The sequence below is a fragment of the Papaver somniferum genome, chromosome 11 (genome assembly GCF_003573695.1).
Source record: "Papaver somniferum cultivar HN1 chromosome 11, ASM357369v1, whole genome shotgun sequence".
Taxonomy (NCBI): Eukaryota; Viridiplantae; Streptophyta; class Magnoliopsida; order Ranunculales; family Papaveraceae; genus Papaver; species Papaver somniferum.
The window spans coordinates 49619445-49691533 of record NC_039368.1 but is presented as its reverse complement, the minus strand read 5'-3'; the positions used below and the strand labels follow the sequence as shown (position 1 = coordinate 49691533).

At 38.1% G+C, this 72089-nt stretch overlaps 1 protein-coding gene across 1 annotated transcript; it reads left to right on the top strand.

Annotated features, from left to right (window-relative positions):
- Window positions 1–45449: 45449 nt before the first annotated feature.
- LOC113324403 (probable serine/threonine-protein kinase abkC) lies at window positions 45450–48353 on the top strand. The gene is made up of 4 exons (XM_026572722.1): window positions 45450–46175; window positions 46425–46694; window positions 47530–47685; window positions 48234–48353. The coding sequence occupies exons 1-4, from the start codon at window positions 45450–45452 to the stop codon at window positions 48351–48353; spliced, it is 1272 nt and encodes a 423-aa protein (XP_026428507.1).
- Window positions 48354–72089: the final 23736 nt, after the last annotated feature.

Below are 72089 nucleotides of genomic sequence, written 5' to 3'. Positions count from 1 at the left end.
TTTGTTCCTTACTCGTTAATTGTTGAGAATTAATCCTTGTTTCTGTCTCAACAAGTTTCTTATTCAACAAGTAGTGTTTCCTGTTGAGATTCTCGAACTCAATAATTTTTGAGTTTAGACTTTCTTTGTAGTCCTAAAGTAGATATCTAGAATTATGATATCCATAGAAGAAATCGGAGAATTTTTTTTTCTTAGTTTCTTATTTTATATGCAGAGAGAAGAAATGAGCTCAATCATATCTGAGGTAGATAGTTTTCTTGTAGAAATAACACTTAGTATAGAAGATAATTCTGACATATCTTCTTCAAAATCTTGATCGATTTCTGAGTCACCATCTTCAGAAATTTCATCAAGTTGTTTTTCAAGGCAGGTTTGCCAATCATCAGAATCTACACTACAGGGGTCAGCCTGTTCAGTAGATTCACAGAAGATGTTATTCTCAATTGCTGATTTTTCATCTTGACTTACGTTAACTGAATCAGACATTAGATTTAATTCTATAGGTTGGATCACACCAAACACAAATTGTTAGATCTTTTCGTGTTTGCCTGCTCTGATACCAATTGAAAAGACGAGGGTACCCAAATATACCTCAATCTAAAACTTTTCCAGCTATAAGTCTTTTCTAAGAAAGTGATTGTCTATGGACTGAGTCGAGATAATACAACAAATCGGTTCACACTTCGTGTGATCATCCATGGATACAAGATCGAGACAATACGACAACAGGATAACTTGTGTGATTGACTATGGATTCAAGATCGAGACAATACAACAACGAAGTATGATTACTTGATAATAGGTTTGGAGTTAACCAAACACTATAGGATTGCTATCAAGTAATTACGGAATTAACGTTTGCGTATTTTACTTCTAATTATAATAAAAATAATTATAATTGTGGAAATAGAAAAGTAAAAGACGCATCAAAATTTTGTTAATGAGGAAAGCGCAAATGCAGAAAAACCCGGGGACCTTGTCCAGAATTGAATACTCCCAGAATTAAGCCGTTATACAAAGTCTAAACCAACTTCGTATAGTTGAGACCAAGCAACTAAACCTATAGTTCACCTAGTTCCATTATTATCCCTGTGCCTCCAACTTGCAATAATTCACGCATTTGGAACAATTCCTTTGGTTCGTATTCCAAACAGTAAAGGAACAACAAATATGTTCGGTAACAACTCTCTTCAAACAACGTGATATGAGTTTGACAAAAGGCTCTTCCGTTTAACCAATAAACTCATTTGTTAGGTTCTTAGATCAATATATTTAACAACTACCGAAGTAATTGTTTAGACTATGCAATCAATACTATGAATCACAAAGAAATGTATTGATGCCGATCTACGCAACTAATCAATCCAATCTATCAAAAGATAAACCGATTATAGTTGGATCCCTAGCTGATCAAGTTTTGTGCACACCAAAGATTATGAACTCAAATAAGAAATCTTCTCTGTCTTCGAATCTTCTTAGATCTTCAATAACACCTGCACACAAAAAAACTAGAATCTCTTGTGATCAATCACACATAGAACGAAATCTGTTAATGATGGATTATCACAAGACGTCTTTAGATCTACAAACAGTCTAAAAATCCCCGTTGATACTTCGATCTAGTTTGAGTGAATCTTATATCAGAAGAGAATATTCTCAAGCATAAACAAACTAGGTGCAATCAAATTTCAATAACCGTTAGTCAATCAAATCAATCGAAAACTAATAATAAACTGCAATTATCTAGTTTTCCTCCAACGGTACTCGTCGAGCTTCTCAATCCCAAAGAAGTCTTTATATCGAGCGGTCGTAAGAGATTTTTCCTAATTAGTATACTTTCCTCTCTGAATAGACGACTCCAACAGTAACAACACAACTAGGTAGATTTTCTGGCTCTGAGGATTAGTTTGCTTGAAATGCAAAATTCATATTTATAGACCAAGGAAGTTTGGACACCAAGAAATTTCCAAAACCGAATATTCTCAAAGATATGCAATAAAGCCAAAATCAGTTTTCATAAATCCTGGAAATGCTCTGTCCAAATATTGACCGAAATCTCAGAAGAAAATATCCAATTAGTAAATGCACATTACCAATTTTTATTTTCTAAATATATGCATTTAATTTCTGGAAATTAAAAGCATATAAAACTAAAAACCTTAATTAAAAGACTCTCAATTTATTTCGATCCGGGATTCTCCTTTAGTTATTAAGGAATATCTTTGAATAATAATTGGTAAGAATTACAACACGTGTTCAAAGTATGTCGACATCTTTATTTTGTAAATCCTTTTTCATATTTATAATCTTGGAACCGATTTGCCACACTTCCAAACGAGTTTAGAATTGGTTCAACTGATTTCCAAGGACTATGTGATTGATCAAAAACATTCAATCACCATTGATGGGTTTAACGGTTCTACCAAACACAAAGTTCGGTTCTACCTCCAAGTGGCTACTAGGATCGGTTACACTAGTTTCCAAAAAATGGCTAACCAAGTACCAGGATCGGTTACCACTTATTTATGGTACTTACTTGTGATCGATTGCACAAGTTATAGGATAAGTTACACCAATTACTAAAACTTGTTAACCTAGTATAAGGATCGATTACACATCTTGTGATTAGTCCCACCAAGTTCTAGGACCGGTTACCCAATGACTAGGAATGGTCACACCAATTACAAATATCGATCATACCATCTCAGGTGATTACTTAAGATTGGTTTCACTAATAAAAGTCATACTGATACATAAGTCAGACATTGTGAATAGTTTTACCAAGATACATAAACAAGTTATGAGCGGTTATACTAAACACACATATTGGTAATCCAAATATTTGCAATAAATAACAATACCAATAAGCCCAGCGATTTCCCTTTCGATTCACAAAACAAGTTTATGAATTTTACTTCCTTTAAACGAATGTAAAACATTGTTTCCTAGGACAAAATCTTCACCCATACCCATACATAATCATAATAGCATTCATACGATTTTGTCGATGTCTTATATACGAAGTTCAAAGGATAGGTGTTATACTTCGTATTATAAATCCTTAATACTACGTCTAACTACAGTATAATCATTCACATCTTCGCAGTTATGTTTTCAATATAGCACGACTTGAAAGATACGTTAGGAATGAAACAGTTGAGTCAAAATATTACTAACCTCAAGAGGAAGGATGATGCCGTCGATGTAGCTCTTTACTTCTTCACATTTTTCAAGTCTTCGAGTAATACTTGTAAGTCTCATATCCTAATAAATTTCTAGCTAACCTATACGAAGTTGACTCTAGTAAATAATCAAGCGACTCTTTAAATGAGTTTTTGTTCACTAAAATATGACAACCAAACTTGACGTACCAATGCTTGGTGGGTTCAACCGAGCAATGTTCTAACAGTCTCCCCCTTTGTTAATTTTAGTGACAAACCTCTTACATCATATGGATAAACAAATTACAAGAATTCATTATACATACGCTTGATTCCAAGTTTCAACATCACAATAACTTGTATACATTCAATCCACAAATGTCGTTGTTAACATTATAATAACGAATCTAACACTTCCCCTAAAGCTGAGATAGGTATATTTTCAATCCGCACATCTTTGTTATTTCCTCTTGTATTCCATATAACTACAAATCATCATATGATATGTCACTCCCCCTTAGTATGTGCTTTACCCTTTCGTTAAATATAACGTTTAAGGACCATTTTCCTTTCCTTAGTGATACCAAATCACTTGTTTACTCCATATATTTCTCCCCCTTTTTGTCACAAAATGACAAATGTACGAGCAAATAAAGGACAAACCAAAAATATCTTTCAAATATTAAAATACTTGCAACCTATAAGAGTTAAGCACGAGGATTCCACATACCATTTTAGATAACCAATATCAAAACCGAAACTACAAAGTAATTTTATTTTGATATGTTATCAAGGAAACAATTTCCCAAAGCAATTTTCTCTAATAGTTTAGCAAATCATAAATCGACTAAGCACCTTAGTTCTTTTGCTAAACCGATTGCACAAATACAATCGCTTGTTTGATAAGACCAAAATAAAGATCAGAATTAACTCTATTTTTCTCATCAGGTTCTAATTATTCGAACAATAACTTCGACATTTCACTTTAAACAAGACAAGTACTAGGTTAGTTAACTAGTATTTCTTATTAAGGCATTAGATTATACTTGAATAAACGAATCCTCCATTTTGATAAGTCTAACTAAGATCAGAATTAACTTAGTTTCTCTTATCCGGAATCGAATTGGACTTAAAAATTGATCCCGAAAACCTTTTTGTTAAGCCATAAGCAATTCATACAAACCAAATAAATTAACTTGCATAATTATTTATCTTAACCGGAAGCAATTGAAACAAACATGGACATTAAAGCACCGCAATTGCACCGAAATTTCGTTAAGCCTAAGCAATTGATACCAAACAATAAAGCAAGATAACAATAGTTTTTCTCAATAGGAAATAATTGAATAACACACACATCCATACACAAATAATGGAATAAATATCAATTGTACCGAAATTTTGTTAAGCAAAAGCAAAATATATGCAATAAAATCAGGCTTTTCTTAAACAGGAAAACGATTAACTAACAAATTTGTTAGCTCGATCTCCGCATCCTCTTCATCCCAGAAAGATATATCATTAAGCGCAAGTTCACATAGAACTCTCCCCCGTTGTGTTGTCATCCTCTCGCAAGACAAAAGAACAACAACAAAAGGCAACCTTTACTAGAGAAAGGTTGAAAATCGGTTTTAACTAATGCGATGCAAAAGTTGAAAACCAGAAACACATATGCTTTTATGCTAAACCAAAAACGATTCAACATATTGTGACTTTTTCACACATGAGTTTCAATCGGAACCCTTTATGATCCTTTGATAAAGCCTACCATCATGGGCTAGAACTCAATCCTGCTAAATCAAAAAGTCACTCAAACCATAAGGGTTCACAAAATATGAGATCGAATATTAAGGTTATGAAAACCGAAATCAAACATCCCATAAACACATAGCAATAATATAAAGCATTCATGCACAGGCTATGTAATTGAAAAAACTATCACAAGAAAAAATATAAAATAATAATTTTATTCATAAATAATAGATAGTTTTATTCAAAATAGGCTTTACATAAAGTAGCCTAATTTCAAATAAGAATTCAATCTTATTTTTGCTCTGCATGCCTTACTGGAGAATTCCTTTTGTAGTATCTCAGTTTTGGTTAGATCTCTTTTAGAGTATTCTAAACCTCTTTTAAATTCTCCAAGGTCTTCAGGCCATCTATAATTAGCAATATATTGTTCATAACCAGTGATACCCATCTTAGCTGAAGTTGTATCATCGCCAAGAAGATCTCTTCTTCCAATGAGTTCCATTGTCCCCTCAAACATATTTTTGGCAAGAATGGTTGAGAGAGATGTCTTGATAGGAAAGGAACAATATTCAGAACAAATTCCATATTTTCTTTTCTCGTAATATGTGGAACTAGACTCAAGAGTTCTTTCAATCTTCTCCACACAAAAATTACAGACAACATCATTGCATTCTTTTTCTCCCATGACGAAGGGAATCATATGTAGGTTTTTTGATCGAGGCAAGGAACTGCATGAACTAATTATATTAGAAATTTCTTCTGTTAAGTATTCCTTACTATCTTCATATGGAGAAAGCATTGTATCACAGGAGTGTGATATAACAAAAGAAATAGTACAATTAGACCTATTTATAGTCCCTTCTTTTTCTTTTTCAAGTCTGCAACTTAATTAGGAAAGCTTCCTTAAGAAACAAAAACTTACCCTAAACATGCAAAGAAGATATCGCAAGTTTTGAGAAGTCATAGAGTCCTGGTTAACTCTCTTTTTGTTTTTCTACAGAGTAGCAGATCATCGAAAGATGTTTGCACATTGACATCAATGGATATCTCTAGATCCCTTTTGAGTCTAAGAACTAAACATTCATAGTCATCTTTGTCTCAGATTACAACATGATTGTTTTTCTTAGCATTTGTTTTACATGACTTCGTTTTGGGTAACTTTTCAGATTTTGGTATCCACTTATAGGTGGACTTTGAATGAAGGTTCCTCATTTCTAGCGACATTGCATTCCCACTTTGAAACATCAGATCTCATATCCCCATTGTTGATGGTGGTTTTTAATTCAGGGTTAAAATTGTAAACCTTGCGTTTAATGTGATGTCACTCTGCAAAGAAACAGAGCCATGTAAAAGTGATGAGTGTTCAACCTCTCCACTGGCACATTTATTGAGCAACTCAATATTTCCTCATGAAATTTATCCAAAATGGTGCATGTACGTAGCAACAATCCCAAATATTCTGTACATTTCGGCACCATGCCCATGTTATTCAATTAATATAATTTTCTTTGGATACTTTCTATGCCATGTTCCCCAGACGATCCCTTAATATTGATATGGCATGACAATTTGTATTCACTCGCAGCAGAGTAGCACGAATTTCCAAGTATCGTGGTTAAGGTCCTTGCATAAAAGTACTCAATCAGAAAGCATACTGCCCTCTGGAAATAAACTTAAAGAACTCTGTGTCAACACATAAAATTCAATCAATTTTGTGATAATTCACAAGTTTCAAATATTACCCTGAATAATTTGCAAAAATTAGGGTTTTGCGCCTTGCGCAATATATTAGACCCCGTTGGTCAAAATTAAGCTCAGGCGAACTAAGCAATTAATCCATGGATTAGTAGGTACAAAATTCTACCCAAAATCAGAAAACAAGGAACAAAAGGATCCGCAGAATAGGAGCAGCAACAAAGGGAGGTGTGGCCATGCCTTAGGCCAACCGGCGCCATTTGCAATTGGCCATTCCCCATGTTGCCTGACCGGCCCTATTTCCCGTCGACCAATCAAGTCGCCTTAAAACCGCTACACGCTGGCTGGGCCCATACTTGCCGTCCCTATTTCCCATCGACCAATCGGGTCGCTTTAAATCCGCCACACGCACACTAGAAGTGTGGCCACGCCCATGCTTGGCCGACCTCTTTTGTATTAACCAATCAGGTTGCTTTAAACTTGCCACAGTGTTAAAAGAGGAAAACTGCGCCATATGGTCACAAAGCCAATTGGATTTTCAAAACCGCGCCAACATGCCAAACGTGCCATGTTGCGCCAATGAGCTGAACGGCATGCCAGCATGGTACTCCGCCACGCCAAACATGCGAACGTGCCGTAAATAGGCACTTACGTGCTAACCTACATCATGTTCGCGGCCAACACCATAACGTGCTTAAATTATGGTTTTCTAGTCAGAAGCACGATTTTGCTTTAGGAGCATTAACCAAAACCCTAATTTCCAGTTGTGGCTCAAATTACGCCACTTTGGGCCCCACAACATGCCACGATCCTGCAGGACACAGGAAACCCTAGGAATGGCGCCATATAATAGCCACCCGTAGCAACCCTTGTTCATGTGGCCGTTTCCACATTATTGCCTTAATATTGTTCCTTTGGCGTGATTATGGCGCCGTTTGCACAAAAAACGTCACCATGCCGCGGCCGCATGCCACACACATTAATTAGGGTTTCGGCATACCAAACTCTAATTTAGGCGAAGTTGCTACGTCAACCAAGTCTAATCATGCTACCCAGAGCATTGGGATTGATGTGGAAACTAGAACTAATGTTGCCAAGCCATATTTGGGTCTAACACTAATGTGCCAAAATCTAGCGGCCGTGGCCACGCCGGACGCTACTTGCACCACCATGCCACTGCATGTTCTAATTATATATTCCAACCATGCCATTGTGCCACTGGCATGCGCTAAATATGTCACTACGCCATTGGCATGTACCAATGACGCCACCGTGCTATTATTGGGAGCCAACAAAATGTGGCCATAATCAATGGCCACCCTTTCTCATGAGTTACAATCTCAACCGTCCAAATTCGCCACATAATTGTCAGGCCTGTGGCAAGTCTTAGGTGACCAGCCGAGACAAGCCAAATAGTGCCACATGTTATTCTCCCGCAGCAAGTCTCTTGACTTTGACTTGCCACACATAGCAATCTGCTACACGTTTTCCACGAAAACACTCGAGACATCAAACATGTCACAAACTGGGGGATAATCATCAAGGTATTGGTTTAGCGGTTTACAGCGTGCAGCGTGCAACACGCCCGTTATAAGAAAGTGTCAGAAAGTAGGGAAGTAAGTGGAGGCAAGAAGTAGTGGGTGTAAACTAACCTGTCTCCTTCATCGTGGGAACGTGGTTTTCTGGCATCTACACACGACCCCACTTCTCCATCACTCAATCATTCCCACTTCTACGAGATCAGGGTGCGTTCAATATGACTTGTATAAATATGTTCTACCTATTTCAACCAAACAACAAGTTTTAGTGAGAACAACAACACAGTATCCAGAAAAACACCAAAGAACTGATAGCTTTCATTCCGCAAGCCAGTTCCAAATTCTGATACAAGTCATAAAATAGCCACACCTTCAGAATTAACCATTCTTGTCTCAACACCTTCTTCGCTTCCCTCCCTAAGACCAACCCTTCTCCTTCACTTTGTGACCGAAGCAAGACTGGAGCGACCATTTCTTGGTTTAGTCCAGGATTGTAAAGATTGATCTCTCGAATCTAAAGTACTCCCGTGCAGTGCATTTGTTTTAGGTTGAGATTTGTTTCTCATCCACACGCCCAAATTTACCAAAACCAGCAGAAACAATTTTTACCCATAAACTATTGGCGACCACAGTGGGAGATTAATCTCTCGGTTGCAATATCAAATTCCCAATTTTAATTTCATTTTTCCAATCCCAATTTCAAGATGGTAGAGCTCAGGTCCGGATCAGCAACAAACCCTGAGGCTACCGGCGCTGAAAACGTCCTTGGTATCAACGTTCCTTCCAGTGACATCAATGTACCACCTATCAACATGATCAACACAGGCGCAGCAGGAAATGTTCCCTCAGGCGTTACACCTCCGATCACTAGAGCCAGAGCCGCCGCCGCCACTCCCAATATTTCTTCCAGCGTGACGCCCCCAGTTGTCACCAGAGCCGCCGCCACTCCACCATCGGGACGAGAGACTGGAGGAACCAGAGGAGGCCAACCCCTTATCATCATTGCTGATTTGATGGAAAGAAAAGAAGTTCTTGCTAAGGCTCAGACAAACATGGCTTCAACTCAGAAGAAGGTGCTTACCATCCTCAACAAACTAATGGAGTGGTTACCGCAGGAACCACGCCGACCAGAGCCAATGAGGAGCACTTTTAATACCCCTGGCGCCAGTACCTCAGCAGGGCGCATCCTGGTAGATGAAGAAGCCCGCCCATTGGAGAGGAATCATCCATCCAATTTCATCACACGTGAAGATTTGGAACGACTTCTCCGAAATCGAGACAGAGAAAACCCGGTGGACATGCACCAACATCAACCTCCATATCCCCCTGATGTGCAAAGAGTTCCTCTTCCGAGGGGATATTCTTCTCCCCAATTATCCCTTTATGACGACACTGGTAATGCGCGTGAACATATCTCTCGATTTTTAGAATCCTTGGGTGAGCACAAATACAATCATATCTTCCGCTTGAAAGAATTTTCAAACTCACTTACTGGAAGAGCGTACACCCGATACAACAACATTGCACCCAACAACATATCCAACTGGTGTGAGATGGTTGCAGCTTTCTACAAGAAGTATTTCTTTTTGTCTGAGAAAATCACATTTTCAGACTTAGGAAGGATGTTCCAACGAAACAACGAACATCCAAATGATTACGTCAAAAGATTCAGAATTCAGGCACTGGATTGTCACAACCCAAACGTGACTGAGCAACCATTGGTGAAATCCTGCATCAATGGCATGGTACCCATTTACTGCGCCTTATTGGAGAATCTACACTTCCAGACATTCTCTGAACTTCATGAAGCCGCTAAGCGGTCGACCACAACAACACCAACATTGTTAGAAAGAACCAGGCCGGCCAAGAGTGAAGACGCACGTGAAACTCGAGGAAATAGACGCCTCATCAACAAGCAATATAGCACTGGCCCCTATGTAAGCGTGTTGGGTGAAGGAGGAAAAGGAAAGCTCCAGCAGCAAAACATCCACCCAAGCGTGCAGAACCAGCACATTAGGCGGCTCCACCTCGAAAGGCCGCGACTAAAACTCCCGCGCAACACGAAGAAGTCGGAGAAGCTTCCCTGTATTTCCCATTACCAATCGAGGAGGTAATTGAACTCTTGGAAGCATGGATTCAAGATGATGCCATCAAGCTGCCTCCTATCAGACGCCCGCCAACTGAAGAGGAAATGGCAAATCCCAAGTATTTTCGTTACCACAGGTTCGTCCATCACCCGACCAACGAATGCAATAGATTGAAACGCATCTTCAGGAAAAAGTAGAAGCGGGAGAACTTCAACTGGGCAATGAGGGAGTTCACAAAGATCTTATTCCAGTCAGGATTTGTATGCTTTCTGGGGACTCCGTTCACAAAATTGTGCAGTCCATGATGCAGCGTGTATGCGAAATCCTCTATTTCTCCAAGATGCAACTTCAAGACATATTTGCATCCCTCAATCATATTGTGTCGGGCAAACGACTTTTCTCTGTCGAAGAAGCCATTCCTAAATCCCGATCTCTCTCGGGAAACACTATCGGAAAGTGCAACTGGGGATTGTTGACCACTTCTCACCTGAAGGATGTCGAGTTCGATAGCACACTAATCGACGCGGCTTCCGACTTCAACATTGTCACTGTCAAGACTTTGAGATCTGCATGGGTTTCAAAGCAAGAGGCCACTCACTCCCTAATTATGGTCAAAAACCCAGAAGGAGAAGCAATGAACGCGCTCGTGGGTGCATAACAATAAAGCAAAATTAGGAGTATGTCCTCTGCCAGTGTCCGTACCTGAAAGAATTTCCAACAAGCCGTCCGACCCTGAGGACTATATGCTGCCAACCCAGTTGCCTGGAGAAATCCCATGGACGTACATACGCAGATTTCAGACACAATTAAGTCTCATTGAACAACCGTTTCTGCAATCAGTCACTTCTCCTCTCGCCCAGGCCTGGGGAATAGATCCAATTATCAACCCGTACATCGTTGGAAGGTGTGAATGGGATGCCGGCCCCTTCAAGTGTTTCATCAAAAGTTTGGAAGCTGTCTTAGTCAACAATAATGGATCCAAGAATCAAATAGCGGCGCAACATCAAAACCCATTCCAAGTTGTAGACATGGTAGTAAAAGTCACCGCTCATCCTCCTTCATCCGATTCCACAGATGAGCCATACCTAGTAGCAGAAGTTATTTTGGGAGGCTACTTGTTGGTATTTTTCAATGATGTTGTAGTAATAGGTTCGGTCAGACTTGTGAAAGCAGATTTTTAGACTTAATTTTTAAAGCAAAAATAACAAAATCAATTAAAAAGGGTTTTAAAAACTATGGAGAGACTGGGGCTAGGATTCCACCATTGGTCGATATTAGTGATTTAATAAAACAATAATTATGCAACTCAACATTCAAATTGATTCTAATAGTATTATGTATTGCCTAGACATGTAGATTTTCAAAAGAATAGATGTTAATCCAAGCATAGAATATCAAAACCCTAAAGCAAGCATATTCTATCAAGAGAAAATACACCTAAATAATCAAAATCATATAAACAATTTTTAGTTCAATGCAAAAATCATAATAGAGTTGTTATAATTAATTAAAAGTAGAAATATATCACTTGTACCGAAACAACGGCTTCCTCCATAGCTCCAAGGATTGGGTTTAGCTCATCATGATGTTGGAAACACGCTCAAAATTCATTTTTATTGCTCAATGGGTGTTTACAAAGATGAAAATGGAGAGAAAAATGATTAAACCGGGTTCGTAACACTTATTTTTGTTACAACCCGATCTGTGACAAAGAACAGTACAAATAATCTGTCGATAACACTGTATCTTAACGATTGTCTTCAGCAGCACTTGTTCTTCGTGTTCTTCCTCTTATGCAGCAGCAGAAATACTTTCTGCAGCTCTGAAATATTCTCTGTTGTGCTCTAAACTCTACCCAAACTCTCCCCCCCTCCGGATGCCTGTTTGGTCCTATTAGCACCCTATTTATACACAACAACCCATTACTCAAACATCTTTTCAAAATATTCTTCCATAACTCCACCAGATCTTCTCTTTAATAAAAGATATCTCAGGAATAATTTCTTTCTCCATTTATCACACATCTTCCTCTATTTGTTAGAATAAAGTCCTGAGGATATTATCTTTTTTATTTATAAACAAAACCACAGATTCTCTTTCTCCTTTTCAATAAAAACAAACTCATCAATATATTATCTCTTTTAACTTCAAGATATGAAAACTTCCTGTATAATAGGCAAGAAGATATCTTTTCCTTAAATCTTTGAGATCTCCCATAAATTATATGAATCTGTTTCAAATGAAGAAGAAGGGGGTGCCTCTATCCATTTGTTGGGTGCCGTATCTGAAATGATTGGTGCCTTTATCAGTTCCTCTGGTTGCCTTTAACACCTTTTCGAGCTATTTTTCCAAAAGAGCTTATTTCCTTGAAAAGACTTAAAACAAGATTATTAGTGATTAAATTAGTCATAATGAATGTAGTTATGTGTGAAAATGCGTCACACTTGCGTGCTCATCAAATTCCCCCACACTTACATTTTGCTAGTCCTCGAGCAAAACAGAAAATTGACCCGCTACACAGCTGGTCATATATAATTTTTTATTTTTTATATATTTTTTTAGACCCGCTACACAGCTGGTCATATAACGCAAGGAAAAATAAAAGACCCGCTACACAGCTGGTCATAACCCTAATAATCAATTTTTTTTTATTTTTTTAGACCCGCTACATAGCTGATCATAACATGCAAGAAAAAGGAACAGACCCGCTACACAGCTGGTCATGATTTGCAAGGAATTTCCTGGAAAAAAAAAAGTAAAAAGTTAACCTCTCCCCCACACTTAAACATTACATTGTCCTCAATGTAATTGAGTCATCCAACGCAAATATTAAAATGGGAAATGTAAAGTAAACCAAAATAAAAATAAAATAAAATAAATATACCTACTGGAATGTACAGAAATGGATCCCCAAAAATTAACAGCCTGAAAATTTGGGGATCAACCCAAAATATAGTACTTACAAACGACAACTTCACAATTATGATATGAAAAAATGGTGACATTGAAACTGTATGAAATAGAGGATTACCCCCAAACCTAGTTTTACTTCACATGGAAGTGAGTATAGAACAAAATACGGGGATACTATTGGGACTGGGGAATATCAATTGGTTCATGCACGGTATCAGGAATAGGAAAGTCCTCTGGGTACTTAGATGCAAAGTAATCCAACAACACTTTAGAAGCACGCAATTCTAACCCTAAATTAGGCAACTTTTGGAAGTCTAGGGGTCTAGAAACAACCTCTAAGTTGGGTGAATTATCTTGTGGGATGCATTAATCTATGGAATTAGGCAAATTATCCACACAATCATCCACAGGGTCATCTATATGTTCTGTTTGGAACAAAGAGTCACTACAAGATTCATCCTCATCAGCATATAATCTTTGACATTCAAGAACTCCCAATCTTTTTTCCAAACTAGGCGGTGTGTGTTTGTAATACTTCTCATATATTGTTAAAGGTGATTCTTCACTTACCTCATGTGGAGCAGAAACTCCATACCGTTGCCTACGCTTATATTCAGCATGCGTCATCTCAGATGAGGTTTCCTGATAATTTGACTTTCTAAACTTATATTCCGCCAGCGTCATCTTAGGTGAAGTCTCCTCAGAAGAAGTCATCATCCTCAAAAAGTCCCTGAAAACAAATACAAAAAGAAACGCATAAAAAGGAAAAAAAATAATCTAAAATGAAATAAAAATACTTTACAAAATAAATAAAAATAAACCTAAAAATTAATCTAAAAACAAATCCCCGGCAGCGGCGCCAAAAATTGTTGGTATTTTTCAATGATGTTGTAGTAATAGGTTCGTTCATACTTGTGAAAGCAGATTTTTAGACTTAATTTTTAAAGCAAAAATAACAAACTCAATTAAAAAGTGTTGTAAAAATTATGGAGAGACTGGGGCTAGGATTCCACCATTGGTCGATATTAGTGATTTAATAAAACAATAATTATGTAACTCAACATTCAAATTGATTCTAATAATATTATGTATTGCCTAGACATGTATATTTTCAAAAGAATAGATGTTAATCCAAGCATAGAATATCAAAACCCTATAGCAAGCATATTCTATCAAGAGAAAATACACCTAACTAATCAAAATCATATAAACAATTTTTAGTTCAATGCAAAAATCATAATAGAGTTGTTATAATTAATTAAAAATAGAAATATATCACTTTTACCAAAACAACGGCTTCCTCCATAGCTCCAAGAATTGGGTTTAGCTCATCATGATGTTGGAAACACGCTCAAAATTCATTTTTATTGATCAATGGGTGTTTACAAAGATGAAAATGGAGAGAAAAATGATTAAACCAGGTTTGTAAAACTTATTTTTGTTACAACCCGATCTGTTACAAACAACGGTACAAATAATCTGTCGATAACACTGTAGCTTAACGATTGTCTTCAGCAGCACTTGTTCTTCCTCTTATGCAGCAGCAGAAAAATAGCTTCTGCAGCTCTGAAATATTCTCTGTTGTGCTCTAAACTCTACCCAAACTCTCCCCCCCTCCGGATGCCTGTTTGGTCCTATTAGCACCCTATTTATACACAACAACCCATTACTCAAACACTTTTCAAAATATTCTTCCATAACTCCACCAGATCTTCTCTTTAATGAAAGATATCTTAGGAATAATTTCTTTCTCCATTCATCACACATCTTCCTCTATTTTCTTGAATAAAATCCAGAGGATATTATCTTTTTTATTTATAAACAAAACCACAGATTCTCTTTCTCCTTTTCAATAAAAACAAACTCATCAATATATTATCTCTTTTAACTTCAAGATATGAAAACTTCTTGTATAATAGGCAAGAAGATATCTTTTCCTTAAATATTTGAAATCTCCCATAAATTATGTGAATCTGTTTCAAATGAAGAAGAAGAGGGTGCCTCTGTCCATTTGTTGGGTGACCGTATCTGAAGTGATGGGTACCTTTATCAGTTCCTCTGGTTGCCTTTAACACCTTTTCGAGCTATTTTTCCAAAAGAGCTTATTTCCTTGAAAAGACTTAAAACAAGATTATTAGTAATTAAATTAGTCATAGTGAATGTAGTTATGGGTGAAAATGTGTCACACTTGCGTGCTCATCACTACTGCAAGATCATCAATGCTGACAAGTTAGAAGGTGTAGTAATACATGCCCGGTGTCTCAAACCCTGCCTCTCGCTTCAAAATTCTCCCTAGTATTTCCTTCAGCAATTTCCCTTTTCATGCAATATATGTAATTCCTACAAAATGATTGCACTACTTGCATTCATAATTAGGGTTTTGATTTTAATTAATGCATCGTTTCTTTAAAAAATAAGTTTTCCTGAATCATCCCAAAGGAAAAGTACTGAGTAAATCCAAACCCTCACAAAGCCATTATCAATCACTTCAAAATCAAACCCTACAAAAATATCTCATTCGAAATACTGAAGCGGAGAATACGCAAGGAAGAAGATCATCGGGTGGCGGCAGACACCTTCTCTCGGCTGGCTTCAATCATCACCAGACAATATTTCCAGAGATCTCACCAGTATGTGGCACCTCACACTTCTACATACTCGGGCGGCATTCCACAAACACCCTGAATGATTTGCGAATAAAGGTTGGTCAAATCCTTAACTATTGCTACGGTTTCCCCTATTTTGGAGTTACTATTGCCAACGACATGCGGGGAAGTTATTGTGGAAGTATCCAAATAGAGGAAATGTGACCCGTCAACCAGCATTATTGCTGCGCTATTTATGTGTTCTGGCTTTCCGTTTGCTGAATCACTCTAGAAGAATGGAAAAGCTTATTTTTAGCAAAAGTGTGAATGAAAGAATATTACTCGGTGAAGCATGGCTCCAGTCACATGAACAAAAAAAAACCCTGAAGTATCAAACATCTACAAGCTATGAAAAATATTGTTCTTCTATGAAAGGAAATAATGAATTGGGAAAACTAGTTGTCGATGCCAATGTTAAGTTCAGCGGCGGCTCCACTAGAGTTCTCTCAAACACTTGCTCCAGCACCCTCTCCAACAACAGGAATCCACTCCATAAGCAGTTTCAGCAGCAGCTTCAGCATACTCTCCAAGAGCTGTTTCAGCAGCAGCTTTGGCAGAAGCTGTTCCAGTTTCCTTCTCGTGGGCCGCAACTGACATCTTTCTCAGAAACTGCTGCAACAACCTCTTGAGGATACACTAGTTCGTCCACATCAGAGTCAAGGATTACGATGCTCTTATGAATAGGATAATCAAACTTATTCTCTCCCGGAGGATACTTATGCTCAACCCTTCGTCGTTTCAGTCGCGCGAACCTTTCAGCTCTGGAACTTGGTTGCTTAGACGCCTCGTCGCGCTGGGATGCCTTATCACACTGGGACGCTTCATCATGTCTCAATTTCTCCTCCATGTCAACCGAAGCCATGAAATCTTGAGCACGCCCTCGAACAATGCGCAGATGAGTGAGAGGCATACCCTATATGACCCGGCCAGCCTCACAGAACAAAGGATCGGTTTTATTTAATACCTCCTCAGACACAGAAAACCTGGGTTTGTCAACTTCGAAGCTTTTCTCCGAGGAATTGGAAGAGTGATCATCACCAGAAGTTCCCATCATATACTGCAGAAAAACATTATGTCTGCATCAACAACCTACATGATGAAGTAAGACAAAAGAAAAGCTGCAAGAAGATATGAAGCAATACCTGAAAAGAAGATGAACACAATTCTGTGATGATCGATATGAAAAGAAAGGTTCAGAGTGGTCTTTTATATTACACAGATATAAAAGAGAAACCTGAAAAAGAGAAACTCTTTCACCTGCCATATATGAAGGCTCGAGATACGGGATATCAACTGGATTAGATACATATCTATCTGGGATAATTGTCTCACCTGGGTTGCTGACGGAAGGAAGCTCGCTTCTACATAAGAAAAGCCAACGGAACAAGAGTATAAGAGAGGGTAATCCCTTTTGCATGCACGACACCTTGAGAGTTTGGGTAGGAAAAGGAATCCGTTTTGGATTCAGCCACGCCCAAATCAGCGCCAACATGACACAAAGCTCTGTGACCGAACCAGCGGCAATATTCCATGTCCAAAGTTGCAATTCCAAACACTAGCACCCTATAGCCGAGCCGGAAGTATGCCAAACGCTCCAAGCCGCCAACGCAAATATCATGGGCTACTCGTGCCTCTTACCAAGGTCAGTCGAATTTTTCTGGCAAACTCTTCATGTCTTGCCTTTTTTGATTTATTATCCTTGCCTGTCACCATCTCATGCTTACCCCGCAACAATGCCACTGTTACGAGCTACGCAGGGGACTTAATGTTGATGGTGGTTTTTAGTTCAGGGTTAAAATTATAACCCTTGCGTTTAATGTGTTGTCACTCTACAAAGAAACGAAGCCATGTAAAAGTGATGAGTGTTCAACCTCTCCACTTGCATATTATTGAGCAACTCAATATTTCCTCATGAAATTTATCCAGAATGGTGTATGTAGCAACAATCCTAAATATTCTGTAAATTTCGGCACCATGCCTATGTTATTCAATTAATATAAGTTTCTTTGGATACTTTCTGTGCTATGTTCCTCGGCCGAACCCTTAATATTGATATGGCATAACAATTTGTGTTCACTCGTAGTAGAGTAGCACGAATTTCCAAGTATCGGGGTTAAGGTCCTTGCATAAAAGTACTCAATCAGAAAGCATACTGCTCTCTGGAAATAAACTTAAAGAACTCTGTGTCAACACATATAATTCAATCAATTTTGTGATAATTCACAAGATTCAAATATTACCCTGACTAATTTGCAAAAATTAGGTTTTTGCGCCTTGCGCAATATATTAGACCCCGTTGGTCAAAATTAAGCTTAGGCGAACTAAGCAATTAATCCGCCATGTATTAGTAGGTACAAAATCCTACCCAAAATTAGAAAACAAGGAATAAAAGGATCCGCGGAATAGGAGCACAAGAAAAGGGAGGTGTGGCCATGCCTTAGGCCAGCCGAAGCCATTTGCAATTGGCCACGCCCCATGTTTCCAGACCATCCCTATTTACCGTCGACCAATCAAGTCGCCTTAAAACCGCCACACGCTGGCTGGGCCTATACTTTCCGTCCCTATTTCTCATCGACCAATCAGGTCGCTTTAAATCCGCCACACGCACACTAGAAGTGTGGACACGCCCATGCTTGGCCGGACTCTTTTATATTAACCAATCAGGTTGCTCTAAACTTGCCACAAGAGGCAAACTGCGCCAGATGGTCACAAAGCCAATTGGATTTTCAAAACATCACCAACATGCCAAACGTTCCATGTTGCGCCAATGAGCTGAACAACATGCCACTCCGCCACGCCAAACATGCCAACGTGTCGTAAATAGCGCGCTTACGTGCTAAGCTACATCATGTTCGTGGCCAACGCCATAATGTGCTTAAATTAGGGTTTTCTATTCAGAAGCACGATTTTGCTTTAGGCGCATTAACCAAAACCCTAATTTCCTATTGTGGCTGAAGTTACGCCACTTTGGGCCCCACAACATGCCACGAGCCATGCGGGACCCACAAAACCCTAGGAATGGCGGCATATCATAGCCACTCATAGCAAACCTTGTTCCTGTGGCTGTTTCCACATTATGGCCTTACAATTGTTCCTTTGGTGTGACTATGGAGCCGTTTGCAAAAAAAGCGTTACTATGCCGCGACCGCATGCCACACGCATTAATTAGGGTTTCGGTATAACAAACTCTAATTTAGGCGAAGTTGCTACGTCAACCAAGCCTAATCATGCTACCCAGAGCATTGGGATTAATGTGGCAATTAGAACTAATGTTGCCAAGCCATATTTGGGTCTAACACCAATGTTCCAAAATCTAGCGGCCATGGCTACGCCAGGCGCTACTTTCACCACCGTGCCACTGGCATGCGTTAAATATGTCACTACGTCATTGGCATGTACTAATGACGCCACCGTGTTATTATTTGGCGCCAACAGAATGTGGCCATAATCAATGGCGACCCTTTCTCATGAGTTACAATCTCAACCGTCCAAATTCTCCACATAATTGACAGGCCTGTGGCAAGTCTTAGGTGACCAGCCGAGACAAGCCTGTTTGAGGGTAAAAACTGATTCTGCTGTTTTTGGTAAATTTTGGGTGTGTTGATGAGACACGAATTCAAACCCAAAACAAATGCACTGCACGGGAGTAATTTTAGATTCGAGAAATCAATCTGTAAGACTCTGTCCTAATAATAAATGGTCGTTCCAGATTCAATCCGGTCATAAGGTGAAGGAGAAGGGTTGATCTTAGGGAGGGAAGCGAAGAAGGTGTTTGAGATCAGAATGTTGAATTATGAAAGTGTGTCTGTTTATGACTTGTGTATCAGAAAATGGTTTCTGGCTACTTGTGTTCTGTCATTCGAAATAGATTGAACACCTATTTATACAAGTCATTGACCGCACCCTGATCTCTTAGGAAGTGGAGAAAGTAAAGTAGTGGAGAAGTGGGTTTGTGCCGAAGGTAGTGATCACCGTGTTTCCGTTATGAGGGAAGACCGACCACACGATTCGCCCACTACTCTCATCACCGTTCACTGTCCGCCTTTCCTGATACTTTCTTGTAATGGGCACATTGCACGCCGCACGCCGTAAACCGCCAGACCAATACCCCAATATGTATCCCTTAGTTTGTGACATGTTTGATGTCTCGAGTGAATGAGTCAAGTTATGTGACTTGCCGCTAAAATCAACACGTAATGCTTTTAGGCCAAATAATGAATTATTTGCAAAACCGATATTTATTAGGCGTTGCTTATAATCGATGTACGTAAAGCATCGCTTTTGAATAAGCAGATGAAAGTAATCAATGTGTTAGAAGCATCACTGCTTTTGAGCACGATCGAATCAGCCACGGATTGAGCGTCTTAAAAGTGGCAAGACCGGCCATCTTTGGTTGATTGTTTGAGGACCCTGTGGATGTGCTATGACCTGGTCGATCACCTCCTGTGGAGGATGAATGACCGGTGATCTCAATGATTCTTTGTTAGCGTTTGAAAAATAAATTTATGTCATCCAACTAGGCTGGCGAAGTTGGATGGTCGTGATCAATCTGCGGCAGTTGTCCACTGTCATTGACGCGATTTTTAGGGTCTTAGGGGCTGCGTGGCTAACCTCCTTTGAGCGAGCGAATCGAGGCGCTACGTGTAAGTTCGAGCAGGTCGATCGACCTTGTGCAAAGGTGGGTTGCCGGTGAGCGTGTTGGTATCTCCTGATCCACTTAAAATTAGATCTAAGCCATTCGATTTGGCTGGCGAAGATGGATGGTCGTGATCGATTTGCGGTGATAACATATTGCCGAAAACACCAATTAGGTTTTAAAACGGCCGCGTCTTCCCTAGTTCGATCGAACGACTTGATGCGTTAAGGGCTTGTCGCGAGTAGGTCGATCGACCAAGGAAGGAGTTGGGCCGCTAATGAATAATTTGGTGCTTCTTCGATCGTTCAACATGCGATCTACGTCGTCCAATTAGGCTAACCAAGTTGGACGAACACGATCGATTTACAACAGTTGTATACTGTCGCGACCCAATTTAGGGATTTTGAATACGGCGTGTTTGCTCGAGTTTGGGAAAACGGTGGAGCGCCCTATAGGCTTGCCGCAGGCAATTCGATTGTCAAAGGGAAAAATTGGGCTGCCAATGAACATGTCGGCACTTCCTTAATCGTTTGTAGGAATATCTAAGCCGTCCAACTAGGCTAGCAAATTTGGACGGTCGTGATGCGTTTTGAGACTCTTTTAAACGGTCTCGGCTCGTTCGAGCTATTTTTATACAGCGCGATCACCCATGTTTGGGGTCGACGTTCGAAGCACTTGTGGCTGATGGAATGAGACTCGATCGACTAGGGCACTAGTGGGCCCGCCAGTGGTCACTGCAGTGATGTCCTAGTTCTGCTAGGAGTCGGTTATGCTTGTTGAATCGTGCGGCCAAATTGTGTGTCCGTGCTCATTTCTGAGACTGATATTAACAGTCTAGATTTTCCATAAGAAATTTAAGCGTGTTCGATCGAGCTAACTCAAAAGTGTGTCGATACGAAATCCTCTTTGTTAGAGAGTGATGCGGCCTATGTGGGCACTTCCATGCGGATCTCAATGTTGACATTTCGGGAGATTCATGCTACTCTACTGAGAGTGAACATTTGATCGTCATGTCATGTCAGTAATGAGAGTTCGGCTGGGAACATAGCACGAGAAAATACTAGGCGAGTCATGCGTTAATGGGCAATGCTTGTAGAATAAAGAATTCACAGAATATTTTGGGATTGCTGCTACGCGTACCATTCTGAGTGAATTTCATGCATATTGAATTGCTCAATGAACGGGGAGGTTTTTTGCACTCGTCATTTTTCAAATAATTTTATACCTTGCAGAGTGATAGCACATTAGGTACAGGATTATACAGTTTTGACCCTGGACTAAAAACCACCATCAACATTAAGTCCCCTGCTTAGCACGTAATAGTGACACTATTGCGGGGTATGCACTATATGGTGACAGTAAAAAAAAAAAGAATTCACAAGAAGAGTTTTAGCGTACATTACCAGGATAAATAGAGCATGGCTCGTCATTCGAGCGAGATACGTTTCCCTTCGGTGCACGTCAGTTGTCTTCAGATAGATGGGTATCTAATTGATTGTTATCCCGTATCTGGAGCCTTTATACGTTGCGAGTAGAGACTCCTTTTCTTCTTGGGATCTTGTTGATTTGTGAAATATAAAGGAGATGCCAGGCCTTTCTCCCATCGCAGAATCGCTTTTCTTCTTTTGTTCCAGGTATAGTTTCACGTTCATCATGTAATTTGATTGACGATGATTTTTTTTTTATATCTGCTGGTGATGATTACTCCTTTACTTCCACAGAAAAATCTTTGAAGTCAACAAACCCAAGGCTAATGCGTTCGAGGAGGTGATGGCCAAAATAGATCCTCCGTTTCGTGAAGCTGGCCGTGCCATACAGGGTATGTCTCTTTTGCACCTACGTCTCGTTCGGGAGCGTGTTCAGGATTTATTAGCATCGGTCGGTATGGAGGAAGAATGGAGGCACGACGAAGCGTCTCAGCCGCCGAGCGTGAGAGCTGAAAGGTTTGCAGCTCGACTAAAGCGGCGAAGAATCGAGCATGAGCGGCCTTCCAGTTTAATATAAAGCATGATTACCCTGTCCGTAACGGAATCATCATCCTCGATTCTGACATGGACGAACCAGAGCATCCTCAGAAGGCTTTTGGGCAGTTCCTGAGGGAGAGGTTCAAGTAGCTTCCGTGAAGGGTATTGGAGAAACCGTCGGAGGGAATATTGAAGTGGTTGCTGAGGAGATCATGGTAGCGACATCTGGAGAAGATGTTGAAACAACTTCCAAGGATGATGTTTGCGCGTCTCTCGGAGGGAATATTGAAGCAACTATTGAGGGAGGCATTGAAACGGCATCAGAAAGGGAAGTCGAGGCAAACTCTAGAGAGGATGCAGCGGCTTGTGATGAAGGTATTGAAGCAGTTTCCAATGATGGATCCGGTGAAGACACTGCTAATCTCACTGATGATTATGTTTTCCTTCTGTTATCCTCTATTTTTTTTTGTAGATGAACGCCCCTTCAGAGTTTGTAGGCATTTCTTTGTATACTCAGCGGTGACTGAGTTTAGGTTTATTTAAACAATGGTTATTTTATTCACGTTATCTTGAGACCCCAACTGTGACGCTCTCCAGTAGGATTATAATAAAATCTCTCCCTTCCAGCCAAAGAGAACGCGACATTCATAAATGATGATGCGTTATGTGACTGTGCACTGTCTGCCCTGTGCTGCGATTACCCTAATCACGTAATGATGGAGGAGCGCTTTTTTGTTGGACTGAACCGCTCTTCATAGTACACTTGCCCTAATAATTATACAAACTCTTTGCCTCTTTTCTTTCTGCGTGTACTCCTTTAATGTTTCTCGAAAGATATGAGATGTTTCTTTCTGGTTTGAACTGATAGGTACTGGTGAGGGTTTTAGGCTTGTACAAGACTTTGTGTCATTATTCAGGAGTAAAGAGATTAAGAAGAAATAATACTTTGATTAACTGACAAATTGAAACCCTAATTATGAATGCAAGCAGTGCAATCATTTTGGAGGCATTACAAATATTGCATGAAAGAGGAAATTGCTGGAGGAAATACTAAAGAGAACGCTGGAGGAAAAGGTAGCACAACGTCTTAGGTATTGAAAGGTTTGAGCCATCGTGAGTGGATTGTCACGCCCTCCTGTTTTTCGTCATTGATGATCTTGCAGTACCCGCCTAGGATAACGTCTGCCACCAGGTATGGCTTATCTTCCCTTTCTGTAGGAAAATTAGACTGAGCGGTCACCTTCACTGTCACATCTCCAACTTGAAACGCGGTCGCCTTTATTACCAAATCTCCAATTTGAAACGGGTTTTGGTGTTGTACGACCACTTGATCCTTGGACCCGTCGTCTTTGACTGAGACAGCTTCTAAACTTTTAACAAAGCGTTTGAAAGGACCAACATCCCATTCACATATCCTAGTGACGACTGGGTTGTTGATTGGAGCGAGTCCTCGAGACTCAGCGGAATGAGGAGTGACTGGTTGCAAAAAAGGTTGTTCAATAAGACTTACTTGGGTTCGGAATCTTCTAATATATGTTGATGGGCTCTCTCCGGGTAATTGCATCACACTGGTAAGTTGTCGATACGGCAACAGATAATCTTTGGGGTTTGACGGCTTGTTGGTAATCTTTTGAGGTATAGACATTGGCAAAGAACACAACCCTAGATTTTCTTTGTTGTTATGCACCCACAAGCGCCCCAGAATCATATCATAGTTCGGGTAATCTTTCACAATATGAAACTTACCGCGTATTAGAGCGTCTCCTATCTTGATTTCGAGGTCGATGTACCCATAAGCGTCTCTAGACTCTCCTTCAGAATTTTTAATTATGGTCGGGCAATGAATAGCTTCCTGCTTCGAAATCTTTGCAGCTTTTAGGGCATTGATAGTGACAATATTGAAATCAGATGCTACATCAATCAGCGCGTTGTCAAACTCGACATCCTTCAAATGAGCGATGATTAGGAGTCCCCAGTTACAGCTCGCGTTGACTGGGGTTCGGGGGTGGCCTCTTTAATTGGAAATAGACGCTGGAAATAGCTTGTGTAATCACAATTTTTCTATACCAAACCCTAGTCACCCTTCTCAAAAGTAAGAATAAATTCTCACAGGAAGTTTCCTAGAAAAAAAAAAGGAAAACAAATTAAACTAGATTTTTCCAGACTCTTCATCGGTATTTAGACCCTTGAATTTGTCATCAATTGTATCCATGAGCTCTTCAGAGAACATATCCTCATTGAGAAGATCACGAACATGAGATTTCATGTGAACAAGGTCAGCAGAAACCTTTTTCAACTCAGTCATTAACATGTCGGGACCTTTAAGTGTTTCAACAAGTTCTAGTTTTGCTTCCTCAAATTGTTTAAGAAAATCATAAACTACATTAGCAGAAATCATCTCTTCATACTCAACATCTTGATGATCATAGGCGAAATAACAATTCGCCCCAGGAAGATCTTCAGATGATTCAACAACTTCGTCATCAACCAGAATTCTCTTCTTTCCTATTGTTTCAATACCATCGCAATTGAGAGCTTTCTCCATGCTTTCAAAGATTCGTGACATAGAAGAGATGCTTGGTTGCGTAACTCCTTGGATGAGAATTCTCAATCACAAGTTAAGGTTTATAAAGGAGTTTGTAAGAAAAACTTCATTTGGATGGTGGTCGGTTCGTGACCTACCTATACATTAGGTTTTTCGTACAGCCACAAAGGAAGAGTACGTGTACCTTCACATGGTACGGGACCCTCGTTCATAAAGAGTTTTAGTCTCAAGATTTAGAGGATATAAAACAATCTTTTCGAGAGCACATAATAATTTTCAATACTGCAATTTTCTACCTTTTCTATGACAAATATTCTTCTTTGAATATTAAAGCATTCTTAGCTCAATAAACACGTGAGTTTAGAGCACAAGATAATTATTATTCATGTAAAGATTTTAATCAGAGAATGCTTTTACCTTTGGAGCTTGGCTCAACAAGAACTTTTAACATTCGAATCTGATTGAAATTGTCAAAGAGAATACGCAAAGGTTGCAATATGAAAAAGATTATAGCTCATCACATCTCAGTACTACCTGAAATAAATAGTACACCTGTCACGCAGTAATCCTTATCCAGCAGGACTTTTATGGATAAGGTCCCAAGACTTGTGCCTAGTTTGCACACGGGTGAGCCATATGCTCACCAAAGGACTCATGTTTCCGTTTACTTTTGTTTTTATCTCTTTCTTTTGCTATGAAAATATTTTTGGAACGTAAAAAATGATCATAGAAATTACTGTCATCACAATTAGAACGTCTACCTGATATTTCTCGCCTCTAAGAGAATGCCAGTTAATCAATAAGATCCTTATATCCTGTAATGATCAAATTCATGTTGGCTTATTGAAATGTTTCATTGTTGAAACCATCAACTTTCTTATGAGGCATATGGGTATCCTTTCAAACCCATATTTGTGACAGTTTTGTTGAGTTCTTCTGAAACCAATTTTTCATACTACCTTTTTGACTTGTTCGAATATTCATGGACCATGAAATACTGACACTCCTATAAGTAGATTTGCTTGAATGTGATTTCACCTCAAGAGGTTTAGACATCTGAATATCAGTTACACCCTTCAGAATTAAATCCAAGGTGTTTTGAAGACGGTCAAATTGATAGTTTTCCAACCTCATCTTACACTTTATTTGACACATGTCCTTTAGTGATGCAGTAAAGGAACACTATTTAAGTTCCAATGAAATCAGAATAGGTAGTTTTATCATACTCGTCTTGTAAAGAAATTTTCCTCCTTGGAGACACGACTTTTTCTTGGTCAGAAACTTTTAACTGATCATCTCCCTATCGAAGTAATAATACTTTGTTTATCAGTTTTTGACTACGATTTTGTTGGATTATCATGAACATCACATGTTCTTAATTTTACCAACTCATTGCCTTGTACGGAAGATGTTTTGGATTCACCATCGCAACGTGGAGTAGAGTTCTTACTCGACAATCGTTCGATCTTCAAGGCATTATCTTTATGTTTAGCCTCAAGTGAAATAACTTTCAATTTCACTTCGGCATGTTCCTCAAGAAGCATCCTTATTTTAGAATCACATTCAGAAATTATACCAATGAGATTGTTAACTTGGTGTCTCTGATGAACGTTACACCAGTTTGGATAACCTTTATCGACATTCAACTGTTTTATGGGAACGAAATGTTCATTTATATGAGAGTTTCAGAACTCATACTCTTTTACAGAATCCATAAAAATAATTTCTTTTAAACTGGTGTGACGTTCATCAGAGATTTTACTCATGTCCATATAGTCAGATTGCTTCAAACACAAACTTTTTAGGTCTTAAATATGTTTTCCTGCTCTGATACCAATTGAAAACGCGAGGGGTACCAAAATACACTACCAACTTTTCTTAGGCAACCTGTATGGAAAAATTCAAATTCAATTCGGAGAGTTAAACTTAATGAATCTCAGTCAAGAAAGAATATCCAGATTTATCTCTCTTGCAGATTACTTGGTGAACCTGATTTACAGAAAGAATATCCAGATTTACAGAGGCAAGTTCGTGAACCTGATTTGCGAGTGAGAGTACTTGGTGATTCCAAAAGTCAATTTCCAAGTATCAATCAAGTCGTATCCAACAAACAATGACGGATGTATTTGATTGATTAACGCACAATCTGTGATATTTCAATCATAAAGATAAACAATATAATGCGGAAAATAAATAATACATACACCAGAAGTTTTGTTAACGAGGAAACCGCAAATGTAGAAAAATCCCGGGACCTAGTCCAGATTGAACACCAAACTGTATTAAGCTTCTACAGACACTAGCCTACTACCAATCGTACTGAAATATAGTTGAGACCGAATTAAACCGTTGCAGCAATTCAGTTACAGTCGCGTTCCTTATGCCTCTTGAATCCCAGCAGGACTCCGCGCAATTGATTCCCTTAGCTTACGTCACACCAACTAAGAGTTGCTTCAACTCAATTGATGACTTTAAACCAATATGCATCCCTCAGGTAAGCCTATATGAGAGTTCCTTTGCAATCAAAAAGTTATATCAAGGTGATGGAAATCGATAGAAATAGACAAAGTCTATCTAACCTCGAAATCTGGACTTATGCAACCCGAAGTGCAGCCTAAATTATTATTCACCTCACAAGTATAAAACTTGTGGAATCAACAAAGTATGAGACGAAGAGAAATTTGATGATTTCTATATATCTTGTTCAAGTGAGCATCTCAACAATCGAACAAGATCAGGATACCCGAGCTATCATATAAACAATGGCTGGACCTGGCTTCACGAATCCCTATGAAGTCTTTGTAGTCGCTAAACCCTAAATGGTTTTAGGACTCGGAGAAATAATTTATGTGCATATGAATTTAACCGACATGGTAAGTAGGCGTACAAGGTACTGTTACTTGACCCGTTCGTGAACAATTATATCACGGTACGTGTACCGGTATATAAACCTTAAGACATAACCGAGTTCCGGAATTCACAGAACTATTTTGGTATGCATACTGGTATGGGTACCATTTAAATATAACGAGTTCTGGAGTCCACGAAAATTTTGTGGTATGCGTGCTGGTAAGAATACCTGTTTGAGCACTGCTCGGTCGAACTCGCAGACGTTGCTATCTCAAGCTTGTTTGTCAAGTTTATTTGCCAAAACTATAAGTATTGATTTCTAGTATACTTATAGCTAAGTCTCGGATTATGATAGAAAGTGTAGTTGAGCATTAGACTTCACGACGTTCATCAATTGAAGACGAAGAACTACTAAGGGGATCTTGTGGGACTTCATCAACAAAAGGTATGTGGAGACTTGAACTCATCCATCACTCAATAGTCTATCTACTCTATCTCCTATTTGAGACAAAAGTCGTATAGCTATATAGACTTCAATTATGCACATTTGATATTTCGAGCTGAGTTTAACTCGCTTACATATTTCTCGAAATATGTGTTGGTAAGCTTTCGCTTTAACCAAGTTCATATTATATTCTTGACGAAATTCAAAATATGATCATGTGAAAATCGCCTTGTAACATCTTACATGATTTGTGTGAGACAGTCATTTGATGTAGACTCGGAATGTGTAGTATTGATCATTCAATCACTTGAAAATTGCTTCGAAGCTAATAGTTTGTGTGAGATAGTTATTGTCGTCTTCTAAGAATGTTTCAATGGTTGAAATAAGATTTTAGAACAATTGGATATAAGCATAGTATGCGTACTTGCATATATGTGGTCAAATTCCGGGAACCATGGTATGCATACTGGTTGGTTTAGTGAAAGTCCGGGAACCTTGTACGCGTACTGGCGTGAGGTTCAGGTCCGGGAATTTCTGTTGAGTTTGGTGGTATGCGTACCCGTTCACATACTGGCGAACCCAAACTTAGTCTGGGTACTTAGGTATGCGTACCCGTATGCATACCTAAGTAAGTTAAGTTCTAAAATTGGTTTGTTCATGAACTAATACATTTATATAATAAGGAATGCAATCTTTTGCAAACCGTGGCTATAATGTCCATGACTTGATTTGAGTAAATCAAAATTGATTTTGCTTCAATTGTGTCTTCTCTACTTCTATGAGAATATAAACAATTGAACACCTCTAGAACTAGTTTCATTTGAGTCATTTGAACTAGTTATGGTTAAGATGAATGAGGTTGATATGAAAGTGTTCATATGGATAACTTCGGTTAACTATTGTTGAGACAAAAAAGTTGTACACGTTTAGGTACGGTTACTCGTATCTAAATGAAGTCACTTTTCATTTGTGTGTAACAAGCTAAGTTCGATTTAACGGTTGAAAGATATTAGCTTGAGTCTAATCAGATTTTCATCTAACGGTGAATATTGAACGCTTTGTTACCAAGGTAACATTGATTGCAAACCCTGATTTGAAGACTATATAAAGGAGAACTCTAGCAACTGGGAAACCTAATCCCCACACCTCCTGTGTGATACTAGTTGCGACTAGAGTTGATTCTACTTTAACCTTAGGTTTTTCACGAAACCCTGTAGGTTAACGACTTGAAGAATTCATTGGGATTGTGAAGCCAAACCCAACTATTTCCTCTGTAGTTGCGTGTTCTGATCTTGCTGTTTTCTATCGTGATTGAGTATTATATTCTCTATGATTTGCTCGAGATTTTATCTCTGAAAGGCAAGATAAAACATCTTCGTCTCATCGTTTGTGATTCCAAAATATATTGTTTCGCTACCATACGATTAAGATTATTGTGAGGTGATTGAAATTTCTAGGCTTTTCTTCAAGAATATAAGTCTGGTATATCAATTGGTTCCTGTTCACCTTGATTTATCAAAATACGTAACAAAACTCATAGGTTTATATGTGGGAGACAGGTTTATCTATTCAATAAACTTTTCTGTGTGAGACAGATTGGTTTATCAAGTCTTCGAATTTGGGTCGTAACAACTCTTAGTTGTGGGTGAGATCAGCTAAGGGAATCAAGTGCACAGAATCCGGCGTGGTTCTAGAGGCGTAAGGAACGCGACTGTGCCTTGGTCGGTGCGAGATTGGTTAGGGCTCAACTACATTCCAGTCCGAAGTTAACTTGGAGTAGGCTAGTGTCTGTAGTTGCTTAATACAATGTGGTGTTCAAATCTGGACTAGGTCCCGGGGGTTTTCTGCATTTTCGGCTTCCACGTTAACAAAACTTCTGGTGTTTGTGTTATTTGTTTTCCGCATTATATTTGTTTATATAATTGAAATATCACAGGTTATGCGTAAGTTCAATCAATTGTGAATCCAACCTTTGGTTTATGATTAAATTGATTGACACTTGGATATTGGTTTTTGATACCGTACAAGTTATTTCTTATATTCAATCGGGATCGCAAATTCCTGTTTTGATTGCGGATTGAATTGAGAAATTGAGATATAACTCTTTGATATACTTTTCTTAAGATTGATTCTGACTGTCTAGTTGATTCTCTTGAAAGTATATTGGAGTTAGTACATACAAATTACTAAGCGAAATATTGGGTGTGTTGTTAGACCCTCTCTTTTTTAATACCATTTAAACATAGCCACGTTCCGGAGTCCAAAAAACTTTTCTTGTACGTGTACCGATATGGATACCAAACTGGTTCCGTAAGCCACAGTTCTTTTCTAGTACGCGTACTGGTTTGCGTATTAATCCGGATTCACGAGTTCCCATAATTTTAAAGGTGTGCATATGAATATGCGTACCAAAAATCTGTTTGTCGACATATAGCTACTCCGTTTCGTGTACTGAGTACATGCATTACGACTTTAGACTTATAACAGTTTTCCCAGTTTGAATTACTGATATGTACGTTGTCTTATATCCGAATCTACAATAGTTCTATATTTCTCTAAATTGATTCGAAACATTCCCGAATAACATCAATGACATATATTATTGTTCCAGACTATTTTCGAATGATAAAACTTGAATCGTGATTTTGATTGCGAACAATAAATTGTTTATAACCAAAATTCATCAAGTAAGCTTAATGTTCATTAAGCTTAGTCATATTTCGATAAGTTCCTTAACTTGGTAATTAGTTCTCGACTACAAATTCTTGATATGCTTATGATAGTCTAATTAGTTATGCGACATCGTCCTATAGATAAAAATATGAATATAACTTGAGAAATAGGTGGTTCGGTCTTTATTTACCTTTTATTGAAGAAGTTATTTGGTTGATCTTCACCTTCAAACGGTAGAATGCAATGATGATTGCCGTGATGTCCGCCTCTCAATTACACTTCTATCCTAATCCGAGACTTAACTAATTGTAGACTAGAAATCAAGATATAGTGTAGATAACTAAATTTGAAAACAAGCTAGAGATAGCAACACTGGTAAGTTCGACCGAGCAATGCTCTAACAACATCCAGGTATTTGGTGTTGATAAAAATAAAGAGCTTCCCCAAAGGGACCTCCTGCAGGAGAGATGGCTTACGTGCTCAACATCTTCAGTGGCTCTGCACCTGCTGTCTCGGAGGAGCTGACCTCATCTATCACATACATCGTGAATATTTGGTTGGAAGGGAAATGCTCATCTGCCTTGGGATAGTTCATAGCATCAACTCCTCTCACTCCATTCATGAAACCTGGTGGAGGCATACGCCCAATAGATGTTGGTACCATCTGGAGATGATTGGTCTCTAAGGTTGCATCTTCTCACCTGGGGAGGAGATGAAGCATACTTGAGTGATTATCAGTTTGGCGTGGGTGTAAAATGTGGAGGTGAAGCCATACTTCACTCTATCAATAGGATGTTGGAGGTGCATGGTAATCCAACTCTATGTCAATGATTTTGGTTGATGTTTCAAACGCCTTTAATCTGATGGATCGCACGACAGTGTTGGGTGAAGTTAGAAAGCAGTGCCCCTTGATTTCCAGGTAGGTAAAATTTTTTATGCAAAGCCATCTAGATTATATTATCTAGATAAAACTCTTACATCTTCTAAAGGGGTGCAACAAGGCGATCCTCTTGTCCCTTGTTAATTGCTCCGGTCTTATACCCTTTAATCCACAAGATTGCAATGCAAGGTGTTGTGGATCTCCAAGCATGTTACCTAGATAACGACATTCTAATTGTAGATACGTTAATGGTCGCGAAAGCTTTATATATTATTCAGCAGGATGGTGCAGCTTTGGGGTTCCATTTAAATGTCTCCAAAACTGAGATTTTTTGGTCGATTGTTGATAATAAAGGCTTAACAGGGGGTATGTTCCCTTCGAATATTTGCAAACCAGTCGAGAGTGTGAAACTATTAGGTGGTCCCGTTAACTTGAACCTTCGTTTTTCTAATGACATGGTCGTTAACAGGGTGCGTAAGACAACAACTTTGATGGATGCTATTACTAAGCTTAAAAAACTGCAAACGGTAGTGGGGTACCTCGTTTGCTTCTCAATAAGAACTACCAATCCTGAACACTTAAAGTGATGCACAATTATTATTTGACAGCCACTTAAATCATTTCTTGTGGCATCTCATTGCAGGTGATGGTCCAGGTTACGGCTTGCTCCACCATAGATTATCCACTCTCCCTATCAAGCATGGTGGTTTGGGTGTGTATACCATGGAAGATACGATGAAATATTGTTATTTGGCCTATACTGAGCAAACCCAAGCCCAACAGAATATGATCTTGCGTGAATCTGGTTGGGTTGATTTGAGCCCGAGTTTCGAACATGCATTGAACACCTATAACTAGGTATGTGTTAGTAATATTTATCCACCTTGCATTGGCGATGAAAAGACGAGGGTACCCAAATACACCACAATCTTTTATTTATCAACCTATAAGTCCTTTAACAAGTTTAATCGTCTATGGACATAGTCGATACGATACAACAACTTCGTGTGATTGATTATGCATTCAAGATCGATACGATAGGACAGCAAAGTGTTCACTTGATAATAGGTGTATTAAACCGAAACTCTATAGGATCATTATCAAGTGTTATGGATTTAACGTACGTGTGTAATTTACTTAATTATAATAACAATTATAATGCGGAAAAAAAAGTAAATAACACAACAAGATTTTGTTAACGAGGAAATCGAAAATGCAGAAAAACCCCGGGACCTAGTCCAGTTTTGAATACTCTCAGAATTAAGACGCTATAAAAAATCTAATACCAACTTCGTATAGTTGAGACCAAGTAGACTACCCCTAGCTACTTAGTTTCCTCATTATCCCTGCGCCTTCGACTTCTACAGTCACGCACGTGAATAACAAGTCCTTTGGATCGTATTCCAAACAACAAAGGAAAAATATGGTTGGTACCCACACTAATCAATCTTTTCCATAAAGATATGTGAGTTGTAGACAAAAGCTCTTCCGTTTAAAATAATAAACTCCTTTGTCTGGTTAGATCAATCTAAACTTTGATTACCGAAATAATCAAATTCTAGATTCACATACAATCAATATAGATCTCAAAGATAAACTATAAGGCAATGCCGATCTCACTCAAGTAGTCAATCAAGTATATCAAAGATAAACACTATTCTAGTTGGATCCCAGCTGATCAACGTGTGTGCACTAAATCCACGAGATACGAAAACTAATAAGAATTCTTCTTCGTATTTAAATCTTCTATTACCTTCAATAACCTGCACAACACCACTTGAATCCTCTTGTAATCAATCACGCACATAACGGAGTCTGTTAACAATGTCTTTAGATTCTTAAATGGTTCTAAAGATCTCGTTGATACTTTGATCTAGTTTGAGTGAACCTTATATCGGAAGATAAGGTTCTCAAGAATAAACAAACTAGGTGCAATCAAACTTTCAGCAACCGTTAGTCAATCAAATCAATAATCAAAAACTACAATAAGAATGCAATTATCTAGTTTCCCACACCAACAGTACTCGTAGATCTTCTTGATCCCACGAAAGTTTTTAAACGAGCGATCACAAGAGATTTCGCCTAATTAGGGTACTTTCCTCTCCGGATAGACAGTTCCACCAGAAACAATAAGAATGAAGTTTTCCTAGCTCTTAGGATAGTTCGCAAGAAATGTAAACTCAAGTATTTATAGACCAGGGTTGTTTGGACAACAAGGAAATTCCAAAACCAAAAATATTATCAAGATATTAAAACTAAAGTACCTAATTTTGGTTTTCCTATTTCCAATTAATTACCAAACCATATTTCTGAAAACTCTCTTAGAAAACTTCTATTATCAGTCTAGCACATTAATTATAATATTTTTCACACGATATACTTTAGTTGCTGGTAATTAAAACATATATTATGAAAATCATAATTAAATGCTTTTCAATTTTTCAGTTCGGGATCACCTTGAGCATCAAGGAATATATTTGAACAATAAATGATAAGAGTTATGTACAACTTCATCTAAACATAGAGAGATATCTGAATATTGGAAACTTGGTTTTTCTCATTGGGATCGGTTGTACCAAACTCACAATATAAGTTGTGATCGGTTATACCATGCTTCCTAAACTAGGTTGTGACCGGTTACACCTTGCTTCCCAAAGGTAACTTGTGATCAGTTAGACCTTACTTCCCGAGTTATATTTTGATCGGTTACACCTTGGTTCTTAGAGAAACTCTTGACCGATTACAACTAACTTCCCATATTAGCTTGTGACCGGTTACACCTTGCTTCCAAAAGGTAGCTTGTGACTGATCACAACTAACTTCCTAATGTAGCTTGAGACCGGTTACACCATGCTTCACAAAGTAGCTTGTGACCGATTACAACTTGCTACACATCATATGTTATGACCGGTTATACCTTAAGTCCCAACATTAAGTTAAGATAGGTTCTACCTTGTCATCTTTCAGTGGTCATTCAAAAGGTATTCAATAAAGAACAAGACCAATCATGATTTCCTTTTCGATTATGAAAACAAGTTCATACATCTACTTCCTTAAACCAATATAATAATACAAGTTTTCCTAGGATGAAATCAATACCTATGTCTTATACATAATCAAGTAACTAAATACACATATTATGTCGATGTCGTATTTACGAAGTTCCAAAATATAAGCGTTTATACTTCGTAATATGTTTTCTTAATACTTTATTCATAATTCTATGACCAAGTCTGATCACTAGATTATTATATACAAATATATACAGCTTCGCATATTATGTTTTTCAATATATAATGACTTGAAAGATACGTTAGGAACGGAAACAATATCAAGTCAATATTAATAACCTCAAGTGGTAGGATAATGTCGATGTTGTGGTTCGTTATTTCTTCGCATTCTTCGGGTCTTTGGAGTAATACTTGTATGTCTCAACATTCATAGATTTTCTAGTCTAACCTAAACGAAGTTGATTATAGTATTTAATCAAGCGACTCTAGATGAGTTTTGATACTAAAATATATCAACCAAAATTGACATATCAACACTTAGTGGGTTCAACCGAGCTATGCTCTAACAGGCGACATTTCCCCCTACTCGATGAGTTCCTTGGCAATTAAATACTTTGATGCAGTGAAGAAAGAGCTACCCACTCGGTTTAACATGTATGAGCGTGATATTGCACTTTGGCAATGCAGCAAAACCAAGCACGTGCAAGATTATTTGTTGGGTATCCTTATAGAGGGGCTTAATCAGAAAATTGGGACTATGCAGTTTTGTGTGGTACTTCGATATAGGCTTGGGATTCCACTTTTCGAAGAAAGGGGGATATGCTCCAGCTGTGATAGGGAAATGGATATTTTTTGCAACATGCCCTACATTGTTCTCATGAAGTTGGTCTTAAGTTCATACATGATCTAGTATGCGACACTTTTGCGGACATGTGTTATCATGCAAGCGTGCCGGATGGGAAAAAGGTTTCTTTGGGCTTCCTTTATAATAATGGTATGGCTTTGAGACTAGCTGATATTTTGGTTTATAATTGGGATAATTTTCGTGACATGTGCTTGGTTGTAACGGGTGTATTTCCTTTTACTGGAGGTGGTGTACCCACATTTGTTCCTGGACAAACAATTAGCAGTGTCGTAACTCAGAAACGTAACAATATCTAGGGAAGTGTATTTCTAAGGGGTTTGGTTTTGGGGTTTTTTCCTTCACTACTTTGGGGGATCTTGGTGGAGAAACTGTAGATTTTCTGAAAACATTGGAAACTACATAGCTAGTCATGATGCGATTAGTTCTGTAAACCTCGTCGTCATCCTCGTCCTTTAATGGACCAAGTCCACTATGTTTAACACCTATAGCACCATGCCAAAGTGGGAGATTTCATATTCCATAGTTAAGGGGTTGTTGTCAAAAAGGAATTGGAACGCAGCTTGTTGCTCGGCTCCCATCCAATTTCTTGTAATTTTTGTCTTTCTTTTAATATTTGATTTTATTTAGATTAAATGAAGATTAAGTAATTAAACTAATTCAATAACTAATACAATTAATTAACACTAACTAAAATAGGTGGATAAGGGTTTTTTTAAATTACTTCAAAGAAATAAATATACAACCCAGATCTCCACAAATTGAAAGAGATCAAGATTTAACCAGGAGATTCACCCATAAACACAAAAGAAAAAATTACTGGAAAATCAATGAGGATCAAAAACTTATGACTCCAATTCACAGTCCCATCGTGAATTGCAACATCTTCCAAAGACGAACGAATGAAAGCCCGATAAATAGTCTAATTTTTTTTATCTCATTTATGATAACTGCACTAGGTTTTTGTTTCTTTTCAAAGGTGCGAGCATCGACTTAGTCCTAGCTAGTTTGTTAACAATCAGGGAATAAAAAGAATGACCAGTTTTTAGTTTTGCAATGGACCACGTACAATAAATTCAAATTAGGTAAAAGGTAGCGTACTACTGTATTATCCATCATATAAATAGAGAAAAATATTGTTTTACCACTAATAAAAAGAAAAAACAAAATATGGTGTTAGATTTTACTTACGAAACTAGTAACAACTATTTTATTGATTTAACAACTTTATTTTTTTAAAGTCAAAGGCCTAATTAATTAAGGCTGAGAGTTTTCATCAATAATTGGTAGAAGCTAGACTGGAGGTTCAGACCAAACCATATATGCAGAGTTACTTTGGCCCAATTTTCCCAGGTGTGAGCAACATTGCCACAGTTTTTAGGTTGGAAAGTAAAGGTACAAGCCACAAGGCTATTAGATATCTTTAAAAATAGCATTCGTGTGTTTATTGCCTTAAAAAAACTGCTGGAAATTGATCAATTTACATCTTCGCATCGCTTTCTACGATGACATGATTGAGTTGTAACTCCATTGATTTCTTGAGAGGATCTCAAATTGCTCTTGTCTCGTCTTCTTCAGGATAAAAAACTTCAAACTTGAGGGCACCACAAAAAGAAGCTTTATAATATGAGTTCTCATCATATAGCCTGCACCATTAGACACATAAACCAAGTCAAAAGTTTCATCAATATTACATTTGATCCATCCAGGAGGAATCCATTTTAAAGAACTAATGACAATCAAATGGGTTCCAGGAGTAATGGAGATTTCCTGCAAGTTATCATAAATCTAGCTCAGGCAATAACGACACCTGGAGTTTTCTTTTTATCTCTAAAAATGAAACTATTCCTACTAGTACTCCAGATAGACCACATAATAGTAGTGTTGAAGTATTGCTCGGTTGAAATCACTAGCATTGGCATGTCAAGTCAGTTGTCAAAATTAGTTGCCAAAACGTATTCTAGATTTATTTTACTAAAGTCGATTTAGTACTAGATTAGGTTTAATAAAGTACGGATATTAAAAGCGTTCCTTGAGGATTGATGATAAAAGACTCATGAAGACATCTATGGAGAACTTCATTAAAGATTAATAACAAATACTTGATTCTCTTGTTTATTCTACCTCTTTATCTAGCGAAACAAGTGATCTATGGAACAATTTATATGACAGTACTAAAACTTTATACATAGTTCTTCTCATATAGTGCTTTGAATGTAGTTCTTCAAATGTCATTCTCTCCTTGATAACTTGTGCCGAAATCAATTGCGCTACTAAAACTTTGACAAGAGAAAACCCAGTGGGATAAAACCTTGGTACAACTCTTCACATGTAGTACTTCACATGTTGTCTCTTACTTTACATGTAGTTCATCACATGCAATACGATATTCACAGATCGATGAGTCTAAGTTAATTTCCTCGTCAAAACTTCGCCAGGGAAACCTAGAGGGAATAACCCTGAACTAAAGAAAAAGAGTACAATATTAAGCAAACTTATAACATAGTTGGACTAGAATATGTTGCCTCATTAGAACCTTGACAAGGAAAACCCAGAGGGACAAAAACTTGACGAAGGGAAAAGAGTACAACTTGACAGATGCAAGTAAAGGTGATCTGTTACAGATGATCACTTTGCTCTGTTGAAGTTGACTAGTTGCTTTACAACTCCTAAGGCAAAAAATCCTTATGGGAAAGACAATAGCCTTAGCTGGGAAATTACTTCCCGGTGTTTGTTGTTGTCTCATTAAAAACCTTGCCGAGTAACAAAACCCTGTGGGAAAAAGCAACCTCGGTGAAGGAAAATAGTTCAACACACCATTATATGCTCCCCTTGATGTCAGACAATTTTCATTTGTCTAATGCAGTCAAAAGGAGTTTATCACACTTTATTTTGGTGACTTGAACGTTTATAAGGCCATGTTGTTGATTCTGGAAGTTACGTTGTGCGTTTCATTTCTTTGATTCAGATATTTTCAGTAATATCAACGCGGTCTTTATGTCTTCAATGTTCAACATGCTTGATGTTTTTAGTGTTGTCTCGCTAAAAACCTTATCGAGTAACAAAACCCTTTGGGAAAAACTATTCTCGATCGAAGGGAAAAAGAATACAACACAACTTGAATTTCGAAGTGAAATATGTCGACATCATATCCTTGGATCCTCCCCCTGATATCGGCATCTCCCCTGATTACTTCAGAATTGTTCCAGACTGTTCCTTTAGTCATGTACTTTTCGAAACTGAATATCGGTAATGACTTAGAAAATAGTCTACCGTATCTCCCCCTGATTACTTTCGTTGGAGAAGAGATTATTATTCCTTTATAATTAAAAACCTATGGATTTCACTTTCGTTAGCATTCCTTTTTATATCTTTGCATGGATAAAACAAATTTATGTCAATGGTTACTTTTAAGAACATGATTACATCCACTATACCATTCCAATGACGCTGCGTTGGCGCTGAGCTATATCTAGCTAACAAGTTCATTGAGGATGTCGAGTACATTATTCTAAGCATAATTATGTGTCTATTATACTTAGATAAGGAAATTTCATCTCCCGACCCAACTTCGTCATCTTCCTTTAAACGAATTGGTCATTTATATACATTTGAAACTCGAACAATCATGGGAGTGCTAGCAGCATGCACGTCCTTGTTAAATTTCCTGACAATGGACATATGCAAACTGGTGGAATAATATACCACAAGCTCGGTCTTCTAGTTTAGAACATAGATAAGATCGAGATTTCCCAGGATTTTCATCTCAAATTCAGATTTTAAATAGCTTGTAAGATCTCTTATTCCATTAAGAGTAATTATCATGTCCATACAGTTGACATAGATAGCTATAATTCTGAATCAGGAACTTATTTAATACGCATGGCACGAAAATTTACTTGTTTATCCCTGCCCAATCAAATAGTCACTTAGACGGGTATACCACATCCGCCTGATTGTTTAAATCTATAAGTGAGTGTTCCAGTGTAACTGCAAACACACTCCGTGGTTTAGAGTCATTCGACTTGGGAAGAAAAAGGCCATCATGCACTTTTGCAAATATCTTTGAGTCTAAATCTCCAGAGATATAACCACATCTACTATGTTTCAAGTTCTTTTGAGACTACCAAGCAAACTAATTAACTGAACATTATGATGTTCAAAAGAGTAAGCGATCCAAGGGTTTGTGAGAAACCTCACACCACAAGGTGATTCTTTATATTTTAAGACCTCATTCTTCTCACTACACTTTGTAACAAATAACCACATATGTCCCACAGGATTTACACTAGGTTGGTTAGCACTACCACACCAAATACCCTTATATTTTTCAAAGAACTAAGTTCTACCTGGATTGCGTAGGCCAAATATTCTATTTATTTGAAATTAATCAAAATAAAGCATGGTTCGATCTCATTGTGCTCTACTTCTGGAGATACTATTTATGGATTATATCATCATTGTGCACGCATGATCCTTCCATTGACTCATATGCATTCTCATAATCCATCGGGATTTCATTGTTCTCTAGAATCATTTAAAACTTTGGAGCGTCCTCCAGTTTGATTCATGGACATATACAAATACAATCTTATGAGATGATTTCTGATGATATAAATAAGTTGTGCCTTACTCACCTACTTCCTTTCTAGGTGAGGATTGATCGAACCAAGTGGTCTCTTTAACTTCCTTTATGGAGCCATGACCTCAACCAAACTTCCACGGAGTGTAGTTGCAACACCTTAGTCTATGGTGTATATCCCATATTGAGGATTTGTAACTTTGCAGGTAGGTTTGCAGCTAGTATGTGTGATCTCATCACTTTAGCAACATCAGTGTACATTCTGAAAATCAAATATTCTTTATCACTTCACATTCACATTTGTGGAGTACAAGAATCAATATGATACACAATGGGAACACAGCACGACAATTCCTGTCGTTCCCTTAGAAAATATTTTTTCTTATCTCCCCCTAACGACGGGAAGACTGTCTCATTAAAGTGATAACTCGCAAATCTAGCGGTAAGAGATCTCCTGCCAAAAGTTTTAAAATGCGGATAATTGTTGGGAACTCATTTCCAACATAACTACTTCACAGTTTTGAAGACCCATCAGAGTACGATGTGGAGTCGTAATGGCACATATATAGCTAGTGCAACCAAAAATGCGTAAGAACACGAATGTCAGGCTTAAATCCAATTACCAACTGGTACGCAGAAAAGGTTGACTAATATTGGGTTCTAAAAACGAATTAAGTAAGATGCGTGTAATATTGCATATCTCCAAATCAATAAAAGATAGGTTGGTACGCATAACATATTCCTTAGGCACCATCTGTAACCTTTGATGGTAGCCTCTGCGAGACCATTGGGTATAAGATGCTCTATATTGATCCTATTAAACATGCAATATTCATCAAGTCCTTTTGATGTAAATTCTCCAGCATTAATAAGATTGGTGAGCCTTTGCACTTTGTATTGTGTAATATGTGCTAGGAGTTTTTAAACGCAAATTTATTGGGAACTATAACTAGTCCAAAATATCAAAACATTCACCAGATCCATAAGTCACTTTAATGGTTTGCATTCTGCATGAATATTTTTCTAAATTTCACCTTATTATCTTTGTAATATGGATTGTTTACCATTTGCATCTTAGGATGGTCTCAATCCTGTTTTACTGAAGACTTTGTAAAATGAGTGATATGCTCTCTTACTTAAAAGAATAATGGGAGGGATGATGGGGTTGTGCATTTGGTACTTTAGAAAACACTTATTGAGAGATATATATGCCGTTACTTCGCATTCTGTCAATCTTTTTCCCGTTTTTGGTCACTCAAATAAATTGATGTTCGTATGAGTCCTTTCAAAATGATCATCATGTCACAACCAAAGTGGCTTTATGGTTATGCCCAAATCCTGTATGAGTCAATTCCCAAATTTCATCGCCGGAGTCAATATGGATTCAATAATCCAAACACTATAGTGATTTACATTTCACTAGATTGACTCACTAGTTTCTCTAATACATTAGAGACTATAAAAGATGCATTCAATTACATACTCATCATTGTGAGTTTCCACATGATATCCACTTGCATGGGTTTCTGTGGAATTTAACAAGGTGTGATTATCTCTTGGTACATGTAGAGATTTTGTGACGTCTTTGTTCTATCTTGAAAACAAATATTGAGCAGTGTTGCGCTCGATGATCCAATCCTCGTAGTCACATTATAAGAAAATAGTTCAACAACTAGTTTAAATTCCTTAAGTTAGTGGAAGAAAAACAATTATGAGTTAGACACTTCGGTCTTGAGAGATTTAATAAGTGGTGTGGTCTTATTACGTAATAAAAGTGGATTCAACTCAAGTACTTTAGAGTGAATATATATTACGTGTTACCAATATATATCAAGTGCTTTAGAGAATTTGTGTCTCGTGTTTTCATTCCATAAGTGAAGACATTGGATCTAGTCAACTTAATAAGATAGTCAATTGGCCTGGCAAAGTTCTTCTTGCCATTAAAGTTGATGTGAAAATTGGTTGCTGCTATGATACACACATTTTATATACCAACACCTATGACCAGGTGCATTTCCAACTCTTTCATTTATGATGGGAGCTAATATTACATTTTATCAGATCCGATACTCGGTTGATACTTGTGTATTGGTGTTATTACTACCAAAGACGAAAGTACATCTTTGTCTCATGATACATATGTCCCTTTTCACATGCTTTATATGAGTCGGTACGTCTAACCGTCATTACTTCGGGGTTCTTTCCATTTTCAATTTTGCTACATTTAGCTGAATTTGAGAATTTTTTTTATCTCAACAGGCCAAGAGAATCTCACAACACATGTCAACCACTTACTTTAGGTTGAATAAATTACTAAGATAGTTCCATTGTTATATTTCAATGTATACTAGTTCGCAGGTATCATGGATGAAGTAGAGAAATGGAAATTTTCTGACTCATATCACCTTTTGTGAGTTCTTCCACAAAAATTAGGATACATGTGATTTTATTTGCAAAGTATTTTGAAAATATCGACTCTTTAATAGGCGAGCAAGTGGAACATCCCATGGAACATTCAAATTTGGGAGACAATATCAAGTACGCAATAATGGTCCAAGTACTTCTGAACCCCAAATAAAAACATTGGAATTGAGTTGGTACAACCAATTAAACAAAAAAACATCATTCAACTATAGCCAATATCATACTCAAGAGAACTAAATAACATAAACCAAAATTCTTAATGAACAAGATCAACAATCATAATTTTAGTTGACCATTTATACGATATGGACTTATTTTAAGGGGAAAAAATAGAACTAGGCATGTTTAAAAAAACAAATAAGCCCATCTAATATTTAATTTAAAAACCCACAATATTAGTTACATACCTCGCATTTTGGTTCCCGTTGTATATCGACAAAACCGGGGCATCCTTAGGTACGCGCGTCCCGAAAGCAGTCAAAACAGGAAACGGGACCGGAACAGACCGGGTTGAACCGAGTTGGACAGGACATGACCGGGTTGAACCTCCTTCTCCTCTTTTCACGGATCGGAATTGAACAGCATGGGCTTTTCCTTCTCCTCTTTTTACAGAAGATTCCAAGCGACAATCATCACATGCATAATCAACCACGACACATACATTACACATATATTGTAAAATCTAATCATTCAATTGATTATGGGATATGGGATTTTCATAAAACCCAATGTGCTGCACTTGATCACGAAGAAGATAGAAATGCGGATCCGACAACAATAGCACTTGATTTAACGATTTAATAATCCAAGAAAAATAATAAATTCAACCGGTAAGAGCATCGTGCTGATAACGTTTTGTAGTAACAATTAGGTAAGAACAAGAGGCAGAGAAAGATGCAGGGAGTTTCTTATTGATAAGAGTTCTATTGGTTACATGGATATATTACATATATTTACATGGATAGGGGAAAACTAAAAGACTCCTTTTTTGGACCACACATCCATGGGCATGGGCCCTTTAACAAATATATATTTATGTACACACTTGAGGATATTTGAGCCAAAGACTTTAGTGAGAATGACCTTTGTCCCTTGAGGAATCACAAAATCTGAGACGAAGGGAATTTTGTGATTTCTATCTATCTCGTTCCTGAAAGAGATTACTAAAATCTCGATAACAGAAATAACAAGCTAAAGATAGTCCGACCTGGCTTCACGAATCCCTAAATGAAGTCTTTATGAACCTAATTATGTTTCTCATAGGAAACCTAGATATATAGAGGACGACTCTAGCAAACAACTAGGACATAGAAGTGTCAGGGATTGAGTTCTCAGTTATTTGAGTTTCAAGCAAACACTTTCTCTGTTGTGATTTCTATCTATCTCGTTCCTGGAAGATATTACTAAAACCTCGATAACAGAAATAACAAGATAAAGATAGTCGGACATGGCTTCACGAATCCCTAAATGAAGTCTTTATAAGCCTAATTATGTTTCTCGTAGGAAACCTAGGTATATAGAGGACAAATCTAGCAAACAACTAGGACATAGAAGTGTCAGGGATTGAGTTCTCAGTTATTTGAGTCCCTGTATTTGTAGGCTTTCAAGATTGAAGGTTTCTTAGGATTCAATCAAAGATAACTTGAGATTCAAGAAAACACTTTATCTGTTGTGATTTGTATCTATCTCGTTCCTGAAAGAGATTACTAAAACCTCGATAACAGAAATAACAAGCTAAAGATAGTAGAACCTGGCTTCACGAATCCCTAAATGAAGTCTTTATAAACCTAATTATATTTCTCATAGGAAACCTAGGTATATAGAGGAAGACTGTAGCAAACAACTAGGACATACAAGTGTCAGGGATTGAGTTCCCAGTTATTTGAGTCCCTCTATTTATAGACTTTCAAGACTGAAGGTTTCTTAGAATTCAAGCAAAGATAACTTGAGATTCAAGCAAACACTTTCTTTGTTTAGATGAAACTCTTGTTAGGAGATCATGTAAGCATGTGAGAAGTTTGTCTTTGAAATTACATAGAATCTGGAATCATGTACAACGATAGTTCGTGGAAAATATGTCATTTGAACGTATAAGCAATATTGTGTTCATTTAACACTTAAGACTTGAATCATGATGCACAAACGCAGAGTGATTTAGTGAGCAAAGATGTCTTAGAGGTATTTACGAGAATCATACCAATGCCAATCATATTTGAGCATCTGCTTAATTCATACTGGGTAGGTATGCGGAAAGGATAAATGTACCTACGAACCAGTTTATGAATTCATATGGCCAAGGTACGCGTACCGAGTATGCTTACCCTAAGGAAATTCACGAACTCAGACCATTGATGTACACGAACTAGATATGCGTACCTCACCCATTCACGAATTCAGTACTTGGTACGTGTATCTACCTACATTCTGGAACCTTAGATTTCCATGGTATGCGTACCGGGTACGTGTACCTACATTGAGTCCAAATTTCATTAGTTATAAAAACTGTCCTTTGTTTTCTTGAAACATTCTCAATTGCGATAGATATAAATATCATTGCTTGGGAAATTTCCAAATGATCCATATGAAGCAAAAATAGTTCTTGAACAATAAATTGTTTTGAACTAAGATTGCTAAGGACCTATGAATATCTATTACTTGAATAATATTTCAAGATGTTTAACAAAACAAGCTTAACTCGAAATTTCTTTTTTAGAATATTAAATCTACTAGAAGTCATAAAACATAGTCTCATATAGATATAATGGTAATTCATGTGAGTAAATAGAATGGGTGAGAACTTTAGGAAAATATGGCTTCATATCGTACGGGTTACACTGGAAAAAGCAGGTCCAGCTTTTATAAAATGGGGGCAATGGACAGCTACTAGACCTGATCTCTTTCCTAGAGATCTCTGCACCGAGCTTTCAAAGCTTCACACCAAAGCCCCAGCTCATAGCTTTGCCTACACTAAAAAAACTATTGAAAAAGCATTTGGTCGTAAACTTCCGGAAATCTTTGAGGATTTTGAGGAGGAACCTGTAGCATCAGGAAGTATTGCCCAAATACATCGAGCTACTTTGAGATTTCGATACCCAGGTCAAAAGTCGAAGCCGATTGTGGTTGCTGTGAAAGTTAGACATCCTGGTGTTGGTGAATCAATTAGAACAGATTTTGCAATTATTAATGTGGTTGCCAAAATTTCGAACTTCATCCCCGCATTGAAGTGGTTGAGACTTGATGAAAGTGTGCAACAGTTTGCGGTCTTTATGATGTCTCAAGTAGATCTTGCAAGAGAAGCAGCACAATTGAGTCGTTTTATTTACAATTTTCGACAATGGAAAGATGTCTCTTTTCCAAAGCCTTTATATCCTCTGGTGCATCCTGCTGTTCTGGTGGAGACTTTTGAGAATGGAGAAAGTGTTGCAGCTTATGTTGATGAGAATGTAGGACATGAAAGAATGAAAAGTGCTCTTGCTCACATTGGTACTCACGCGCTTCTGAAGATGCTTCTGGTAAGTTAATTTCTGTATTTACTCTTGCATCAAAATAATAATGGCATATATGATATTTTCATGCACGACACAAATAAATGCAAAGAAATGCCACAGACCAGATGATGACTTACATCTGAAACATATTAGTGCAATACTGTTACATTTGGGGAGGTAGGTAATAGGCATATTCACGAACAATGGGGCTTCATGGTTATGTTGTTCGCCCTATATTGTGTTAGCATTACAATCAGTGCAATTATCTTTCAGGTGGATAATTTTATCCATGCAGACATGCATCCCAGAAATATCCTTGTCCGGGTACCTAAAGGCAAGCCTTCTCGTAAGAAGCTCTTTAAATCGAGGCCTCATGTTATTTTCCTTGATGTTGGGATGACAGCTGAGCTCTCTAAGAGTGATAGAGTAAATTTACTGGAGTTCTTTAAGGCTGTTGCAGTTCGTGATGGCCGCACAGCTGCAGAGTGCACCTTGAGGTTATCAAAACAACAGAACTGTCCAACCCCAAAAGCCTTCATTGAGGTAACATGCCTGTTGCAGATCTTTGTAGCTTAACATTGACTAATTGCCTGTACTGTTGTTTGTCATCTTAATGTCTTGTTGACTTTTTAGTATCATATGAAAGTTTTTCATCCGTACTTCAGAATGTCGAATTAATCTGCTAATATTCAATATTTAGGATGGAACCTCAATAACATTAAAATCGATAAAGAACGACTATTGATCATCATAATCCATCAAAAATGATTCATACATCAACAGAGTAGATAGATGAACCATAAACCCATATAATATTAAACAACGTATGCAAAATCCCAAATGTTACTACCAACCTAATTTGTAGCTACTACTGCCTAGTAAGTACCACATGACCTCAGCCATCACTATATGATTTAAATATGCATTTTGGATAAGAATAATCTTCTTTATCTATCTGGAAGTTCTTGAAGTGAAATGCATCCCCGTTAGTTTGCTAAGAAACTCTGGAGAGCCAAATAATCTTTAGATGCCCAATACTCTGGTTATTAGATGTGAATTGTGAATGTTGATTTCAAGAAATCAAAAAAATGTTTGTTACAGAACATTATTCACTTGGTTGGACAATTCTATTAGGAATTAGGGTGGCCTGCAGAATTTTGTAAGAAATCCTATTAGTTTAAATCATGTTTTGCTAAGCCTGTTGTGCTGCGGTGATGATCTTGAATCTGAGGCTTTAAGCTCACATTAACTGAACTGTTATCACTTGATTTTATTATCTAGTGTTATCTTGTAAATGAGATGGCATAAGAGGAATTCTTGTTTGTAGTTTTCTTTAGCTATCTACATCTTTTACTCAAACATCATGGTATTTTATCAGGAAGTGTCAAAGTCATTTGCTTTTTGGGGCACCCCGGAAGGTGATATAGTCCACCCTGCTGATTGCATGCATCATTTACTTGAGCAAGTTCGACGTCACAAAGTCAATGTTGATGGCAATGTTTGCACTGTGATGGTTACTATGTTGGTGCTCGAGGTAATTAGTTGATATCTTGTTGCAATCCAAACCATGATTTCTTTTTGTTTTCAACATGCTCATTTGATGGAGGGTATCAAGCGAGCAACTTAAAAATCATATTTCATTGCGATTTACTAATATTAACAGGGTAGTGTTGACTAAGCTCACACAAGATTTAGGTAGGTGGTTTCTGCTTGTTGCTAAATTTTTTGGACTTTGTAGAGTATCACAATTCTCTACGAATATACAACTCCATATGCATCTGTGGGGTTGTATGTAAATTGTTTAACCTCCAGCAGCTTGGAAAATATGCACTAAATGACACTAGCGTGAGGTTTAAACAATTAGATATTTAAGTGATGTAGTCATTTGTCTGTTTAAAATTTAAAATTTAAAGATATCAATTGAAATTGAATCCCCGTTAAGAAAACCAAGCTTCTGGTTTTTGGAATTCTAAACTAATTTCTAGTATCGTAGGTTTTATCATGACGTAACTGTATGTGTTGTAGTTTTGTAATAGTCGAGATGATTATGGCTTTTTGTTATTTGCATTTCTCTCTTTTCAGGGATGGCAGCGGAAGCTTGATCCAGATTACGATTTTATGAAGACACTACAAACATTGCTATTCAAGAAAGACTGGGCAGAGTCACTTGTCTATACAATCGAAGGACTCATGGCCCCTTGAAAAACTGCTCATCTTTTGAGCTGTTCTTTCAAACAATTTTGACCGACTGGTAATAAAGACATTAAAAGTTGACAGAGGAAAAAGAAAAACAAGGTATATATTTTAGTATTTAATTACTTTTAGGTTAGTATTTGGTCACTCTCAGAATTTGAATTCATAACCTTTGTGTTGCTCTGTACTATGCCAAATGCTCCTGCTCAATAAATTGGAGATGCTGGTAAATAAACACCAAGGGAGGGAGCTGATAAATTCAACAAAGTCTCACACAGTCAACATGGTCTATGTGAGTGTTTGACTGACTATGGTATTGGACACTTGAACTTCCATGGCCTATTCCAAGTGATGATTTCTATCTTCCAAGCTCCATTGCAGGCTATGCTAATGGATCTGCACATTCTATTGCATGGGAAAATGAAGATATTCTTACGTATGTATTTTTTGTATTACCATTTTTCAGTTGACATTGTATTTATGTTCCTAGATATTGTAATAAGGCAGCATGCAAGTTTGCCAAGTATAGTAGAAGATTCAGAATTTCGCAAGATTGGTATAAGCACTCACCCGCGGTCATTGCCAGCCAACTCTTCCAATCCTAGTTAGCAATTCGGGATTCGGCAAACGTACGGAACGTCAAACGTACGAGTATTATACGGTTTGTAAAATCCAGATTCGGTCCAAAATTCGGTCAACGGGACGTGATTCGTTAGTAATTCGGAACGGCATAGGTACGTGTATAATTCGATTTATAAATGTGAGTTCGGCTCTGAAAATTCGGTATCTATATATAACAAATAATTTGTATTTATAAGGTCATAGACCAATTTTTATGCATATGTGTGAGTTATTTAAAGAAAAAATAAACTTAATATGATGATATTAATAATATATACAACATTAGTTATCCAAGAGGACGTCGTATGGTGGTTTAGATGCTTGGTTAGTGAGTTTGAGATCTCTCTCACCTTCACCTTCAAATCTCTTCAGTCGTTTTGGTTTCATAAAAATTACAACACGTCTAACATTCGGTCGTGTATGCTCGGGAGGCAGTAAAGCCCAAAAAGTGGGATCTTTGAAAAGTAAAAGCTAAAGAATTTATGGCGAATTAAACGGACGTATCATTCGGGATACGTAAAATTCGTGAACGATTCGCGAATAATCCGGGAATGCCACATAATACGCGACTTGGGTTCGGAGTTGCAAACGTACGCGAATAAGACGGTAAAATTCGTGATACGGAAAAATTCGTGAATGATTCGCGAATCATTCGCGAACTTACTAACTAGGCTTCCAATACAATGTGCTTGGTTAAAGTTATAAGTTGAAAAGAAAAAAATAATAATTTCTTACCAATGAGACTTGCTCTAGTGTTGGTTTATATTAATTTTTTTTGATGCATCCTATTACTTGGGGTCTCTTTTATAGGACCCAGAATACAAATAATCCCAACAAAAAACAGTGCCTTCCTAGTTTGAGGCCTAGACATTATTTCAGGCATACCACAACAGGACATAAAATTATGTTCTTTACCTCGTTATTTTACTTTTCCTGATTAATTGGTGAGTGGTTTATTGATGTTTAATCCTGTTAGCCGAGAAATCTAACTAATTTTCAGACATTTTTTTGTTCAGACATCATCGACAGACGAAAAGTATTTGATTTTATTTGAAATAACTCAATCCAGAATTGGGATGTTCGTGCACTTGTAGATTCAATCTGGGCGGACCTTTTTTGAATTAACGAAGAAAACCTACAATTGGTTCTTATTCATTCACATATAAACCGATTATCAAAAACGAATGTTATAAATGGACGCATAGACCGATTATGTGATACTTTTATAAACAAAATATTCACTATATAGTTTAGGAAATTAACGCATTTTGTAGGACAATATATTATGTGAATTCTTGGATCTCGCACATCAACACATCGTCAACGAACCTCCGAGCACGACGATACAACACCACATACTCGTTGTGGTGAATGAATTTTCCTTCCGCATTACGAACTCGCGATAGACGATTGAATTGTTCCAGCTTAAACTAAATGAATTACACGTTAGTATGCAAACATTAAACGATGTCATAGGTATAAAATTATCATATTACTCACTTTCTCACTAAGAGGAGTTTATGGATGATGGTCGTACACCATTTTTCTAACTTTAAAATACTCCCGTATTGCATTTTTTATGTATGTGAATCGAAACGCTAAGTCTCTCCATCTACGGTTTTTCGGATTCGTGGTGCGTTCACAATATAACTCTTTCATCTCTCTTCCAAAAAATTGATGTAGCTCATTTGGATGTACGTGGAAGGCGGGAATGAACGATTTCACGAGATGCATATCTTATTCCGGATCCCATTCCATTTTCTAGGCTCTATTTGACTAGTGGATGATGTAGGAGTGGCCCAAAGACGTTCCCTTATATAGATAAAGACTCAACAATTTTTTATTTTTTATTGAAATCAGTTCACACTATCGGTTTTTAGGAATGTACACATAGAACGATTTGGCCTTGTAAAACCATATAAAATCTGTCTCGTCACAATCAGTTTATAATATTGCACTTGTAATCCGATTCTTGTCAACAAAAGATACACGAAAAGTGCCACTTTTTCTTACAAGAATCGGATTACATGTTTCACCACATAAGCCGATTTTGTAGGTTGTCAAAATTATGTTTTTTTCTTTCTTTTTTCTTTCAGGATAGGTCTTTAACTATATCTACATAAATTGCTTCTGAACACTTACGAAAACAAGGGAATGGAATTCCCAGAATATGTGTATCTGCTGAACTTGTAAAATCAATTTTGAAATTGTAACCCTGGAGAAAAGGCAGAATCGATTTTTATGTAGGTAAACGTAAATCGATTCTGACTGAATAAACAGCCAGAATCATGTATTTTTTGCACACAAATTGTAGTTCTTTTTTTTGCGTCCTAGGAAAGCACAACAATTTGAAAACTAACCAGATTCATTCATAAACTAACGAAAATAACCAAACATAATTCGACCGTAAGTTCAAGACATCAGTTTTGACTCCGTAATTATCCATAATTAAAGACATGATTTTGGAAAACAAGGAAACCATTCATCATCATTTCCATCAACATCCCCCACTATGACCACGAACACCTCGTCCTCGTTTAGTAGGCCTTTCTTCGTCGGCATCATGTTGGGCGGTGATCGATTCACCTTGAGAGTTCATTTTTGCAATGAGTTTCATCCTCTTTCTCTTTGGTTTCTCCACCGCTTCCAAAAAATTTACACCCTCATCTAAATCTTCCAGACTGTTCAATAGATCAATGTGTTTTTCATTGGCCTCAACATCTTTTCCTTCCTTAACACATAGCCTTGATTAGTTTATCAAATGCCCGATTCCTCTTCTCTGTTTCCATTTTAAACAACAAACATTCAACAAATCATGTTAAAACCATTAACAAAACCATAATTAAGAAACCATACGCACCAGGTATTCGAGAGTTGTATCTTTGTCCTTGATTTGGTGCCTATCCTCTACCCGTGTCACTCGAGTGTGCGAAACGCTGAGGTACCATGACATGTAATTTGGAGTTGCCTCATCATATGTTTTTGAACGAACATCCATCACATGGATGTCGCACCTTCTATCTTCCCAATATTCAGATGGCGGTAAAGGTTTGTGAACAACCTCAATATCATTATCAAAGGACTTGATTTTGGTATCATCGATTTTAAATTTCTCGTGCTCATCTGGGATTTTTCATACGTATCCGCATTGTCTTGCGACTCTCGTCGGGTTGTACATTATACATATTCTTTTGGGTGCAACAAAGGCCCAAACTAACATTATTCTCCTCACCCAACCATCTTTTCTTTAGCCAAATCCTCCTTGTAAGGATGAAAGACAACATCTTTCATCGTCAAGTTGTCCAATTGGCGTCTTTAATCCAGATATTCCTCATCTTGGGACTTAGATTACCATTGGAGGTGTACTTATCCCCATAACACTTACCGTCTAGTGCTTGTTCAGAAAATCCCTTTCAACAAACATTGGAAAATGCAAATATATCCACACCTACAGAAAAGAAATATTCCCCCCGATTTGGTTCCTTCGAGCCCTAGAAGCCTTTCTCAACTCCTTCAACGAACGTGAAAGGATGACAGATCTCTAAGAGTTGTCGGGAATATAAAGTTTGCGTTCACACGGGCACCGGAAACGTTGGTGAAGATAACATCTCTCAAGATGTAAAGGACATATGCATTAGCCATAGCGAAGATACGTTCCCGGGTCACCTATTTTCCCTTTGCACGAAGCTTCTTTATTCCCATGAAGTGGTTCCTCAAGCTCTCGATATGGAATATCCTCTTCTTTGCTCCACGTACTCGTATCTATGACTTGGTAGTCTCATCATCCCAACTGAACACATTCTTGGTGAACTTCTTATATCAGTCAAGCTCATTAGCATAGTCTTTGGGCCTCACGATTTTACCTCATATGCTTAGGACGGTAATCAACTGCGCATCATTTGGAGTTATCATCATTTCACCAAAAGGAAGATAGAAAGTATCAGTTTCCCTATAAAATCTCTCGGCGAATACGGAAACAAGAGGTTTGTCGTAATCAACAATTGAATTGTCGAAAGCAGCCAACAACCCCGTGAAGCTACTAGATCGATTACTTCTTTACTTATCCTAAAGTTGATTCTAGTGATTCCACTGGCCATAAGGTCATTATATTCGGTGACATTCATGGCTTCATACGACGTACAACATCGGCGTGCTCCTAAAAAATAAAACAAAACCGATAGACAATAATCAAAACACTAAACGGATGATAAGTTTTATCTTACATGCCATAAGGTTGAGGTATTTACTATGGTATGGCAGACAACAACGTCCCAACTATCTTTGTACCCCCATAATAATCGTCCTTCATCACAGAGTAACCCGTAAACAGGATCAGTAGGGTCGCGAGGAAACATCTTCATCGGGTCGGGCATGTGGTCCCTTTTCTTCTTATTTGGACCATCATTCTTACCATATTTGTTACCTTGATCTTGAACTTCTTCTTCTCCTCCTTCATCAACTTCTTTCCACTTTTTTCTTCGTTAACTTCCTTGCCACTCCCTTCTTCATCCATTCTTTGTCACCACTTTCTTCTTCATCAACTTATTTGTTGTTACTTTCTTCTTCAATAGGTGTAGCAGAATCAAATGCTTCTTGAGGTGGAAGGTCATTGATATAGATCCATGTGGGTTTACCCTCTGAGCCCCTTCGGCGGGAAACAACCAAATTTTTACCTTCCTTTTGACGAGGTTCCAAACTCTGAGGAGAAGCAGGGTCATGTTTGTTCTTATATTTCTTTTCGACTTGTCTTTGCTTGTCCTTGTTGTCCCTAGAGAATATGGGGTAAACGATAAACAAGAATGAAACTCAAAGTATATTTATGAACTTCAGGACAAAATCGGTTTACACGATACACACATAAAAACCGATTCCTAACACTGCACAATAAGAATTAGTTTATATAAGTGCTCATGTAATTCGATTCTAACAAAAAAACATGCAGAAAAACAGGGCATTTTTGCCACAAAGAAACGGATTATGTGGATACTAAAATAAACCTATTATGGGCTAAGCAATTAAGAAATCAAATATTATAATCGGTTTATGTGGACACTCATGTAATCCGATTCTAACAAAAAAAACTTACAGAAAAATGGTTACCCCTACATACCAGAATCAGGATATGTGGGAATAAACATGGACAGATTGTGGTTCAACGTTCTCGAACCAGAAAACACATCCAGGATAATCGGTCTATGTGGTAAAGAACAAAGAGCGTTTCCTAAAATAGTCGGTTTACTAAAACATTAAATTCAGAACGATTCTGGTAAACCCATAAAACTTTTATTTCAAAATTTTCAATTTTTAAGCAATTGCATGTTATTAAAACCTAATTTAGAGGATTGGGTTGATAGAAAAGTACCTGATTCGAGCCATTTCCTCCTCTTGTAGTGCGATCAAACTGGTTTGTCTTCTTCAACTGTTTTCTTCTTCTGTTTGTTTCGAATCGCTTGAATAATTTCGAGATTACTCTCACTAGGATAAGTAACTACAGTGGCCTGTTTGAATCTTGTTTGTTTCGACATTATATAGAAGAAAAAAAACGACTTATTGCTCTTTGGATCGTCTATAGTCGACGATGTTTTAGTTTGAAAATGAACAAAAAAGAGGAAGAAGAAGAGAAGAAGAATCGGCTGATGAAGGAGTAAATATGAAATGAAAATGAATTTGATTTAAGTTTTAGGTTTTATTATTAGGATTTGATATGGGTAAATTGGTAGTGTTAATATTTAATGAAAGGTAAATTGGTAGTTTCAGAAAATTTAAATACCTCTTATCCTTCTTTGTTGGGTAGATGAAGAAGTTCATACGCCTCAAAATAGGGAGGAAAAAATGACCAGTGAAGTTTGTTTGTTTGTTTTTTTTTTCCTTCTAAATAAAAAACCTCTATTTTTCATTAGCATGATAAAGCACATCAAGAAATAAATTGTAATCCAACAAAGGAAAGGGAAACAAAATCAAAAGAACTACCTAAAACAAAAGTCGCGAGATTGGGGTATACCATATAAAACAAAATAGGGTCACTAGGAAGTAAAAAGCAGAGCCCCTTAGCCATATATTTTCAAAAATGATTAAAATGTCCTTGTGTAATTAGCATTAATAAACTTGTTTAATTTAATTAATTTAGTTGGATTAATCAGTTGAAGTAAAAGTTATGAAATCTTGTTTTGGTTGGATTGAACTTATGGATTTTGACGGAAGATTTTTGAGAAAAAAATTTGGTTTTGAGAATTTTGTTTGTTACGAAAATGAAACTACACTAGCCAAACACTTATAAAAACGGGATTGCGCAGCTGTTTAATCGTCTCATTCTCCAAATTACAGAAGAAATCAACACTTTTAGAAATCATGGTATGAAAAGTCGACATGTTCGACCAAACTGGAAGATAACGACTTCTCTAGCCGGCTAGGTATTAATTCCATAACCTGTCGACTCTGGTGAACTACACTTGCTTCTGAATAGATGTGTGGGACAGAAGGCTTGTGGTACCTGCTACCCGCCCGTTCTCCTCCGCTTTGAGAACCGTGTGAACGGAGAGTGGCAGAAGGGAAGGAGGTCCTCATACAGAGTAGCACACTGTGACTTGAGCGGGAGACTGGGGAATGGTTTGCGACTGAAGAAAGTAGGGATCGGCCTCCCGCACCAGCTTTAAAAAAGACACTAGTTGTTACGCTTCCTTCCAATATCATTGAATATCATGCATGGTCCGGGGAAGGTCACTTATGTGGATATTTAGTCGTCAAGGTCGAGAATGCCAAACACTGACGACTAAAGATTTTATACACACAGAGAAAGATTGATTTTAGCTGTTATTGGTCGTCATGGGAGAAATTGCACAAAGTGACGACAAACACTAAGCCGTCAAGGTAGTATCCCCAACCATGCCGACTAACATAAAAAATGTACACATAGAATCTGTTTTATGGTAGTTATTAGTCAGCAAGGTTCAAGTTTTTAAGACATGACGACCTTAATTACCACAACACTAGTCGGCAAAGTATTAGGATGAATACGGTGACGACCCTCTGAATGTTACCATCAGAGATGAAAAGTCAGATGAAATTCATCACAAGAAGCTGACGATCAAAATAAAACTTGAAAAGTCGTCAAGGTCGATGAAGAAATACCCTGACGACTATATAACGACAGATCATCAGTTTCAATTTTTCTGAACTCATTTGACATGGTTTTCCCTATATCTTATCCCCAATTTTTCTATTTCTCGTCCCTAATAATCCTATGTACCACTCATATAAATTATACTCTAAATACCATTGTTGATACATGAAAAATGATTCCCCTTAACCAGGCTAGGGTTCCCCAAAGAGGAAAAAAGCCACACATGGAACATGGGGACTAAGGCCCAAGTCCACCAAATAAATACCCATGAGTTGGAAGGGACAATGAAGGAATTAACAAGGAATAAGGAGGTTATATTAGAAAAGGGACGACATTAGTAGTAATTAAGGAGGTTTAGGACACATGTCAAGATGTCATAAAAAGAAGGGGATTTTGGAAAGTCTATATAATAAAGGACAAGGTACAATGGAAATACAACTCTCTCTCATATTATTCTAAGAAAAGTGAGGTCATCTTGGTACACTAGGACGGATAGAACCCAACGAGAATTCCGGTATTAACATTTGGCAACCACACCCCGAGGCTCGTGTCTAGTCTATCATGATGGATCCAAATAACAGTAACCTCGGCGCGGTAGGAAATCAATCAACTAACCACCCTGTTGACCTCGACGAGGTTATCGTAGAAGAAGGGAATAACGAGGAAGAAACACTACATCAAAACGCAGACCAACGATCTAAAGACGCCCACCAAAATGCCACGCGAAAAGAAGATGCACAAATGGTTCGACAATCAATACCGGTAATCCCGGGCATGCAAGGTATTCAGAAAAAATTAGAAGAGCGATTACAAAAGAGGAAAGCATTGGAAGAATGGATAGCCCAAGCCGTGATTGCAGTCCAAAGCGCCCCTAAGAAAGCAACTGAAGCGGAAAAACACCAAAATACCGAGGTTGCAGTAATCACACAAGAGGAAATGGCGGAGTACCTGGAGCATAGGTATCATATCACGAAGAAAGATAACCACCAGCAAAAAAACAACCCATATCCCTCGAGTATTCGGGAATATCAGTACCCCGAGGGCTATGTTTCTCCCAAGTTTAAAACTTACGATGGACACGGAAACGCGCGGGAACATGTCCGCCGTTTTCTCTCAGCCATGAATGATATAATTTCCAACGATAAATTGTGTTTAAGGGAATCCCCCAAATCACCGGCAGGAACAACCTTTACTTGGTACGATAACTTAAAAGAAGAAAGCATAAATTATTGGCCCATTATGTACTCGATGTTTACGGGAAAATTCTATTCAGCCAAGCGGAAAGTTACGTCCATAGACCTGAGCAGAAGCGGACAGAGGACAAGTGAAGAAATAGGGACATATATAGCAAGGTTCCGACGAACGACACTAGATTGTCATGAAGAAATTAGTGAAGAAGCACTCGTGGAAATATGTGTACGAGGAATGATTCAGTCCTTCAAAGGGAGTTTGATCAACTTCAGATTTCAAACCTTCGTCGAACTAGAGGAAGCTGCTGACAGAATCGCCGACTGCATGGAAGAGTTACCCGCAGATGTTAACTGGCGCCATACTGTAAGTACCACATCCGTAATCCTCGAAAAGCCTAACAACAAAGAGGGAAGCGGAAGCCGACAACAAGGAGGATACCTCCCCCAAAGGAAAAACAGATGGATCAGAAGGGATTCGAGATCGTCTCCTCCTATACTACCATATGGAAGAGAACAGACTGTTCGGCTCCTCAACCAATATGTAGCCGAGGGTGAGGTTCAATTGCCGCAAAAGTGGTGGATGTCAATAAAATGAATAAAGACGATGTAAGGTATTGCCATTATCATAGGAGAATGGGACATCCGACAGTGGAGTGTCTTGCGATAAGAAGCATATTCGAAAGGAAACGCGAGTCTGGAGGACTGGAGGCAACAAGACAAATGATCGAACGAGACCCTTTCTCGCATCATTCAGAATGAAGGAAGCCGATGAGCTGAATGTAAGAACGCGATAGCAAACAATGATTTTTATATATATATACAATGATAATAAATAAAAATAATATATATATATATATATAATTTGTGATATCTTTCTCAAAAGAAAAGAAAGAGGTTGCGGAACGTGAATGACGTCCGATCGGATGACAAAAGGTTGCGGAATGTTAATGACATCCGATCGACCGACAAAAGGTTGCGGGAAAGCCAATGGCGCCCGATCAACTGACAAAAGGCCGCGGAACATTAATGACGTCCGATCGATTGACAAAAAGTTGCGGAACGTTAATGATGTCCGATCGACCGACAAAAGGTCGCGGGAAAGCCAATGGAGCCCGATCGACTGACAAAAGGTTGCGGAACGTTAATGACGTCCGATCGACCGATAAAAGGTTGCGGTAAAGCCAATGGCGCCCGATCAACTAACAAAAGGTCGCGGAACGTTAACAACGTCCGATCGACTGACAAAAGGTTGCAGGAATGCCAAGGGAACCCGATCGACCGACAAAAGATTGCAGAATGTCAATGACGATTCGATCGATTCACTAAAAGTAACGGGAACGCCAATGGCAATCGCTCAACTGACATAACGATTCGACCAGCAGACAAAAGGAGAGGAAAAGGAATAGGCGCATTCATATTATGCCCCCCACCCCAGTCCCCTGTCGAGAAAAAACAAAGGGGGAGTAGGCGCGTTCTACACACACCCCGCCCTCCCAGTTCCCCATTGAGAATAAACAAAGGAGGGAATAGGCGCGTTCCACATACACCCCTCCCCCTCCCCTAGTTAAAAAAAAAGAAGAAGAGAGGGTAGTAGGCACGTTACACATCCCTCCCTCCCTCCCAGGCGCGTCTAACATATATCCCGCCCTCCTAACCAAAAAAAAAAGGAAGAGGGGGAGGGATAGGCGCGTTGTCCGTCATTCATCATTTGATAGTAACACACGACAATGGTAAACGCTTGCACCTAAGAACTGCACCATTAAAAGCGCTTCCTCACGCTGATCAACAGCAGTAGCCAATACATAATCGGCCTCATTAGCCAATCCAGCGAGCCACTTCATTTCGCTGGGAACCTTTGATTTGCGAGTAGCAGCTAGCGTATCCTATCGACCATGATAAATCATGTGCATCTTGTCTACGTGTGCTTCTTGAGAAGCCAACTCCCTCGGAGCAAGCGCTTCAATTCACCAGGAATATCAAAAGAGCGAACAAGCGCGGAAATCGCTATAAGGAGGGAAAACCCACTCAGAAATAGATAGATGACAACCAGTTATGGCTTGAGGTTTACCAAACAATAAATAACAAATCAGAGTAGGAAACACGCACAATCAAAATATTAAACTACCATCAACTCAAACAAATATTAAAGAGTATAAAACAAAAGAGAAGCAATACAACAACCTGACCTAAAAATAGATTGACCGGACAAGATGAAATTGTTCATAAGATAAAAAGAAAAGAGTGTATCATATTGATTGAAGGGAAGACAATTCTTGTTGCGCCTTCTCAAGAGCATCTTGGGCACCCTTCTCTGCAGCTTCTGCACGAAGCACCTCATCGCTCGCCGTCCCCACCTGGGTAAGAAACTGGTCCAGAACCTCTCTCCTATGCTTGGTCACCCCAGAGCACTTCTTCAATTCTTCCTCGAGTTTGGTTACCCGAGTGGTAAGTTGAACACGAGGGTCTTTACGATTCTTCACCTGTACTAACAACGCCTCTAGCCAACCTATCAGAAACTTCAAGTTGGTGGTTGTCCGCACAGACACTTCCCAGCTGCTAATCTTAGCTGCAGAAATGGGACCATCCCCACATTAGTAAGCTCATCGGAAACCTCTAACAGATTTTTGGTCATATAGCACAGGTCCTCATATCTAACAGTCCGACGCTGACCATATGGCCACCAGTACGCTCGATAATATCCTTGTACGCAACAGCGAAAGGAGTCGGAACCCAAAACCCATAAACCAGAGTATGAGTGGAAGGGTCGACTCCAGCTACAGCGGCCTCCACCACTAAGGGGAATTGGAGCCCCGCGCCTATATCAGTGTGAGAGACTTCTGCTTGGGCATCGGGTAGCTCCACGTTCGCTTGAGATCCGTCGTCATATTTACGAGGGCGCTTGGAGCCGATATCACTACTGGCAGTTATGCGACGACCGACATCAGTTCCGGGGGTTTCAGGTTTGCTCCCTCCCTTGCGGTTACTACCCATAGCCTGACAATAAATCCAGTTATTAAAAAAAATAAAATAATAATAATCTTAGACGCGACTTGGCGCTGAGAGGTATTGATATCTTCTTCGCGAGACACCGAAGAACCAAATGACGAGCTTGGACCGCTAGGTATGCCTGAAAATACGAAAGTGAGAAAATGATGAACAAAACCCGATGATTTATAACAAAATTAGGGGGAGAGAGGGAGAAATATTCACAAACGCAAGACAAGGATAATCTGGCTACCTTGGAAACCACCAGTAAGACATGCTACGTGGGATGAGGACCCACCAAACACCGACCGACCAGACCCAGATGGACTCATTGACTCCAATACAGCATTAGGGGACACATGAATTTCACCTCGAGCACGAACGGTCTGCGCCCGAGGAGGGCATACAGATATCACTTTAAGACGTGTCGAAACCCATCCACCACCCTCGGAAAAGCTAATCCCCAGATTATGCAACTGATCAACAAAAAAAGGATCGGGACCCTTTACGATGTCCTGAGGAGGCTGTGACGCGCTCATATGGCGAGGCTGCTCATATTGTAAAGGGGAAACGTTAGCAGAGGAACTAGGGCGTAGAAGGGGATCTAAAAATTTGGCCGCCTCACGCTTGGCCTTCTTAGCAAGACTCTTTTCGGTCCATTCATGCCCAGGCATGTTCAAATACTCTTCCATCGTATATGAAGGGGCCTTCCACCCCACGCGAGTAGAAAGTGGAGCACCCTGGGAACATGGTCAAACCATTCGCCCATCAGCGCACGGGTCAGGTCAAAAAAAAAGGGGGGAAGAAAGGTATGATTCGGCCATACCTGAGTCGCCAGAGGACTCGAAGAGGGTTTGGATACATTCAGGCAGGGAGGATTTCGACTTGAAAATTTCATCTCTTTCTTTGGCCGATTAGGATCACAACCCTCTGGAGGATCCCAAGAAGTCAAGACAGGTTCCAAGGAGTGGCCTTTGGTACCTGAAGGGAGACGATGCGCCGTCGTTACAGCATCACCAAGCTTAATCCTACCCGACGCATGCAATACTTTAAGATCCTTGTAAGAAACTCCTTAGGGGGAACTGATTCCCGCAGCGGAAAGTTCAAAGCCCGGCGCCGCATCGAAATATGACAATTATGAGAACCCTCAGTAACTCCGGAGGATCGATCTTGAAGGGGATGTTTGAATGAGAAGTTGATTCCCCTATCAGCTAGGCGCACTGGTCCTTTGAAGACATAGTGGTTGAAACTAGCTACAATATCCGAGGCATCAGTACTTTCCGGAGGAGGAAACCTTTGAGGGACTCCCTAATCGAAACCAACTTGACAAGCCGTACGGTCGGGATTGTAAGATATGGCTATGAATTTACCAGCATGGAAACCGGGAAGATAGCCAGGCAACACCGCCATTACCGAATCAAAATCTGATTCAGACAGAAACTGCGTTGAATCCAAGTCCGCGTCAAAAGGTGAAGTAAAATCATAGTGGGCTGGACCAGATCGGCCGTCATGGTAAGGGAGCGATCTAAAATCCTTGGCCACATCCAAGAACTGCGCTATGTCGCCCTTAGGTACTTTCCCTTTTTTACGCCAAAGAGCCATAGGAGGGTAGCTATACACGACCGTAACCCTTTCCACTGAACCATCATCCTGCCTCACATCTTCTTTGCGATGGACCTGTAACTCGTGGGGATCGGGAGCATATGAAGGAATGTGTTCCCAAGACCACGCAAGCATGAAGCTTGCGGGGATGAAAGTCTTGATCTTATGCGCCGATCCAACCATTTGGAGATCCTGACAAAACAAGTCTAAGTGTCGGTACAAACCACCCAAGAACATGAGAGCGAGAGGGAAAGAGACCCCGCGGGACAATAACACCGCCATCGGAACCAGTTCATTCTTTACGGTGTCCTGAGGGATATATTCGAAAACATCACGACAAAGCCAAAGGAGAATGAAGGCGGCAAGTTCTGCTCGAGGATTGGATTCTTTATGCTCTGAGGGAAACACCTTTCCATCCACGAGCCTGGGGGGCCAGAATCGAAGCCAGAGAGGGAAAGTCGCGCGCTTATGATCCTTGGTGATCCACTCGGAATCAGAGGCAATGACTGGAGTGTTGGGGCCGCGAATTGATTCGAAAGCGCGGAACGAACTGTTAAGTAGACGCTCCCCCGAGGAAGGAACTGAGGGATTATTTCCCTTCCTACTTTCAACAGCTTTCCCTTTAGCAACAGCCGACGAGCCCGCTTTAGTAGTACTGACAGCCTTACCTCCCGCAGTGACAACTTTCTATAGCCGCCCCTGTTGGGTTGGTGCCTTGCCTTTCTGAACTAGTTCGACCCGAGAGGCGTCCTTACAATCCAACAAATAACAGCATAAATCTCGGTCGTCTGGGGTCAGCGCTTCATAGACCCATTCTTATGATCCATGGAGAGGTAAACCAGTAAGTGCGACGATGTCTTTCAAGACTATAGCGGCCTCTCCCCAAGCTGTGAAGAGAGTATGAACGGGGGATCCCAGCGACAAAAAATCAGTGCCGTGTCGCGCTTACGTCTCTCTATCTCACGCTGAAGAGAGGAATCTATGGCCTCACTAATTTTAGCCTGGCGGAGTTTGGCCGCGTGATCAGGATTATTGCGGATAGAAGCTTCCCAATGGGGCCAAATCGGAGGAGTCTTCGACACAAAACGGGTGTCGATGTCCGGAAGCCCGTAGTCACCACGATGGATGGCCATACGGGGAACCCTTCTTAACGGAAAGGTAGCCGTACTTTCCGGCTCCGGGTACATGAGCCATCCCGGGGCGTTCATATAAGGTAATAACGGCGGATTCAGGAGACGAGGGATGAGGTTATCATTCAAGGGTATCAAGCGTCTATTTCCACGATATTCCTTTAATTTCAGTGCATGTTTTAGTTGAGGGGTCCCGGAAAACTCCGCAAGTGTGTAGGATTTTCCGTCAGCGGGGGAGATAAGTGAATTTCCTGTTCTCCTGAATACTCGCTCTCTTCCGGGCCGTTACTCATTATCTCCTCGGATTCGTCGGACTCGCTCGAGGAGTTATCATCGGAAGAATTGCTAGACAAGGTGTAGCAACGGGTGTGATGCCTGAAGAAAGAGATGAGCAGTAAATTAACGAAAGAAGGTAAATTAGAACTCGTATTTATACGAAATTTGGAGGCATAAAGATGGCAGTTACACAAGTAGGCACGATGATTAACAAGAGTTAAGAATGATCGTGCAAAGAGAAGTTATAACGTCTCCCACTAACATGAAAGTAGTGGAGAGGCGGATAATGACTATAAGGTTATCTTACGACTAACCTCATAGTCAGGGGACTAATGTTGATACATGAAAAATGATTCCCCTTAACCATACTAGGGTGCCCCAAAGAGGAAAAGGGCCACACATGGAACATGGGAACTAAGGCCCAAGTCCACCAAAAAAATACCCATGAGTTGGAAGGGACAATGAAGGAATTAACAAGGAAGAAGGAGGTTATATTAGAAAAGGGATGACATTAGTAGTAATTAAGGAGGTTTATGACACATGTCAAGATGTCATAAAAAGAAAGGACTTTTGGAAAGTATATATAAGAAAGGACAAGGTACAATGGAAAGACAACTCTCTCTCATGCTATTCTAAAAAAAGTGAGGTCATCTTGGTACACTAGGACGAGTAGAATCCAACTAGAATTTCTGGTATTAACAACCATCTCTTGACTTTTTGTTTAAACCCAACAATAAAATCACCGAAAAATTATTCTTCACCCCCGACAACAACATCTTTTTTTCCAACCTGCACAATCCACCTCCACCACCACCACCTTCAATCTTCTTTTCTTCTACTCTACAGGTTTTGTATCAAATGATGTGTTCGTGGACTTGAAGGGGTCTGTCTGTATACCCTCATGAGCCATGACCAAGTAAATGCATGAACATGTATCAATTATAAACATTAAGTTACAGAGAAATGGTTAAACAAAACTATCCGTGTCATTATGGTTATTTAATTCTTGGATTGTACTTATAAAGATTCTAGTCTTATGAGTCTTGTATGATTTGTATGCTCTGGAGACATACGTAGCTCCTCTTTCACAAATCTGGATTTAATAAGAAATGGTACCTTGTGGAAGGAAAATCATTCATGACATTATGAAATGGTACTTTTTTCACGTGGGTGTTTTTGTAAAGGTGTGGAGACTTTTTAATTGTGCTATATATACAGTGCCACACTTGTAATCTGAAGGATTGCTCTCGATAAACTTGAATCAGTCTTGTGCTTATAATCATCTTCCATAACAGTGATTTATCGACTAATCACTAATGAATTGATTTATCGACTAATCACTAATGAATAAACGATAAAAAGAATAGATGTACTAGAATAATTGAATAGAAAATCTAACCTAGGGTTTCTACCTTGATGGTTTTTTTTTTTTAGAGGTAAGGAAGAAGAAGATAAATGTTAATAGTCATGGTCATAGTTAGTTGACCTTTGTAGGTAGTAAATAGGAGAAAACAAAATTAATCTTACAAATTTTTAGAGAGATGAGAAATAGGAAAAATGGGGAAATTTTTTGACATTTAAACAACAAAATAAAGTATTAGCCGTAAGGTTGGAAAGGAGAATGAATTCATTTGAATTTGATAAGAACAAGCGGCTACTTTTTAATTGACCGGTTTTTCTTGAGATGAAATGATGGAGAAGGAGAAAAGAACGATGGAAGATCAAAAACAGTGATTGTTAGATTGGGAGGGGAATGAATTGGTTCGAGGTTGAGAAGAAAAAGATATTGGTTAGGTAATTTATCCCATTTAGACACCCCTTAGCCTTTCAACCAAGTCCACTATAATTAAGTATGCCCCAATTAGTCTGGTATACCCCAATCAAGCAGTAAAATAAGCATGATAGAACGATTAAATCCGAAAAGAGATAGCCAGATAAAACAAAAAAATAAAATAAAATTCATTAACCTTGAAAGAGCTTTACGATAAAAATAGATATCAGTAACTGAAATTCAATAGGCGCTCCAAATAAACAAAGGATTCTCTTAAATGTAGCCCATGCTTTTTTAACCATAACTCATTTAAAATAAATACTTAACCTAACCAAACACACTTTTAAAAATCATTGCACATAGCCCACAAAATTATACATAATTATATTATATATATCCCAAAATAATAAGTTGATCAAATTAGATCCCTAATCAACAACAACAACAACAAAATTAATTCAATTATCTAGTTTTTATAATTAAATTTATGCAAGATATTGGACGTAATTAATTAATGGTCTGAGATAAAACCATCTTAGGGAGTTTTTTCTACAGATTATGTTTATGGAGTTTTAGGAAATTGGTCCAAGGAAAAGAATCAAAACCTTAGTTTATTTCCTTTCGAATCTGAGTGATGTTGTTATGGAAATTTTTGAATGAAACAATTAGAATATACACCCATTTCCAATTTAATAATTAAAAATTGGAAAAAAATAATCAAAAGTAAGAATTAATGTTTATAAATAGTTTAATTTGAAGTATGATTAAAAGAAAAGTTAGGGTTTATTTTGATTTTTAAGGAAAAAAGACAATTTTTGATTAATTGTTGAGATTAAGACTTGTTTGATTATTCATTTAAATTTCAATTTTTTGGGTTATGGCTAATAAATGTATATGCTATATTTAAGAGAAGCCAAACTAAACACGAGTCAAATTTTGTAATCTAACCTAGATGATTAAATTCCACTTAGAGTAGTGGCCTTATGATTCAACAACTTCTAATGGCACTCATATTTTATATATAATTTGAGTACGAATTGCTGGCCTCACATTGAAAGTTAGGCCAAAAGCTTGAATTCTAGAGCTCCTGGCCCCCAACCAATAGGAATCCTAGGTTTCATTATATTTAGTGATTTCAACTACACATCAACCCATATGGTGAACAACACTCGCTACACATAACCAAGCCCTAATTCTCTTCTCTTTCGTTCCATTTACTGGGAAAAAATGGCTCTGAACCCTAATTTTATTCTCTTCCCTCAATGGTGAATAAATTTCGAGAGACGAAGCGCATCATAATAGATATGTACTTGATAGCAATCACGGTTTGTTTCTTCGCTCAGTTCAATTTAGTTTATTATATCAGTTCGTTTTGAGGTTATTATTGATTCTGGAATCGATCACTTGAAGTTTCTATTATATATACAAGCTATAGTTATCATAAACCTGATTTTTAATTTTTACAGGTGGAATTTGATTTTCGTCCACCATATGCCTCTCTAACCACAACATCAGGTGATTATGAGTTGTTGTTTTCATATTTTTTTTAGCATGGATTTCTTAATTAGTGTTTACAGGGTTTTGGAAGGAATGGACATATTTTTATTGGTTTCTTTGTTGTCTTATTTTGGTAAATGTGATCCGTATCCAGGAAGATGTAGCTCTCTTCTCTAAACGGAACATACCCTGGAAATATAGCCATATCTAAATATTTTCTTGAGGAAGCTAATCAAAGTACTGGTTGTTATGAAGACTTAGGTTTCCTAGATTTTGGAAGCTAATCTAAGTACTGGTTGGGTTTTACTCTGATAAGTTATAGGAACATTTCTTAAACTTCACCCATGTAGGCTTTATATCTATGGATCAAGTTTCAGACTTAAGAAGTCTGCACCTGTAAAATCTTTTTGGAGATAGTAACTACCATGATATTGGTGCTATGTTTATTACCAAAATACGTTATGTTAAACTATCAAAATACATCTAATAAAGCTCAAGAGAGTGAAGCAGTTTTCCGTTCTTTGTTCATTTTTCACTTAGCAGCTTGGCCATGGTGACAAATAAGTGCAGCTGTTTTCCATTGTTGCTACAAGTACTATATTCTTTGAGTTCTGCACAGGAAAAGGCCTTTTAGTGTCGTTGATAGTGAGTAGTGATTTTTTGTAAACATTTCAAACATGCATCGGTGACCTATGGTCTATCCGTGGATTCGTTAAAAAAATTGTGCACTTTTTACACGTTTTTCTGATTGGTGTGTTGGAAGCGGAAAATAGGTTGCACGATTTGGGGATCATGTCATTTAGAAAAATACATAAGGAATCAGCGATACATAAGGAATCAGCTTTAAAAGATGCTTTTCTTATCAATATATTGATGATGGACTCATTGTTATTTTTCTTTTCTTTTTTTACTTTTTCCATTATCTGTGATCGCATTCTTTGGAATCTCCCTTATGGTGGCGCCATAAGTCCAGGAAGTAGAGCCTTAGAGGTCACCAAACATAAAGCCATAACCTGATGTTCTTCGCAGAAAGTAAGAAAGATAGCCAAATAGTCTAATAAGGTGGAGAAAAAAATACAAATAGTGGATGGATCATCGAATTTTGAGGATTGGTTATGCTAGTTAGGGAAGTACATCAGATTTTACTCATTGTAAAATATTATAAAACAATTATAGCACTTAATTATATTCTTAAGTGGCAGTGTCGAATGTAATTGTATAAAACGTGTAAGAAAATTAGAACTCTATTTCTGTTAAAATAGCTTTATTAGAATTCTAAAACATGCAAGAACTTCGAACATCATTTGCCACGAAGTGCAAATTGATATGATGATATCCTTAACAATGCTAATGCTAGCTCAATGTTGCTCTTTTTGTAGGTTGTTCCAAAAATAAAGCTAGAAGTCATTAGAGCATTTTGCAAATGCACAAACTTGCAAGAATACAATGACCTACAACATTGTAATATGCTCCCCATCAAGTGAGTCTTTTGGAACTCTCTTTCTTAGTAGTGTTTGTTTTTTTGGGTATAAAAAGAATCAATTTAACGTCTAGCTCAGTTTTTTTGTGTATTTCTCGATATATTTAGCGGGAAACATTCTTGAATACGATCAAAACAATTTATCATGTACCCGGTTTCCCATTTGATGAAATTCGAAGCCTTGGGAATTCTATATTCACTTCATTGACAAAATGAAGGTACTTTTTGGAAAGCAGATTTAGCGGAAGTACAAAGCTGAAGGGTATCCCTGGAAAGAGTTCGGTAGAAAAATTGAGGTTAGGGAGAGGATGCATAATACGATGCTTTTATGAGGTCTTTTCAAGCTATTATAGTTTTTAGCATAACATGATCTATTGAAAAAATCTCAAAAATGTTTTCTAAGTCAATTGTTTGAAGTGATTTTAGAGCACATTGTGGTACTGCTATATTAACGATCTGGAAATAATTGAAGTTGTGCATTGAAATTTCAGAGTACTCACTTTTTTTTATTGTTTTATGTCTTAATTTTGGATTATATATTTTGCTTGACAGATTCAACAAATAAAGTAAATCTAAGATCTGGAACTTCAATTAAGGATAAATTTAACAATTGAAGTAAATCTATGGAGAGGTACGTAGTTCCGTTCACCCAAACCTAAGATGCTACTAAGTTTCTGCACTGATAAATGCTTTGAAATCTAACATCTCATATCATTATGGTGCTCATTTCTCAAAACTTAACGGTTGCAATTTGCATCGTAGGCAGTGCTTACTAATAGAAAACTTGCCATCCAAATTATTAGAATCTTTTTAAGTATCTTACAAGCTGCACTGTTCCATGAGGACCACGACCAATTTGTAGCAAATTGACAACCGACCACAATTCTTAATAAGTAGGGTTATAATTTATTTTTCTTTAAGTACAACGAGAACCAGCTTTAAATTTCAAGATATCAATTAGATAAAAAATTTATATAAGTAAACAGACCTGCTAATTTGGTACCTATCAATTAACACTTGGTTATAATTGAAATTTCCTCGATACCAACCGACTTACCTGTTCAACATAATTTGTTGTTATTGAAATTTATGTTCCCTGATATGTAAACCCATAGCCGTTAGACCTCAGCCTAATGCAAGGAAAAATTACAAATATTTAAAGTCCCAAAATACATCTCGAACCCTTTCTTTCTATTTCCACTTCAATGTTTGTACAGAGTTAAAGAGAATTTAGTTCAATGTATGTTTAGACCTATTCCCAGTTGATCATCCTTGGAGATGTCCAGAGAATATATATTATTAACTATACTGAAATGTTTACGGATTATTTTTTTGTATTTTGGAAAGTGGAAAAAAAATAATGATCTCTTATGAATTATTTATTTGGTTGACAATTAGATTCATGTAAACTCTATAGGAAAATAGCAGAGATAAATGGAGTGGTGGCTTCTGATGCAACATTAGTTATGACACCTAACTGAATTGGGTTACTGTTTCGACATCTAATATTTACTGCTTTTAGAAGCATCTACGATAAGATGTTAATACTAATCCATTTTCAGTTGAAAGAAGAAAGACGACACGACCAGTTATCTGTATGTTAGGAACTGACTGTTATGGTATTTTATATGGAACAAGATTGAGAGGTTATGGACTATGAACTCTATAAACAACCAAGACATAATGTTTCTGAGTGAAGGAGTTAAAGAGACTGTCTTAGAAGAAGTAGCTGGAGGTTGTGAGATGGCAGGTGTTCCGGTTAACATACTTGAGGAGGATCCAGCTGTGAAGATGAAGAAGTTACGACTAGAATCATATACACATATCTCAAACTCCGGTAATTTGAGATGCAATTAACTAGAGTTCATGTAAGAATTCAATTTACTTCTACATTAAACTACTCGATGAAATTTTTAGTTTGTAGATCCTTCTCCGTGAACATGTTGAATCTTAATTAGTAAATTCTTTTATGTGGCATCCTTGAAAGGTTATAGTAATTCTCATTTTTTGCACAAGTGACCAGTGCAGTAGAATTTGTTTAGCAACAACGTACTTATCTTTAACTTTATGCCTATCATTACTGTTTTCCATTTGAAAGTTATAGTAATTGACAGAAGGACCTTGCCAACAAATTCAAGAACTAAGATGCAAAGCGGTCGTAAATATAGTACACCAAAGAGCACTTAATATCCCAAAAGTATAAACTCAGGCCTGTGCAGCGCACGGGCTAAGCACCTAGTAATACAAATAGCCAGTAAGGATTGAGTGTTGTAGAGCCTGAACCAACAATGCACAGGTATAGGACATTGTATAGACAAGTAACTAACAGACGCTTCATTTGTAGAACACGGTGAGATGAACTATTTTGAAGTTACTGCGGCATAGTTAGGCCAACGGAAACATTTTTTATCCACAAGATGCAGTTAAAAAAAGAACCTATTGTGGGAGAATATTGCTTCTAGAGAGAGCAAGTGAATATGAAGGAAACCCCTCCAATACGAAGAAGTTCTTCTAGATGAGTATAAAAGTTTGTTGGATATCATTTTTCTAGATGAGTCTAGAAGGTTGTTGGATATCATTGTATACGAATTATTTTAGTTCAATCAATATTTCTTTCTTGTTTTTACTTTTTTACTTGGATTTGCCGGACAGTCTTTTATTTAGTGGATGGTTTTAAAAATGGGAATTTTGATAAAGTGATCCAGTTTTGAATTAGGGTCAAAAAAGTGTCCCCGCTTTTTTGCATTTTTCTAAACTGTCACGTTTTTTTTTTCTTCAAATAACGCTTTCCATCCCGTTAAATGTAAGGTCGCAGTTATCTCACATGTTAAAAAATCATATTTACCCCTGAACTATGTCGTGAACTATGAACCCTAAACTCCTAACCCTGAACTATATCGTGAACCATGAACCTTGAACCATGAACAACGAAGCCTGAACTATGAATCCTAAACCCCTAACCCTGAACTATATCGTGAACCATGAACCCATAACCATGAACTTTGAACCCTGAACCTTAAACCCCTAACCCCGAATCTTAAATCCATGAACCGATCTCGACGAACCTAAAAAAATGAAGTAGAAGATAAACGTGACAAGTAAAGGGTAAATAAGTAAAAACTTGGATGGAAAACTAAATTAGATGGAAAAGTTAACAGTGGGAGCAGTTTTGAAAAGTTGAAAAAAACGGAGACAATTTATTAAACCGAAATCGAGAGTGGGACAGTTTATCAATATTCCCATAAGTAAAAAATATGTAGCCAAATGGATGGCCATATCCCACATTAGCAATGTTGTTCAAGAGGGCATAGGTTGTATGATTAAAGATACTATCAAACATTTAAATAAGTAATGCAACATTCTAGATGTACTACAATCAACTCATAAATATGGTGTAGAAGTGCAATAAGAACATCATCATTTTTGATCTGGCATCGTATATGCTATAGAGTATGTAACCACCCTTCCATATTGTTATAGCCTACGTTAGTATATGTGTTATGGGCCACGTATGTCGTTTTAGCCTTTATCTTAATTCTGGTGCCTTTAGCTATTTTACTCACATGTAGACACTATATTAGGTGTCTCTTATTCTTTGTACGGATACATTATTATTATTAAATCCTAATCTTATCATTCTCTCGAATCTCTTCCTCTTCCTCCTCTTTTCTTTTCTTGAACCTCTCTTCTCTTCTTAATCCCTTCTAGATTTCTTTTAAACCCTTTATAACTTCTTTTCTGAATGCATTTGTAGTGAATCCACTACAAATGATATCAGCGCAGTCGATTCTCCGGCTGCAAAATGGTTATTACGAATGATTTATCAAAAAGTTCGATGAAATGGTTAAGACCATGGGAGATTTGTCTAAAACTCAAGAAGATATGAAGGAAACACATAATAAGACAGTTGAAGAATTGCTTGAGCAACATAGACAGGAACAAAAGCAATCCCAACTTTAATTTATGAAGTTTCTGGAAACTAGAGTGTCGATTAGCAACAACAATCCATTTTAGGCAGATCTATCTGCAGGTGTCTTAGGCCACACACCAGTTAACCCTATTGGACAACCATC

What these genes read in the sequence shown, in the direction of transcription:
- LOC113324403 (XM_026572722.1), top strand. Translation starts at nt 45,450, where the DNA reads ATGGGTGAGAACTTTAGGAAAATATGGCTTCATATCGTACGGGTTACA. An exon ending in CGCTTCTGAAGATGCTTCTG is followed by an intron (nt 46,176 to 46,424) that starts GTAAGTTAATTT and finishes ATTATCTTTCAG; the next exon opens with GTGGATAATTTTATCCATGC. An exon ending in CCCCAAAAGCCTTCATTGAG is followed by an intron (nt 46,695 to 47,529) that starts GTAACATGCCTG and finishes GTATTTTATCAG; the next exon opens with GAAGTGTCAAAGTCATTTGC.